Consider the following 72089-nt stretch of genomic DNA (forward strand, 5'->3'; position numbering starts at 1 on the left):
TTCAAAATGCAGCACACATAGGAAGAGGAAAAGACGGGGAGAACTAATGATATTTCTTCCTGTTCGTTCACTCCCATGACACCCCTTGGATGCCATCAGAATCTGAAGCATTCCTAGACTTGTAAATCTGGGAATGCATCAGATTTCTTTGGGTTCCATGGCTGTTGTGTGGAAACACCCCAAGCAACACCAATGGAACGCCCCTTTCACACAGTGTTATACATGAAAGTGGTCCATATTTACAAGGCCATGAAAAGCCATGCAAGGTGGCTTTGCATGGACTTGTAAATATCGACAGGCACACTCCCCCAATGAAGCATCAAGAAAAATGACGCTCCGGTGGCACAGTGTGCGGCTAAGGCCTCATACATGAGACCCTATGCGAGAGAGCCATCAAGCCCCTTTCCCCTGTGAATATCAAAAAGTGGCCCAGAACACAATCCGCGTTTCCCTTGCAGCAGCCACCAGCAAGAGAATGCCAGTGCACACTCTTGCAATTCCAGTAAGGAGCCCAGGACCTCATCCCTGGGCCTGAGAAGATACAGCTGTGTGGGGCTCTCCCCCACATGTGCAGGATGGGGCCAAGGACCCCATCCCTGGGTCCCTGAAGGTCAAGAGGAGAAAGGTGGGTGTTGCTGCACTTCCCCAAGCTGGTGCAACTGGGAAAAGAGCAAGCACTGGCTCCCATGGTGGCACAGAGAAATGCAAGCTATGTTTGAGCCAGCCTGGGGGCAGCTAGGGGTGGGCTTCTTGTGCTACACTCCTACCAATGGTGCATATTGGTGGCCCAGGAGAGGCAGGGCACTCCCAGTGGAAAAGTGAGAAAAAAGGAGAAAGAAAGTTGTGCAGCACAAGGCTGCATAGCAAAGCCACAGCTCTAAAACTACAAAGAAGTTTAAGGAGCACCCCATTATGCCCCGTGTGGCCTAGCCACATTCCTTGACAAAACAACTCGTGTTTTCAGCTTGTGATGGCCCCAGGAGGATGCAGGCACCACTAAAATGTTGCTAAAGTGTTCCAAAGTGTGGGGGTGCTGCAGGAGCAGTACAGCCTCCAACGCAAAAGAGATGCCAGATTCCTCACCCTAAGTTGGTTGGAACTCTAAAATGATAATCCTTCAAGTGTTTGCTAAGTTTTTAATCACTCCCCACCCTGAAGCTTTTGCTAAACAACTGGGCGTGGTGCACACTCGTGGGGCAGGAACTATGGTCACAGTCCTTGAGGCCTGGGAAATGGTTTAGAAGGATATTTACACCCTCATTTTGACATTGGTGGTAAAAACCATATACTGCCGTGCTGACAGCCGTCAACACACCGCTGCGGTTGCGGATATCTGTCCACCATATTATGACACACAAACACCAATCCAACAAAACACTGCCACATACACAAATCCGCCATCCCAAAAGTCAGTGGTAAACACCCATACCGCTACGCCAACAAAACAACACCCACCACATTATGACCCACGAATCACCATGGCCGACATTCAACGATGGTAAACCATTGGCGGTACACACCGGTGCGCTCAGAATGGCCACCCAAATACAAAACAACACAACATTGGCCAATACCAGAAACAAACACCTGACACTGATACACACACCACACCCACCCACAGCAATATATAACACACATCCACATTACCCACAATCCTTTACAAACACCAATTATTGCCACATTACTAAAGCCAAGACCACTGAGACAACTACACACACACCCACCACAAACATCCACACATCCGTCACCCCACATCCCACACCCCACATTACTCAACCCCCTCTCACCAACACACAACACCCATGCCCCCACTAAGGCACCCCCGTTTCACTGATAAGGAGTTGCGGGTCATGGTGGAGGAAATAGTCAGAGTAGAGCCACAGCTGTTTGGAGCACAGGTACAGTAAATATCCATTGCCAGGAAGATAGAGCTATAGCGGAGAATCATTGACATGGTGAATGCCGGGGGACAGTTTCCAAGAACAAGGGACAACATCAGGAAGAGGTGGAATGACCTACAGGGGAAGGTACGTTCTGTGGCTGCAAGGCACCAGCTCGCCATACAGAGGACTAGCGGTGGACCCCCACCTCCTCCCCAATAGCTCACAGCATGGGAGGAGCAAGTCTTGGCAATCCTGCATTCTGAGGGACTCACTGGAGTTGCCAGAGGACTGTACACTGGTGAATCAATATTTACTACTTATCACCCACATACCTGCATGCCTCATCCTCACTCACATCACTCCACTTCACCCCACACACTGCACCTACAAATATGACTAACCCCAATGCCTAGTCCTGCATGCTATACCAATGCATGGACAGCCCTCCCAGCCCTGCATGGACACCCTTCACAAAAGCATGCCCATCATGGAGAACTGACAAGCCCACAATACATCACCATACACAAACAGAGGTGGAAGGGCAACAGCAACACTAGAGGGGAAGCCAGAGATGTTCAATTTGTCACAGACATGAAGCATAATACATCACTTACATCCCCACAGGTGCACCAGCCAGTCTCCGCGGAGAGGAGGTGCCACGTCTAACTAGTCCCCCAACAGAAGATCCCCCCAGTGATGACAGTAACTCTAGACTTCATTAGCTGGATGAACTATCTGGCCCATCAGGGACCACTGGTCAGTCAGCCACCCCAGCCCACTCACAGTCCACCACAGAGCCTACTCCATTAAGTATCCAGCACCACAGCACCTACCCAACGTCCCCACACCTCTGTCCCCAGGAAACATCAATCAGCAGTGTTCCCACCTGTGGCTGGACCCCAATCCACACCTCACACCCAAGACAATTAGGGTCCTGCAGTCAGTGCCAGTGGGCACACCATTCAGGGGACAGAGACACGGGTACAGGGACACTTGGAGGACCGCTGTGCACCAGGGGGAGGACAGGCTCAGGGAAACAACTCTTCAGGAGGTATTCACTAATGTCCGGGGGGCTAACCAACAATCCCAGGACAAGATGGGCCAGATCCTTACCAACATGCAGGAGAACAAGCAGCTGCAGGTGGTACACCATCAGGATATCAGGAAGGACTTACAGGCCCTCAAAACCACCATGGTTTCCATGCTGGCAGTCATGGCCAACATCATGAGGGAATGGACAGCACACCAGGGGGCCCCTACCAGTAGCCAGCCTACTGACCAGCCCTCCACTTCCGCTGCAGCAAGTGGGCAGGAGGCCCTGCCACAGGACCCACAACCCACCAGCACTCCTCGCCCTGCAGAAGGTGAACCACCCCACAAACTTTCCCTGCGACCCAGACATAAGCCAGAGACACTGCCAAGACGACCACCAGGAAATAAGACCCTCCTGAATGTCCCCCTTGTACCCTACCCTGTCACATTGTCCATTTCGAACTGCCTTTGCTTCCCTTCCAATGGCCCCTTGGACACTGGACCTGTGCTACAAACAGAATGGAACCATACCCAAGGCTTTCCTCTACCATCAACCCATTCCATTGCACTTTACCATCAATTATTTGCACTCCAATAAACACCCTTGAACACAACTTGACTGATAGTGTTATGTGATGAAAATGTGCATTTATGGAAACAGTAACATCATGTTCAAATCACCTGAACACTGTGATAGCATACAATGAATGACCTGTAGATGTCTGTAGTCATCACATCAGTACACTGTTGTAATATCACCAACATCTGTAAAATGAGAACCCATAGGGGACAGTTAGTAGAGATGCAAAGGAAGTGAATGTCATCCTGTTACAGCCACACAGATGCAACAATAGTAAGAGGAATGGTCAGATACACTGTCTCACCTATGTGTCATTGGAAGAATTGACGTATAACTGATGTTCTGTTGTCCACATCCTCATCCCCTGCCTTCTCATCCTCACAGTCCTAAAGGTCCACTGCTGCCATAGGGGCATTCCCAGTCTCCTCCTCCTGCAGATCAGGCACATGTCGTCTGAGGGCCAGGTTGTGCCACATGCAGCATGCCATTACTATCTGGCAGACCTTCTTGGGTGAGTAGCACAGGGATCCACCTGTCAGATGGAGGCATCTGAACCTGGCCTTCAGGAGGCTAAAGGTCCTTTCTGTAATTCTCCTGGTATTTCTCCATGTGCATCATTGTAATGATTCTCAGCCCCTGTCCTGGCAATCCTCAATGGGGTCAGGAGCCACAATAGGTTTGGGTAGCCTGACTCACCTGCAAGCATTGAGGGACAAACATTAGCCTTACACAATGGTACGGGGATAACACCAGAAGGCACACACTGACATACATGGTTGGGCACTCAGGCTCACCTATTAGCCACACTCTGTGCCTCTGTAGTTGTGCCATCATATTTGGGTTGCTGCTATTCCTCAGAACAAAGGCCTCCTGCACTGACCACGGATACTTGGCAGTGACGTGTGAGATGTACTGGTCCACCAGGCACACCATTTGGACTTTGAGTGAGTAGAAATCTTCAGATTCCTGAACACTTGTTCATTCTAGCTGAGGGGGGGGGGGGCAAACACAACATGTGTTCCGTTAATCGCCATAATAATATTGGGTATATGTCCCATTCCGTAGAATACTGCCTTCACTTTGGCCAAATCATCCACCTTGGGGAAAGCAATGTAGCTGCACATGTGTTTGATCAAGGCAGACGGAACTCTTGCCAGCACGATTGAGAACATTGGCTGTGTCATCCTTGCTGCCAAGCCCACTGTCACTTGGAAAGAACCATTTGCCAGGAAATGGAGCACTGATAGGACTTGCACAAGATGGGGCATCCCAGTGGGATGACGGATAGCTGACATCAGATCAGGCTCCATTTGGGCACACAGCTCTGTGATTGTGGCCCTGTCCAGTTTATAGGTAAGTATTATGTGCCTGTCCTCAAGTGTGACCAAGTACACTAGGGGTCTGTACATGGGGGCTTGTCTCCTCCTTCTATTCATCAACAGTGGTAGGTAGCTAAGGGACACAAGAGTGAGTAGGTAGTCACAATTTGAACAATGGAACCACTACCTCAGTGTCCATAGGGTATTAATGTGATCGGACAGTGGGAATGGCAATGTACGTGCAATCATCAGCAATGATGCAGTTATGGATTATCTGAATGTTGTCCACCTCTATTGAATGGCGACCACCTGTCCTGTATCTAAGGACAGGTGGAAGTGAGGTAACTCTGCTGACATTGGATGTCGTGTAGGAAGGCGGTTTTGCACCGCTGTGAAATTCCTCTTGGGCTAGTATGGGGTCTGTGGAGTACAGTGGGGATCAGCGGTGACAGTGTACACTGCTGCGGACGTTACTGCCACTTTATATCTACATTCTCACTCAATTCCTGACTTTCCACTGGACAACACCTACACTGCGTTTGCTACTGTGACCTGTGTCTGGAAACTGCCATGGCCCATGTGACCAGGGAAAGGGCCCCTCCCTTCACTTCGGAGGAGTTGGAGCATTTGGTGGAAGGGGTCCTACCCCAGTATAGACTGCTGTATGGGCCGCCAGACCAACAGGTGAGTACACCTTGGACACGATGCATGCGGCAAGCTTGCATGGAGATGTGAGTGCAAGCATCATGTCATTTGTGGGGGTGGTATGTCTGTTGGCAGTGTACATGGTGGGCGCCGGGTGATGTGTGTGCAAATGGAGATGGAAATGGAATTTGTGGGCCATATGTGTGACAGGCTGGATTGTATGTTTAATGGTGTCCTTCCGTCTGTATTACCTCTGTAGGTCAGCAACCATCAGAAGAAAGGATTGTGGTGTGCCATCGGCAAGGAAGCTAGGACCTTGGAGGTCTACAGCAGGTGGAGCACCCACTGTCTGAAAAAGTGGGAGGACTGAGACGCTGGGCATGGAAGACCACAGAGGCCCAGCTGGGGATGGCTTCCCAACGATGAAGGGGTGCCTGTCGAAGCCTGACCCCCCTGATGGCCAGCATTCTGGTGGTGGCCTACCCGGAGCTGGATAGGCAATTGAGGGCATCACACCAGCCACAAGGGGGTGAGTACAGTGGGCATAACTACAATCATTGGTAGGTGGCATGGGATCTGGGTGGTGGTTGTGAGTCAGAGGGTGCCCCTTAATGCCAGGTCAGACATTGCAGCGTGACGCAGCTCAAGGGTCATGGGTGTATAGCAAAATCAGGTAACCTAGCTAGGTTGTATTCCATGTCAGACATTGCTTAGTGGGTCCCAGGAGGTCTGCAGTTGGCAATGTTTGGTCCTCATCTTGCAGTGGCACCTAGCCAATTGATTGCCAGTGTGGTGCATAGTGCTCAATCCTGAACCTTATGTGTGATGGTAATGTGTATGCCAACAGTGGTGTTGGTGCTGTAATTGACCCAGTGTTCCCTTTCTCTCTCTCCCTCCATTTTTTCTTCTATCATCCTGTCCATGTGTGCATTAGCATCATTTGGTGGAGGAGAAGAGGCACCGGTGGCTGAGGGAGCTGCATCCCACAAGACCTAGAAGGCAGAGTCCACCGACACCTAGGGAAGCAGTGGGATGGAGGATGAGGGGAGCACCACACTGGAGACAGGAGATGATAACACTGACTCTAATTTCTCCTTCGATGAGAGCTCTGTGGTGTTGGCGGACACCTCCGGGACCACCCCAGCCACCACCCCCGTACGAGCACCGCACTACCAGTAGTTCCTCACCGTGTTGCCCATGCCCTCTCACCCAGGAGGGTGGGCCTCTCCTTCGCCCAGGCACCTCAGGCCCTGCCCCAGTGAGCCCTGCTGCTCTGAGTGAGGAGGCTATTGCCCTCCTGAGAACCATCTCTGTAGGGCAGTCAACCATAGTGAATGTCATCCAGGGGCTGGCATCCCAGATGCAGCAATGCAATGCATACCTGGAGGGCATTCACAGTGGATTGTCGGCCCAACCAAGATCGTTCCAGGCTCTGGCCTCCTCTCTGATGGCAGCCATTGTCCCTTTTCCTACCTTTCCCCCTCCAACTACCACTTCTGAGTCTTCTCAACCCCAACCCATCCCTTGCACACATACAGACAAGCATGCACACAAAACATCAGATGAATAGAACAGTCAAACACAGGCAGCACACTTCAGGCCACAAGCACTCACACAAACAACTGACAGTTGCACACACAACAACATCCACTGCCTTCACTGTCTCCCCCTCCTCCTCCTCCCTCACAGTGACATCTGAACTCACACATGCATGCACTGCTTCAACAGCCAGCACCACTATCACCACACCATGCAACACACACACCTCACTAGCAGACACCTCCATAACATCCATTCATGTGTCCCCTGTGTGCTCTCTCCCACCCTGTCGGTCCTCCTCTCCTAAGGGACATAAACGCACGCACTCAGACACCCAGCAGCCATCCACCTCACATCAGCACACAGCCCATGCACCTGCACCCAAGTCCAGCAGATGTACTCCACCAACAACCTCTCCCTCAACCTCCACTCTTATCCCTCCTCGCTCATCCCACCCCATCATCCCTAAGAAGCTTTTCCTTGCCCAACTTGACCTCTTCCCTCCCCTCCAACCCCTGTCCTGCCAGTAAGAGCAGGGTTGTAATTACCCATCCCAGCACCTCGCCATACAGTCCACGGGGACAGTGGAAGTATCTCCTAGTCACGGAGGCAAGAAACTGCCACCTGCCAGGAAAGGGAAGGATCCCACTCCACCAGCCAGTAAAGTGAAGGATCCCACTCCACCTGCCAGGAAAGGAAAGGATCCCACTCCACCAGCCAGGAAAGTGAAGGATCCCAATCCACCAGCCAGGAAAGGGAAGGATCCCACTCCACCAGCCAGGAAAGGAAATGTTCCCACTCAACCACCAAACAGCAGCGGCTCCCACTCAACCACCAATGAAAGGCAAGGAGCCCTCACCTCCAGCTGAGACACACCAGCCCTCACCTCCAGCTAAGACACAGCAACCCTTACCTCCAGCTGTGACACAGCAGCCCTCACCTCCAGCAGAGGCTGCTCAGGAGACACCTCCCCCCAGAAGAGACAATGCAGCCCTCACCTCCAGCAGAGGCTGCCCGGGAGAACCCTCCCCAGCAGAGACAATAAAGCCTTCACCTTTAGCAGAGGGCATGTAGGCCACCCTGCAGTGACTGTTGTACAAGGAGCCCCCTCCAGAAGCAGTGGGCAAGTATTCCCACTTCAGAGACTGTGACCTTGCACTCCCCAGCAATTTGAAATGGGCATGGATCCTCCTCCAGAACCACTGGACAAGTTCCCCACCTCAAAGAATGTGTCCTTGCACTCCCAGGGCAAAGGAATGGGCATGTTTTTCCCCCTCTAGAACCAGTGGGCAAGTTCCCCATCTCAGAGACTGTGACCTTGCACTCCCCAGCATTGGGAAATAGGCATGGAGCCCCCTCCAGAATTAGTAGGCAAGTTCCCCACTTCAGCTGATGTGCCCCCACCCAGCTTCCCCCTGAGGTGCCTGTCCACTTCCAACATGTTGCCCCTGCACAGTTTGGTGTGGAGAATGTCAGGATCAAGTTGGGGCTCTGACGCTGCCCTGTGGCCATGTGGGCCTTTTCTACTTTGGATTTGGCATTGGCCCTTTCTGGACAATGGTTGTTGTATAATATTTGTCACTTCTGTACTAACGGTGTTCTGTGAGGCTGGTTTTTCTCTGGAGCTGGTTGTGTTTATGGTGTGTGTGTGGATGGTGTGTATTGTGCGTGTATGTGTGTCACTCTTCTTTTCTTCCTTCCCTCCCTTGTGCTAGGTGACTGTACTCACCGTCATAGTCTTTGTTGGCATTGGTGTTCCAGGTGGAGCATGGCATAGAAAAGCATCGGTAAGACCTGCAGTTCCGGTTCCATGGCAGCGTTGAACTTCTCGGTATCTGTAATGGTGAGTCTTTGGTCTTCTGTGTTGAGTTGAGGCTTTTGATGGCGTTGGTACGGCACAGGAAACCGTGGCAGTGTGCTGTGTCATTTTATGGTGGACGTTACCTTGTCTTCTGCTTGGCTATTGATGGCTACCACCGTGGTCAGTGGTGTTAACGCCCTGGCAGTTGATGTGGTACATTGACTGTCTATGGGAGTTATCACCACCATGATCGTAATTTGGCGGTAAGTACTGCCAGCCTGTTGATGGTATTACCACCACTTTATCACTCGCCATCAATGTCACAATGACCACCTTAATGTTTTCACAAACCCCCTAGGTGTGAAAAGAAGTAACTGTACACTGTGATTACAAATGGGATTCCTTTTAGGGGCTTTGTGGAATTGCCTTATGTCAAAGGTTGTTTCAAATGTATGCTACAAATACCCACTAGGGTGACGTGATATGATTGCACCAGTTGTGATTATAAATGTCATATTTGGATTGTGTTAATCATTTTTTTACTCACCAATCACCCATACATGCTTGCACCATTTCACTTGTGACTGTTTTAATAAGGTAATGACACTGACAATCGTTCATGTCCAAAGTAGGCATGTTTTATTAGCAAGGTTAAATGAGTTTCTCCAAATTGATATTCCATCATGCTTTTTTAATACATGTAAAGGTTTTGACATGTGATTGTTGAACTAGCCGTCCCCTTTTGGGTGGGACAAGAGTGATTACGCAATGTCACCTAGGAGCATTTCCATCCGCTTATGTGTGTTTATAAATTGTTGCATAGTATTGAGTAGTGTGTAATGTACTTTTTTACTTCTTCAAAATAAAATACCCTGACAGGACGATCATTTATTAAGCGTTCTTATTGTGTACCTGTGAATGGGGATTGCTAGCCCACATCACCTCCCTTGAGTAGGCCTTGGGCTGCTCTTCTTTGTTACCCTGTGAAAGTCAAGCACTACAATGGGGTGTTTGGTCCCCAGTGGATGACAAATGTTGCCCCATTAGTTGATCATACCACAAAAGTAATGATGCATGTAATTGAAACAAGTAGACCAAACATACTGTCAAAATGAGTACAATTGTGGTACAGTAAACTACTTTTTTACAGCTGACATTTTAACTTATTTTGAAAAGTCAGCAACTCATCATCTGGACACTAGTAGATGTTTCAAGCAAATGATGAGGCTGCAAAAAATAATTCAAACAATTGCATTCCTGTGAGGGCAAAAACAGTGGAAATGTGATGACAAAGAGGGTCTCAGAGGAATTGAAGCTTACTTATCGAAGACATGGTTGTCCTGATATTGCTAAAAATAGAGATCAACTGTTGCCACTGAGCAGCTGAAAAAAGTAGAACTATATAGAACTCACAATAAATAGAAAATATAGGCTTAGCAAAAAAGATTTCAACTCAGCATGAAAGTCAAATCTTCAATGTAAATAAATGAATTATCACTAGATTCACACATGAGTTGTTTACTGTGGCAGATTAACAGAAGATGAACCACTGTAGAGGCACCAACCATCACTCCTTACAGGGCATCAAAGTAGAAAGCACACCCCAGGTCCTGGCTGTTATAAATGTCTGAATTACAGTACAGTCAAAGGGCAGAGCAGAATTGCTCACAAATGACAAAGTCAATATTGTAGAAGTCACATTTGGGTATTAGTTAAGCGTATATAACAGTTACTACAAATATGTAGATGCATAAATTAAAGCAAATGAGATATAAGTATGTATACATTTTGAGAAATTTAGGCTATTTCTCCATCCCTAGATGGATAACTTGTATTCAGGAATAGGAGCCAATACAATGTGAGAGCCAGATGTCTCATGAAGCGAGACTCACAAATTAAGAGAAGGTTAGCTTTCTGTCGCCATATTAAGTCAAGTGTATTCCAATTTTGTTTTTCATACACAGGTGAAGTAAGATGCTTCTTTGATGCATCACCAGAAGAGAGGAACACATGTGGAGCTTACGTAACAGAAGAGGGAATCAGGATGAGAGGAAACATATACTCTTGTAATATTTAAGAAAGAGAAAAAGGGAACAAAGTATAAACGAAGAAAGCCTGGAGCTTGTGTGACCTAATAGGGAGCTTTATTAATCCCACTGGGGAGATAAAGACATTTAAAAGTGAAGGAGCAACATAATTCATAATTCAATACAAACTCACACATTTCATTTTGTATACACTTCATAATGTTTAAATTTCCCATTGATTTAATTGTGATATTGTAAATTCTCATATACATTCTAATTACTGATTGAATTTTTTTTTTAAAGTTATGTCTCTTTTAATTCTAGTTTTAAGAAAAAACATTGTGAGTATCATGTAAATTTGTGATTAACGTCGTTGCTTTCTCTCTCATATGGTCATGTTGCACAAATATTTAAAAAATGGTCTTCCATGTACAGACTTGGGCTTCTCAATTGATTTTTTTTTTTTTTTTTTTAATGAGGACATTTATCGCTAATAAAGAGAGGTAAAATCTTTCAAAGTGGCCACCCATCATCTTTTTCTAACTTTTGAATTTGCTCATTACTGCAAACAAATGTACCTTCTGATCACTGTATTTTACAGAAAGCAACTTTACAAGCACAAATTGTTCAACAATCTTGTCTCACATTCCTGTGGTATGGCTAGTTACAGGTTTTTATCAAGTTGACAAGTTGAATGACATGCTCCAAAAAATGAGGGCTGAGAAACAACCTTGAAATAACACTATAATATCCAAGGTCTTAAAGGGTTGGATCCGGTTGTACCTTGACTTGTTTGTCATTATCCCAAAATCATGATTGCTACATTGTCAATAGGGATGCTAATATTGCCTATCGCTCCTTCAGATTACTATAATTCCTCATTTTAATGTATCTTCTTTGTACCTTATATTAGATTTAGGTTTCGAGTATTGCTTTCTGTATTCATTGATGTGGGTGAAGATTCACTGGGTGTGGGGATTGACATTAAGGCTTAACATTCTAGAGGTTAAATGTTTGTATTATTATTATTATTAATATTTATATTACCATCCTTTCTTTGATATTGGCTACATGATTATTCTTGAGATTTTTTTTTTTTTTAACTTTTTGGGTGTTTTCTGATCACCTGATTAGGCTGCCTGTGAAGATAGTCTCTCCTTTCCCCAGAACCACACATTTACACATTTCCACTGAAAATGTCCAAGCATGAATTCATTCTTTTTTAGGATGGGTGGTGGACAATAGCAGATGGTAGGGAGCAGAAAGGGAAGGATGGCTGGAGTGGGGCCCAGGAGCAGTAAAAATATTAAATGCATTTTAGATAGTTGGAATTAGTAAAATATCCGCTTTCCACTTTGAGTTGTTGCAGCATTCATGTTTGGTGCATAAAAAAATGTTTCACTGCGGCTAGAATACATATTCATTGTTGGAATGCTAATGTACTGAATATCTATTCTAAATGTATGGACATCAGAGAGGAAATGCATGGATAGAAGCTTGATTTTATCTGCCTAACAGAGACACATATTACCATGTCTATACGGGTGGCCTGGCCAACTCAACTTTTATTTATTAATACCAAATGATCTCTTTGTGAAGTTACAATCCTCTTGAATTATGGGATTTGTCTGGTAAATAAAACTGCTGCAGGCTCGCATGGTCAATTTTTAAGACATCCAAACAGAGGCTACTAATCAACTGTACTGAATTGTGGCTATCTAGGGCCCTAAATTAGGTAAAACTCTAATATATGTAATATGATTGCCATTGAACTATCAATATGGAAATTCTCAATTATAATTAGTGGGACCTCAATTGTAGCATTGCACTGAAGCCACAGATTACCAACCCTCATGAATGTAATCTCTTGATGAATGTTCACAAGGCACATCTTGGTCATATGGAGGGGTTGGGTTACCTGACATTTAGAGGGCATGTAAGGGCAGAGATTCAGGATTAACCTTTAGTTCATGTCTCGAGAAAAACAATAATCATATATTGACATGTTTGTTGCACCCTTTGAGATTAAATACATTTTTAAATATGTTACTAAAAATGTTTCATTTGACTGTAATCCACTATTTTTCCTTGATCATTTAAAATGCAGATGTTTATGCTTTAGTGGACATTTGAGAGGGAATTGGAAAAAGATTTGGAATATCTGGTGCATATGAAGCAAAACAATAAATAATTTTGAGACTTTTGCATTGGATCCACTTCTGTAACAATGGGTTGGGATACATTGAAAACCTCTTTAGTAGAGCAACACTAAGGTATATCACCTATAGAATTAAAAAAAGAAAAGGGAAATTCATGTTTGAAGAAGAACACTCAAATAAAATAAGCATGTATTTGACTACCGACTATGACATATACCTGTAGCTTACTAATTGGAAGACACACTTCTCTGGCATATGCCTAAAATTGCTGATGCTGCCTATCTTACCCAGTGGTAACATTTATATGGCGAGGCCTTAAACAGGATATTGGCTGATAAAATTCAGCTTTGATAAGCATTGTGGTAATGAGAGATACACTGGGTGGCTGGTTTAGAACCCAAAGGTGGATTTGAGTCAAATCCAATAGTTCAATCAGCATTTGTATAACGAGTCAACATGCCCCGCAATGCCAAACCTACAATCAAATTGTCAAATAGTCCACTAAATCCATTATGTCCTGAGCTGTCCACTAAACTGAATAATCTGATAAACTTAAAATATGGGAAGCTTTGAAACTGCTCCTAAATGGCAAGGCCACAGGGAGCAATTAGATTCCTGTAGAGTCCTATAAAACATTTGCACCGACTGTGGTTCCAACAATGGGAGAAGTTATACAAACAAGCTCATCTGGCTTTAACATCTTTAGTGCTCTTAGGAACGTTTCCGTCATAAGCACCAGTGGTCATGTGCTGAGGATAGAACTATTCCATTCTCAAGCCCGCCCAGAGGAGAAGCACTGGCACACACCAACGTCCTCACAATCCACCAGACATACTGGAAGCCATTTGGCTTCACAGGACTCCAAGGAGCAGGTAGAAGTTTCCTGCTGGGGGGGTTATGGCATGCACAGAGGCACTGGGAGAGAGCGTAAGAGTTTTTTCTCTCCCTGATGTTTCTTTGCAGGGCATTCCAGATGCACGATCGCGCATGGGGTATTTGTTTAGGTGGTGGAAGCAACCCCTTAGTCAAGGATCACTTCCAAATAAACGTAGTATTGTTTCAGCCGTTTTCTGCTCCCCTGGGAGCAGATCAGCCATAGGTGGAGGCACATCTGTCCCCAGGGGGCAGAAAACCAACTAGCACCAGAGAGTTTTTCATATTATGTTTGGGGATGGCCCCTTTGGCAGAAGTCGCCCCTATTGAGCATTATAATTGTTTTAATTTACTTTTGGACATTTTTGCCCCCTCCCCAAAGGCAGATCCCCTATTTGGAGGCCCACCTGCCCACGGGCGGGGCAGAAAAAAAACCAGCACCAGGGATGAGTCTATATATGTATCAGTGGGGCTGGCCCCTTGGAAAAGGATGGCCCCAATTGGGATGAAAAAAATGTATTTACATTTTTTATGAACTGTTGGCCATTTTCTGCTGCCCTCGTGCAGATCGGCCATCTTTGGACACCTATTTGCCCCAAAGTGGGGCAGGAAACCCACTAGACCAGGGATATGTATATATTTATGTTTGGGGGTGGCCCCTTGGGTAAGAGTTGACCCAATTGGCGGAATATGTTTTTATTTACTCTTGGCCTTTTTTCTGTCCCTCTTGGGGGCAGAGTGGCCATATTTTTAGGCCCAACTGCACTAAACATGAGGTAAAGTTTTGTGTGTGTCTCAAGTTCTGCTGGCAGTGTGTGTAGATTAGAGCTTGGCTGGCGATGTGTGTGGACTGGCATTTGGGTAATGATATAGCATTTAATAATGTTATCTGTTTTATTTCTTATCATTTGCATATGTGATTATAATGTTTTGTTTCTCCTTTTTATTCTAGTTCATAGCTTTTCATTTCATTTGCTGTGATTCTTGCTTGCGTTTTCATCACTGGTAGATCTGCAGTTTGTGTAGTTGCATGTGTTTGGTAAGAAAATGTTTTTTGTACTATTTATTCTAAGTGAGTACCATTTCCCTACATGAATGTGTTTTTTGTAAATGGTGTAACAATAGCTGCATGTTTAGCTCCTGTTTTATTGTGTGTGAAATGTCTGCCCAATGTGTATTGTGTTGTCTTGTAAGTATTTTGTTTTGTTTTACCTTTCCAGTGGGATATCGTTGGCGCTTGTGGTGTCTGTCCAGAGTAGGTTCTGGTGAGTCTCGCTGTCTCTGGCAAGTGAGTGGTATCGTTGAGTACATAGGTCTTTGTGATAAAGCCACACTTTGTTTATTACTTATTTTACACAGAGTTGGTTGTGGTTGACTTATTTGTCCCAGAATTACTGCTCAGCAGATTGTTGGTATGCTTTTTTAATCTTCCTCTGACTTACTTTGCATCTCAGTCAGAGGAGGAAGTGCAAGATTCTGGCAGGGAACTTTCTGTCCGAGAGTATTCATCGAATGATAAAGCCATTCTCAGTGCAGAGGAAGTGCCTCTTTTAGAGCAGGACACCAATGTGCCAATAGTGCAGCAAGAGGCATCTGGATTACAGCCTGGGGCTGCAATGCTTCCCATTTGAGGAGCTGAACTCGGAGTTGGCCCAAACATATTACACCCAGCATTGCCTGCCTTTGCTGGTATAGCAGGGCGCAGGGTGAATACTGAAAACCTTTTGCCTATAAATTTCTTTCTGTTGTTTTTGGACGATATATTTTTGGATGAGGGGAACCTGTTGGAGGGGGGGCGGCACCAGGAATCACAGTGCTTCTAGCGCTTTGACCGCCCGTAACGCGGGACCCTGTTGGAGAGGGACTCTCTTTCCCAGGAAGCCTTCTGCCTGAGGGGGGAGGCACCAGGAATCACAGCGCTCATTGCGCTTCGACCGCCCGCAAAGCGGGACCGTCTTGGAGGGTGACTTTCTGTCCCAGGAAGGCTTCTGCCTGAGGGGGATAGCGCCAGGAATCATAGCGCTCATAGCACTTCGACCTCCCCACAATGCGTGATGCACACGGGCCCGTCCATGCCCATCAGACACCGAAGGAGGCAGGGTTGGGCTACCCCCCCCAGTCCTAAGGTAAGAACATGACATTGATTTCTTTGATTGTCTCAGTACAACCAGATCATTCTATATTCCTAATAACAAGCCAGGGCAAGGGCAAGCGTAAGGCTAAATGGAGCCCTGTAGTGGGTGCAGCCTCAACCAAAATTCCTAAACTCCACACAACTTCTCGTAATCATCAAAACTATGTCATCAATCAGATTGATTCATTGATTGAAGAAATTGAAACTATGCTAAAAGGGAAAGACCAGAGAATCCCTAAGGGGCAAAAAAGTGGTTCACTCTGTTCTTTTTTTTTTAAACAAAATCATTTAACAAGGGAGAAGCTGGTTCCAAAGCAATAACCACGCCAGTGGTGCCAACCCTGTGCAATTGTGATGATTCCACTGCAGAAGTTAGGACTACAAATTATTTTCATGGAAACCCGGGGGTGTTTCATTATGTAGCACAATTGTTCATGATATCCCTTGCTCTAATCACTTTACACCCTTGATGGATCCTGATCAACTAGCGAACCTCGGTAAGTTGGATTTAGGTATGGAAATACCAAGCAATTAGCCTGTACAAGCGTCCCCTCAGGAGGAAATGGAGAATGTCATCTTAAGTCTAAAAGAAGAAATACAAGAGCTTAGACAAATGATGAAGGAGGTGCTTAATCTCCTACGATAGACTGATAGGAATAAGATCAATTACGGTAATCAAAAAGAAGATACAGACTTCACGTTGCCCATTGCTGAAAAGCAGAGGGCCATAACTAGTGTAGGCTCTTCAAGGTTGGATGCTGGAATGGGAGCACCCTTGGACACCACATTTAGCTGTGACTCACTGATCAGAAGAGACCTATGACAGTGTCCTGTTCTCGTGTGAGTAGGTGACGTGATTCGTTTCCTGTATTATCCCCTTTTAAAAATAATGATAAGGGCCATCCAATTTATATGTGCAAAGTACCGCCAGTACTCTCTACTACACTGGAAAACAGCTCTTCATTAAAGAATAAAGGGCCAGATGTAGCAAAACTTGGTTTTGCGACTCGGAAATTGCGACTCCGAGCAACTCGCAATTTCCGAGTCGCAAAACCATATGCAGAAAGGTGTCTCAGACACCTTCTGCGAGTCGCTATGGGGTCGCAAAGACCCACCTCATTAATATTAATGAGGTGGGTCGCGAATTGCGGCCCCATAGCAACTATGGGCAGTCACTGATATGGAGGCCTGCTTTAGTCAGCAGACCTCCATGTCCGTGACTGCTTGTAAATAAAGCAGTTTTGTTTTTTTCAAGTGTAGCCCGTTTTCCTTAAAGGAAAACGAGCTGCACTTAAAAAAAAATCCGAAACCTTTTGTTTCGGAATTTTTTCAGGGCAGGTAGTGGTCCCTTGGACCACTACCTGCCCTGAAAAAATAATATGGGGTCCAGTCACAAAGGGGAAGGGGTCCCATGGGGACCCCTTCCCGTTTGCGAGTGGGTTACCATCCACTTCAAGTGGATGGTAACTGCGACTCCATTTGCGACCGCGTACGCGGTCGCACATGGAGTTGCATACCACTGCGACTCGCAAATAGGAAGGGAACACCCCTTCCTATTTGCGACTCTGAAATGCATTTTGCGAGTCGGTCGGCATTTCTGAATAGCAAACTCCGGTTTGCGACTCGCAAACGGCGATTTTTACCATTTGCGAGTCGCAATCTGGTTGCTACATCTGGCCCAAAGTCATCTATTGGATAAGGCATGTTAGGCAGTGTGGATCTATTGCATATTCTGATATCATTTCCGTTACGTGCCACATAGAGAAGCCAGTGTGCTGGGACACTATAGAGCTAACACTTGCTTGTCCCAAATTGGTGGAAGGGTTGCTCTCTTTAGAGTTATGTAATCCCCATAGTAATGGTTTGAACATCGTTTTCAGGTCTTCTCGCTTGGAGCGATGCACAGGTGGCTTGGGGGGCTCTAAAACCATGATACCATGGGACACTCGTCTCCAGTGGTATTTGTGAAGAAACAACCTATGATCCTCAGTGAGTGCCCCAACTCGTTTAGTATTTTGAGCATGTCAGGAGAACTGCGAGGGTCTTGGAGTTAGGGGACATCACATACTGAGAGGAGGGGCCCTCATAGTACGGGATTCGTGCCCCCACTTTTACATCTGAAGGTGCACACAAAGGTGTGTGGCTCTGAGGGCATACCTCCACCTGTGACCCAGGCCCCATTGCAATCCGATGACTTTTCTGACATTGATTGACTGTGCCCATTATCTGACCCCTCGACCATCTATCCATTCTCTGATAGAGGTCAGACTGAGATAGGACTCCAATCACATCTGGAACTGGTAACCTCCACAAGTGCAGCTCAGGTAGAGACTGTAAACATGTTAGACACTGATAATCAGTTGAAAACAATCTCCTCTCATGAGTTTCCAAGGAGTGATTTTTTTAGACCTGGCCCTTTTGACTCTGTACTGATTTCATGGAATGTAGCTGGCATTCGTAATAAGATCATTGATGCAGAGCGGGGCAGTTTATTGACAGCATCAACATCTGTCTTTTTTCAGGTGAGACCATCCATTGTTGGGCGGGCTGGCGGGGGCCTTATTACTTGGATAAATATTTCTCAAGTGGGTGAAACAAAGGAAATATATGTCGACTTATGTGATATATTGGCAATTTCAATCAAGCTAATTCAGTGCCCTAGGCTTTTGTGTGTTAATGTATATAACAGACCAGGCCCTCCGAGTCAAATCACTGCTACCATTAGTTTGCTGAGCGCACTGGTCTCGGAATTCCTTTCTTCTCACTTTGTCCCTGTAGTTGGAGATTTGAATGTCCCTCTAGAGCCTAACTCCCTCTTTTCTGAATTAATACAGTAAGAGGATTCTTCACGGGGAATCCCTTTCTTTTTGTCAAAACAAAAAACACCCTGAATTTAGTACTAGGGCTTTACAGGTTATTGATTTTATGATAACGCTTGGTCTTCACCCTGGAAATGGGCGCTTTACCTCTGATACGTCAGTCAATCTGATGTTTTTTAGAGGGAGTTTTGGTAGCTCCATTGACTTCGTACTTATAGACATAAGGATCTGGCATGAATTCAAAGATGTTAGAGTGGGAGAACAATGCAGTAGTGACCACTCACCCATTTTAGTACAGTGTGATAGATGGTTTTCCACCAAAGTTAATATCCAGTGCGAATATGAGGGCATGCTCCCTATTACAGTGACAAATAACAAACACTCTATAAAATGGGAGACCTTTGCAAACTCCAATAGGTCAATGGCCAAAATGCATGATTTAGTTTTTAAGTACCAAACAGTGGTTGCACCTTCTATATGTTCACCTACTCAGCTTATGGCTACACATGCAGTATTTTTTTCCTCTGTGAAGGATTTATTTTTCAGAGTCTTCAAGGGGAATAAACAGTGTAGAGGAGGCAATTGTAGATGGTTTAACAAAGAGTGTAGGCAGGCCAACGCTAGACTCTTGGAAGTAGTAAAGTTAAATAACAGAGAAAAGATAAATACATCAAGACGTGATATGCCAATATAATGAAGACCTGTAAGACTAACTGGGAGGAGGTGATCTGGCAAGATTTGTTACAAGCAGCCAAAGAAAATAATTCCAAATGGCTTTGGTCTTTCATTGCTAAAAGAGGGCAAAATGAGTATCCCAGACCCGAATGCCATATCTCGGCCGAAAACAGGAGGCAATACTTTTTAGAGCTCTACAAACATGAGACAGTTCCTTTTGTAGGCAATGAGAGTATAATAGAGACAGATACTTGTGGCACAGGTGTGCTCATACCATTTACCTTAAGGGAAACAGAGACAGCAATCTTAGCCCCAAAATCAGGAAAGGCACCAGGCCTAGATGGAATCCCTTCTGACATGTTTAAATCTGATCTCAAATTTTGAGGACCTTATATCAATAGAGTGTCCAATGCATTTTTGTCAGGGTGCCAACTTTCCCGATCATGGAGAGGTGCGATAATTGTTCCAAACCATAAGAAAGTGGATAGGTCAATTCCAGGCCACTATAGACAAATTAGCCTCCTAGACAATTTACAGACGATTTGTTTCCTATCAGGTCTTGTGTATATTTATGGACTGGATTGATTATAATGACTCCTTACGCCAATTGCAGGTGGGGTTTAGGCAGAAAACAAGTACAATAGATCAGGTCTTTCGCTTTTTAACTATAAAATGGAAAACTGTCCATTTGGAGGCAGGGAAACTTTTTGTTGCCTTCTTGGACCTTAAGTCCGCTTTTGATTTAGTCCCCCAAGATAAATTATGTGAGATCATGGGCAGGGTTGGAGTTCCGGGACACTTGCTACAACTGATCCAAGACTTATACTCTGGTTGTGTGCTGACCCCCACAATTTTTTTACTTTTTATAAATGCTTGTATCCCTGACCTGTATGTCTGTGATGCCCCGAAACTGGGTAGAGTTAAGGCGCCATGTTTATTGTTTGTGGACAGTACTTTATTGCTTTTGCAAACTGCTTCAGGACTACCTAGGCACTTTGAGAAATTGTGGGGGTTTACAGGGACTATGGACTACAAATTAATGCCTTTAGGACCAAATATATGGTGTTCAGGGGTACAATCTTAGAGTGAGGAAAATGATAATGCTTGATGGCAAAAATCTAGAAAGAGTACTGGAATTTGATTATTTGGGAGTCAGGATGGAGGATTCGCATAAATGGTCAGCTCACCTGCTAAAATGAACTGTATCCTTGAAACAAAAAGCAGGTGGCATTTTGAGATTTGCTGATAGATCCTCTAGATGTTCCATTACGCCAGCAATGGAAATCTCTAAAAAAGCCAAGCCAGAGGAGGTGCTTTATTTGTGCGGTTACATGGGGGCATTGTAATTTGCAAGATTTAGAGAGAGCGGGAAACTCATATTTAAAAGTATTGCTAAAAGTTCCTTTGAGCTCTCCCACATGCACATGTTTCATTTTTTTTGTCAGGCATACAAGAAACATAGGGCTTGTAGGATTAGACCATTATGCAAATCCTTGGGCATCAGGGACCATCATTCGGCCCTCAGGATCTGCAAAACAAGTCCGTGTGCGATTGTGGTATGCGAACTGGCAAGGTTTTTAGAGGAAATCTGGTGTATTAGAGGTAAATCTTTAACTATTAACACATAAATGTTATTTTTACTATAGTTATTTATTCTGCATATATATATATAGTTTTACCGAACGGGGTAATACATTAGCGAGATGTAATTCTTTGTGATTATTCTTACTTTGTTATTATGTGGAAGATGTAATGTATTTTAAATATTGTGTGAACCGAAAGATCCTCATTGCTTTTTGCAGAAAGACCTGTACATATAGCTATATGTTAATATTTTATGATGACGTGTATTTTTTTTATTTTTGAACATTTATCTTATTGATTTGTTGTATATTTGTATTATATTGCTTTGGATGAGATTGGACCTGGGATTCACTGAGATTCATGTGAATTTTAATGAATTTTCTTAAATGTTTTTATATGTAAAACGTTTTGCCAAATACGCTTTTATGGTATTTTTTGCCAAAAAAAAGCTTTGAATTGGATTTGATTGGATGAGATTGATGAGATTGTTGAACAGACTAATTTGTATGCTGAACAGTATTTGAGGGACAACAGTGCCAGACCTAAGCCCCATTCTAGAGTTACCCGGTCGACTCCCACGAATCTGGATGAAGCTATTGCGTTTAACTTTTTAGATGGCCCTGATAAGGATGCTGTTGCTGTCTTCATATTGGTCTACTACTCTCTTGATGGCAACTGCTATATTTCCTGCAACAATTAGCGGTGATCGGTATTTGCTTATGCTTCTGATGCTGCCTTTTGTTGATAATGCTTTAGCATTGCCACAAGATCACCCTGATTGTGACCATCCTTTTAAGACTCAGCCTATCTTTGATCACTTTGTAGATCGGTTTTCAGAGATCTATGCTCCAGGGAAGGAAATAGCTGTGGGCTAGTCTTTGGTCCTGCTGAAGGGCAATTTGGTTTTTAGGCAGTACATTCCTAACAAGAGGGCATGTTATGGATTTAAGATGTATATGCTTCCTGAGAGGTGGACTGTATATGCCTATGAACACTGGTAGGGATTGCAGTATTGACACTCCTGGTTGTCCATCCACTTTTGGAGTTAGGGTAGAGATCTATTTAACAAACGCCACTATTTATTCGTAGGTAACATCTATGCTGGTGTGCAAATGTTCAGGGAATTGGTCATAGTGGATACTGTTGCTTGTGGCACAATCCGATATAATCGTAAAACTTACCCAAGAGAGCTTGGTTATAAAAAACTTGAGAGGGGACAGTGCAGTGCCTTGCGTAGTGATGAACTTCTAGCTGTGAAATTTGCAGACAGGTGAGATGTCTTCGTGTTGACTAGCATCCATGATGAGAGTACTTCAGCTGTGACTGTTTGGGATCAGGTTGCTGAAGTGCACAAACCTGTGTGCATTTTAGACCATAATAGGCACATGGGTGGTGTTGATAGAGTAGATTAGAGGTAGGAAACTTATAGGTAGGCCCGGGTGGAGTGTGCAGAGTTGTGCTACATGGAACTCCGTGAAGTAGAAAAGTACATACTCACGTTCAAAATCACATGCAAACAGCACACTGCAGTGTGCATGGGTGCAGCCATCTTGTTTTTTACTCTGTTTATGGTTCTGATCCTGTTTTTTTCAGCCCCAATTTATATTTGCACTCCTCCACCCTCCTAATTAATTTACCCCTCATTTTTATTTATTTTATTAGTCTCTGTTTTTAAGCCTTTGTATTTTTAAGTTTTCTAAAAAAAAATCATGCTTTTTCATGACTATTTTTAGTTTTGTTTATTTTTCCCTTTTCTTCCTTCTTTCGCCCTATAAATTATTTTCTTCTTCACCCAGCAGTATGGCAGAGTAAGCAGCATTGGCGATTGGGGAAGCAACAGCACCAGCCCCCCCAGAGAGCCAGCAGCCACCTACCTTGTGGGCAGTGGTACTGCTAAGGGGTGTAGCCCCAGCCAATCTTTTATGAGGAGGAGGTGGTAGCACTGGTCTTTTATGTGCAGCACTACCTCCCCTTTTTGCTGGCAGCAGGCAGCAGGCAGCTGGCCTGGCATCTGTTAGTCCCTGCAGGAGCATCAGCTGTGTTGGGCTAGGATGTGCTGGTGTGTCAGGGCCACCACTGAGGTCCAGCACACCACCCAGCAGCTGATGCACCACTGGGTGGATAGAATTGACTGTGAGCAGGACCTGCTAGACCTGCTAGGTGTTGAGGCTCTGTGAGTATTATAGTATTGTGTTTGTGTTCTACAATGCTAACTTATTTTTCTGAATAGTATGCAACTTGCAACGTGAGGTAAGTTATGTTTAGTTTATGCTAGGAATATTATTTATTATGTGATCCAGTTAGAGCTAGACAGGTGCTCAGCCCTAAATCATCGTACTCATAGACACTTGCTTTGGCCGATTATTTAAGAAGCCAGTGCAAAGCAGACTCCCCTGTCCTTCTGTCTCCCTAGTGAATTAGTGTTCTCTGTGACTTTATGTAGCTTGTACAGTCCCAAGCAATTTCACACTGATGCAAGTATGCATCAATGCAGTGCAAAAAATGGAGACTGAGTTGGTCCATCAAGGGGGTTGCGAAATGACAATAGAATCTAAGATCATTCATTGCAATGTATTAGTTCCAGAAGTAGTTTTTGTTAAGGAAATTTGGAAAAGGGATTTTAGAAGTATAGCAAACTCAACGATAGTCATACTAGTACCATAGGCGATCTTATTTCAGTACAATGTTATTGCATTTGCCAGCTATATAATAATCTTGTGGAGATTACTGGTAAATCGAATGTATTTTGTTCATCTTCTTTATTTCTTACATCAGCACCCAAGTGCAAGAAGAGGGACATTACATAGGTGGGTCGGCAGGAGCTGGAGAGGCTCTTCTCATCTCTGCAAGTCCTATTATTTAATATTATTATTAATATTTCCCCAAACTTTGCTGCTCCCCACTTTTATACTACTTTTAATTTTGCCCTATTTACTTTCTTTGTACTCTCTCCCTTTTTCCACCTCCACATCCAACTTGTGTTTAATTCCTGTTATCCCTGCATTATAATTTTCTTCTGTCTTTCATTGACCATTTTGTATTCCACCCCTTCACTAGGCTTCAATGATTCCACGTCATCATCATCATGGGCTATAGCTCTGCTCCACAATTAAGCAAAGCTTTTGGTTGGCTTGACTACCTGGCTTTTCTAACATTCCATGAAAATGCATAGAGTGATATTTTTGATAGAAGATACTGCAGTGCCAACCGAACTGAGACAATGTATTGCTATTGCATTTGTTTGATTAATAAAATTAAGAAGAGGAGGTGTACCTGGCAGTGCAACCATTGGAGCTGGCTCAAGTTCCACCACTGTAGGAGCAGATGAAGAAGGGGAAGATGTGGCGACAATGGCGGGCAATGATAAGTCACATTGCTTTCTTATTGAGAATTACTGTAACTCACTAACTACAAGGCGTTTTCATGATTGGATTTGTGAACCCCCGCATTACAGCTACAGCGGTGGGTGGGTTACTTTTCTTCTTTTCTATCTGCAGCTCCGCAAACGCAAACATAATGTACGCTGAAAATGATTGCTTGATGGAAACGTGACAGAACGGAAGTTTAAAAGAAGGGTTGGGTGAAAAGGGTGAAAGGAAATGATGCATGAGTGGATGAAAAAGGATGCACTGTGTTAATGCATGGATGGGTGAAAGGGTGTTTGAAAGAAAGGGGGGTACTGAATGGATGTATAAAGAATTGTGAACTTGGGTGAAAGGCTGGATGAGAGAAAGTAAAGCTTCAATCATGGTGGCTATGGGTGAATATATTAGGAAGAATGAAAGGATGATTGAATAATTGCTTGGATGAATAAAAAAGGGAACTCTTCTGTAGAGGGGTATGCTGCTCACCTACTTCACTTACTTTGTGGTTTATCATTTATGGTTATTAAAGCTAAAGAAAAAAGGGAGGGGTATTTTAATTTGTGTTCTAATCCCGTGACTCACTGTATTTGTTAAATAAGACAGATATGTATCCCATCATCATTCATCAAACCCCTCCCCGCCCATGGCATTTTGCCACCCATGCCCAAAGAAGTGTAGTATAATATTCCCATAACAGATTCATTTTACACCTGTTCAGATTTTTTCCTTCAGACTTTCGCTATATAGTGAGTGAATAAGCCAAAGCTTAGGTACATGATGACTCGATGATCAGTGATGCCCCTCTATTCTTCTGTTGCAAAAGCTTTACCTACCTGCCTAATCCCTTTGCCTTCCTCTGCAGTAGAATCAACCAAGTGTCCTTTCCTTACTGCCCAGCAAGTGGATTTGTTTAAAATAATTTATGGTGGTGGTGGGCGAGGCCAGTGAGTAAAGTGGGACTAGTAAGTGCCTGATTTGATTTCAAGTTTGGTGTAAAGGATACTCTGTGATGAACATGCCAAATGCAATCTATATAGCCCATTCCTTTCCCTCTAGTGCAGTGCATCATTTTCCTCACCATCTACTTAGAGCAAACAGGATAAATATGTACACATTTTATACATGACATCTGTGACGTGTCTTATTTGTTTATCTGTCTCCTTGGAGCCAGAAAAGAAACTAAGTAAAGGCTTTTGGGGAGGAGAAGGGCCATTGGAATTAAAGATAGCTAATTGTCAGCAAAGTATTTGAAGCGCTGGCTAGCATGCCTACAACAAGTTGGCACATCAACTTGTACTCCATAGAACATAATGCCTTACTCATCATAAATGAGAGGTAATTCACTTTTATTTTTGCACTAAATGGGGTTGTTTAGTTACTACAAAAGTCTCTAAAGGAAAATAAAAAATCATTGTTATTTTAATCTGGTGTTACTCTGCCTTAATTCATTTCTACCAGACAGTCAGTGATTTTTAGACATGTGTGGGTAAACAAATAAAAAATGGCCTTGTGACTCTCCTAATCATAATCACATCAAATCCCAATGTCCCTAGGGGCCAGAAATGTAGTGCTACTGTGCTACCCACTACCTACATTTGAAGACGTTTTTGTTCAGAGCATTGTTTACAATTTGTCCTTTTTATTATTCCTTTTCTAGGTATACCTACCCCTGCTCGATGACCTCCACCAACCAGGAAGGAGATAGCAGCCCGTCTGTGGCAGCAGAGGCTTGGGAACATTCAGGCTAAATCCCGGCTGCTAGAACTGCATCCTACAGGGGATGGACCACATGGAGAGCTGGCTCACCAGCATTGAGACAAGCTTTGACCAGCTCCGGACTCATATCAGCAGTGCCCGCTTCCAAGCCCTTTTTAAAAATTTTTGTTTTGGCTGGGAGGGTAGGGAGGGAGTTGGGATGGACTTTTTTTTTATTGGTCTTTTTGGGGACAGGGTTATTATTTGTTTAGGGAGGGGGTGAGACAGTTGTGAGTGGAGAAGGAAGGTTTTCTATTTATAAATCCTTAAGGGGATTTTTTTTAAACTTCATTTGCACCTCAAATCTCTATTTTGGTGTTTTAGTTTGTATTGCTGTCTTTTAGTGTATCCTTATTTTTTAATCTCCTAAACAAAAGTGTATGTCATTACTTAAACCCTTGCTCTATTGCCCTCTGCAACTATATATTGGCCACTAGGGAATAATTGCCATTGCCTGTTTTGCCTACAAAAACCTAGTATACAACATATTCTTCAGTAAGATTTAATTACTAACCAAACAAGTTCAGTTCAATCCATAGTTTGTCTCTTGCCTGAATAGATGAAGCGAGGGAGTTGTCTTATTGCAGGATTTTTGCTAAGGTGGCATCTTAAGGGGGTGGTAGGTAGCAGTAGTTGCAGGCTAGAATGCTGACAGGGAAGACAGAAGGTGCCACTCCCACCAATGCAAACTCCAAATGCAGGATTAATCAAAGGGTTATCCATCACTGTCAATTAGACTGAACTGAAAGAAAACAGATTGTTAGTGGGTCATATATCATAAATTTAGGAAGACGGAGACCAGACTAACACAATGACAGAATTAGACAAACAACAAAGAAGAACTGATATGATAATACAATCTAGCAATATCATCTTCTTTTTAGCAATGGTAGAGAGCTATAAAACTTAACTTAGAAAAATAAATCATGGTCAGGTGAAGTTGGCTCAAATTCAACACACTAACAAGACATAAATGAGGATGTTGATGGGGCCAGTGTGGAATATTGCTCAGGTAATAGAAGGTTAGAAGGTCATGAAGTTGCTTTCACCACATCCACCTCAGCAAGTATGTGATTCACTTATGGTGTAAAAGTAAGTCACACCTCATTAAATTGCATAGCCCGGGCGAAGAGAGTTAGGGGCTCGATAAATGGATGGAAATAGGATTAGGGGAAAGGTGTGCGAAGACAAACACTAGACAAAAGAAACCGCAACAATATTCATTGGAGCGCTGAGTAGCACACCATCATCAATCTGTTGTGGAAGGACATGAAGGGATAAGTATGACACAGTTCAGTTAAATGCATTGTAAACAGTTCTTCTGTCCCAGAGAGACCCCAGATAGTATATATTAAATGTTATGTCTTCTAGTTTTGAAGTATATAAATTATGGATTAACTAACCTAGTCCTAATAATTATGACTGTTCAAAGGAAAATGATACTGTATTGCCAAAATGGGCGCTGCATCTCTATTCTTCTTGGAATGTCCATCACTCTTGTGTGCCTGTCTGAACCTGTCCCTCAGATAAGCTGGCGTCTCGAGGTTTCCCCAAGTTTTGTTTATGCAGGAGAGGACTAGGAGAATGCCTGCATATTAACAAAAAACAGTAACTGTATTATAGAGTAATAGAGAAGGATAAAAAGAAGCAATGTAAGTTTCATGAAAAGTCAGGAGTGTATCAAGAAGACTCAGAATCAGAGCAAGAACTAAAGAGAGGTGTTTCACGTTTGAGCCAGCAATGCAGAAAACACATTCTCAGCAGCATTTCCAAATCGACGCACCTCTCTCCAGTTCACAGAGCATTGTGAGTACTATGTCTTAGAGGTTTCACCATCATCATTGTTTCTCTTTGAAGTCCATAACTTTCTCCTTCTCGCCGTTGAGGTGGTCTTGACCCGATTCCTTCCATTCTCCTCCTCCAGATTCTGAGTAACTCCATCTCAGTCCCAAACCGAGCAAGGTATACCTATGAACTGCACTGATGTTGAAGAACAAATAGAGAAGCAGAACTGGAGTATTTTGTGAAGATTTGTGTTTGGTAACTAAGTGGCTGGTCTTTTCTGAGGAACCAGAAAAAGGAGTGGACCCTGCATGTGAATTTCACAAAGTTTGAAAGACCAATCACTTTAAGGAAAAAATGTTAACCCATCAGCCCCCAAACATCATCGGAAACAAGTTCAGAAATTTGTTGAACTCCCTCCCTGTCAGTCACCACATACATCAGTCATCACTCACAAATTCATAATCACTTAATATATCACCACTCAGTGGTGCAATAGTTATTTAGTAGTTATCTCTTCCAATCCAAGCATGGTGGTGAACAAAATATCTCCTCTTCTATGGGATCAGCACATTGGAATTTGGCATTGGAACTGAGAGTCTTTTCTTCAATGATCTTCTAGGGCAGCCCTGCTAGATAATGTAAAAATATAGGGTAGGCAATGGCATGCAAGAGAGGTAGGCATCATCTCCAATGTTCTGATGGGTATGTGTGGGCTTCTTCACTGCACATGGGTCCGATTCCAATTCTGGCTTATATGTGACTATAGAATGGTGGGGCAGCATAAATACAACACAAACATAATGTCCCATTAGCATTCTTTTTGCAAAGAAAGAAAAAAAGGAGTTCATGGTTCATCTCTTCACATTTTGAGGTGAGAGACTGGTCCTTCTTACTGTATCATCTGCACCAGCAGCACGGGGTTTTGATCCACATACACCTCTTTTAGGTCATCCTGATACTCCTGGAACACCCTCTTAATGCTCATTGGTACTGCCACTTGCTTGACCACTTTTGCCTTCGCTACTGTAACAGCATAGATTTTTGTTATATTTTTCACATATGTAACAATACTCATATTTTGAGATATTAATCAGTGTGTATTAATTTTTAAGGAAAGTTGAGTTTTGTGATCGACTTGATGGCGACCATCATATGTAAGGCCTACTTTATGTTTTTCCATGCTAACTTGAGCTAATGAAATATTCTATCTTTTCAAAAGAGTGTGTTTCTTTGCTAGAATAAATGTCAGAATTAAATGTGTATTTAGTGGCCCCTGCTGGACTAAAGCAGAAGCAGATGCAAAGTCACTGAATATGTTATATGTACAAAATGTTTCTAGCGTGTTCTGTTTCCTAGCTGCATTTCTGTAGCCTAACTGACTTCATTCACTGTATTTGTACATTTTGCTTGAAGTTATGTTTCTAACCTATGTTCTTTTCCTCGAGGGAGAAAATGGTGTAAAGAGCAATGTTTCCATATTTTGCAATCATTATCTGGGGTTGATGTACTGGGAGTTTTGACCAAAAGGTCTACAGAAGCAATGGAAGAAGAAATAACAAATGTATTTGTTTGAGTTTCGTCAATGGAATAACAGCAAATAGAAAGGCTTAAAGCTAACATTTTATGTAATTCTGATATCTGTTAGTGTTCTCATTGGACATAGTTTCCTCCGCATATTTATTTGAACCAATAAGAGTGTTTAGTAAGTTTAATTTAATGTTAAGTCACTATTGATTCGGGGGATTTTGTCATTTGCCTTTTGTCATTCTTCTTTGGTTATTATTTTGTCATTCAACTGGCAATGCTGGTGTTTATTATTTTCTGAGTGTACTTAGGGGGTCATTCTGACCCTGGCGGTAATTACCGCCAGGGCGGAGGTTGGCGGTAGGACCGCCAACAGGCTGGCGGTGCTCCGCCGGGCATTCTGACCGCGCCGGTACAGCCGCGGCCAGAAGCGGAAAGCCGGCGGTGTACCGCCGACTTTCCGCTGCCCATGGGAATCCGCCATGGCGGCGCAGCTTGCTGCGCCGCCATGGGGATTCTGACACCCCATACCGCCCTCCTGTTCCTGGCGGTTCGCCCGCCAGGAACAGGATGGCGGTATGGGGTGTCGATGGGCCCCCGTAAGAGGGCCCCACAAAGATTTTCACTGTCAGCTTTGCAGACAGTGAAAATCGCGACGGGTGCCACTGCACCCGTCGCACCTCTTCAACTCCGCCGGCTCAATTCTGAGCCGGCTTCCTTGTTGACGGGGCTTTCCCGCTGGGCCGGCCGGCGGTCTTCTGGCGGTCGCCCGCCGGCCCCGCGGGAAAGCCAGAATGACCGCCGCGGTCTTTTGACCGCGGAGCGGTCTTTCGGCGGGAACCGCTTGGCGGGCGGTGACCGCCGACCGCCGCGGTCAGAATCACCCCCTTAGTCTGTTCAATACTGAACAAATTCTTTAATGGTTTAGTAATCATAAATTCCAAATTCTAAACCATACCCCTCACTTGGTTCCTGTTCTGATCCTGTTCCAATCCTGATGTCTGATGTTGATGTCCCCCCGACGAAGTAAATGTTGTTGCTGAATACCTTGGTGACTGGGTAATTGTATGAAATGTATTTTTTTATGTGTCTTTTGTTTTCAGGTACCAACTGCTGATAACATAATACTGCTGCTATTTTTGATAGTTAGATTTTTTTCTAAATTTGTGTTACTAAATTCTTTTCACATGAAGCCCAACATGTTAATGTTAATTAGTGGTTAGTGAGGTGTTATTCTCATACTTGTGGATGGTTATTGATGTCTTTTCTTTATTGAATCAAATGTATTTCAATTACTATTGCTCAAATTATATTGTTATGTTCTTGTGTAATAACCATTGAGATATTGTGTTTGTTTGCACTGATTAAACTTAGATTCATGCACAGATTAAATCAGCCATTGTTGTTTCTATGCATGTATCATTTGAGTTTGAGAATGATTTTGGGGCACAAGCATTGCTAATATAGGGAAATAAGGGCCAGATGTAGAAAGCTTTTTGCATGGTGCAAACTGTGAAAATCGCAGTTTGCACCATGCAAAAAGCCTTTTGCGATGCACATTCACAATTTGCGAGTCGGTATCGACTCGCAAATTGTGAATGCGAATCGCAAATAGGAAGGGTGTTCCCCATGGGACCCCTTCCCCTTTGTGAATGTTGCTAATAATGGTTTTTCAGAGCAGGCAGTGGTCCAATGGACCACTGCCTGCTCTGCAAAACCGAAACCAAAAGGTTTCCTTATTTTTTTTATTTTGCAACTCGTTTTCCTTTAAGGAACACGGGCTGCAAAATAAATAAAAAAAATGCTTTATTTAAAAAGCAGTCACAGACATGGAGGTCTGCTGACTTCAGCAGGCCACCATCCCTGTGAGTGCAGGGACACGCTATGCAGAATGCAGCACAAAGAGAAAGAGGAACATATTTCTTGTTATTGTTTTTGTGAAGGAAAGTATCCCTTCCGGCACAAAAGCAAGCATCCCTGCAACGCAGACACCCTTGCACCATGGTTTAAGGGTATCTGCATTGATGCATGGCAGCCCATTTTGCACCAGCTCAGGGGAAAAGCACAGGAATTTGCTGGATCTCATAGATACAGCACATTCCTGCCCTTTTTTTAACACAGGGCAGTGACGCAAGAAGGCTTGCGGTGCTGCCGTGCGCTAAAACCTTGCAAATATGCCTCTGAATGTCAAATGTACCTTCCTCGGGAAAACACATCTTATCCTCACCTTTCGAGCACTTGCCCAATTTTTAAGATACCAGCACATGCTTTCACCATAGTGGTGGTACTTGGCAGGGGATGGACTCCTTTTTGCTGGGCCTTTCTCTGGGATCAATTTATCTGCAACGTTTTTCCCTGCTGCACACATTCGCAAACAGGAGCACTTTTAACTGTCTGCCAACCTTGTGCCCCAGCTCGTTCTGTGGAAAGGGTAAGGTAGAAGAGTAAAAAGAGAAAGGTTGGATCCAACAGCTGTTTTCATCCTTATCCGCTGGAGGGAAGTAGGAAAGGTGGGTCATGCTTGACCACAGTGGCCCCGATTTGAAGATCCCCAGTCACAGCCTTTTGAGGCTCCAAGCGATTCTGAAGAAGCAAGTACACCACAATTCTTTCATTCATGCATTCTTCTGATAGGATGTCTACTTGGGTCCTAGGCCGCTCTGTACTTCTCTAGAGCATCTTACATTTTTGATTTTCATGAACTGATTTAACTCTTAGGGGGTCATTCTGACCCTGGCGGTCATGGACCACCAGGGCCAATGACCGCAGAAGCACCGCCAACAGGCTGGCGTTGCTTCCGGGGACATTCTGACCACGGCGGTAAAGCCGCGGTCAGAAAAGGGAAGCCGGCGGTTTCCCGCCGGCTTCCCGCTGCCCCAGGGAATCCTCCACAGCGGCGCTGCAAGCAGCGCCGCCATGGGGATTCCGACCCCCTTCCCGCCAGCCTGGTTCTGGCGGTTTTCACCGGCAGAACCTGGCTGGCGGGAAGGGGTGTCGTGGGGCCCCCTAACAGGGCCCCACATAGATTTTCAGTGTCTGCGTGGCAGACACTGAAAATCGCGACGGGTGCAACTGCACCCGTCGCACCCCTTCCACTCCGCCGGCTCCATTCGGAGCCGGCATCCTCGTGGAAGGGGGTTTCCCGCTGGGTGGGCGGACGGCCTTCTGGCGGTCGCCCGCCAGCCCAGCGGGAAACTCAGAATGACCGCCGCGGTCTTTTGACCGCGGTACGGTCTTCTGGCGGTTCCCGCCAGGCCGGCGGCATCCGCCGCCGGCGGGGATCAGAATGACCCCCTTAGTATCCCGAGACACCCCATACCAACCGAAACTGATTTACCATGATGTCACTGACAAAGATGACATTTTTCAGTTTCAAGCACAAAATACCCCAAATGGTCAATGTACCCAATCAGGATTCACTTTTTAATAAATTTGAAAGCACACTGTCTGATCTAATCCATGGACTGAGCACTGGACTGATCTCCACCCAATTTCCCTATAGAGATTTGTCCATCTTACCTTTGGCACCTGAGACTGTTGTCTGGTGATCAATCCAGACTCAGCTGCTGCATCTTGTCAAGATAGGCATTCCCTCCTGGCCAACTGCGCTAGGTCTGTTAGAAAATCAGCTGACATGACAATCAAAGTCCGAAAAGGTTTATTATTACAAATAAAAATGAGCAGCATGTGAATCACACAATATTGATTTGAATATGAAAGGGGATGTGTTGGAAGCACTTCTTCTAAATTGCAAATCGCTATGCGATGTATCAGTGCTTTGCAATCCTAACCCAGTCGCAAAACTTAGAAAAAGTCTTGTCTGTCAAGTTGGGACGATAAGACATTCACCAAAGGGAAGCAGTACCCTCAGAACCTCTTCCCCTTTATGAAAGAGTAGAAGTAAAAAAAGTTTCGCCTTTTGACCACTGCCAGTTCTCAAACAATTTTTTTTAAAGGTTTTTTTTTAGAGCAGCACCATTTACTTTAAAGAAAACAGGTTGCATTAAATAAAAGTTTACTTTATTTAAAGATGGTCCCAGACATAGTGGTCTGCTGATCCTCGCAGGTCACTATCCCTGTGATGGTCACCAGTCGGAAAGAGTTGTAATTTGTGACCTATGTCATTAACACTCAGAATCTGAACTTTACACACTGACCAATTACTAAATAGGTATTTTCATAAAATTCTTTACTGGACACAAAAATACTGGTCGCAAAGTGCGATCTATGGGCCAGATGTAGCAAGCATTTTGCATGGTGCAAACTGCGAAAATCGCAGTTTGCGCCATGTAAAATGCCGTTCGCGATGCTCATTCACAATTTGCGATTCGGTACCGACTCGCAAATAGGAAGGGGTGTTCCCTTTCTATTTGCAACTTGCATCGCTATGCTAAATTGCTTTGTGACCGCGAATGCGGTCGCAAAGCAATTCGCAGTCACCACCAGTGTCACACTGGTGGTAACCCATTCGCAAAAGGGAAGGGGTCCCAATGGGACCCCTTCCCCTTTGTGAATGTTGCCAAAAAGAGACCACTGCCTACTCTGAAAAACCAAAACCAAAAGGTTTAGTTATTTTTTTTATTTTGCAACTCGTTTTCCTTTAAGGAAAACGGGCTGCAAAATAACAAAAAAAACTGCTTTATTTAAAAAGCAGTCACAGGCATGGAGGTCTGCTGACTTCAGCAGGCCACCATCCCTGTGAGAGCAGGGACTCGCTATGGTGTCGCAAAATGCGACCCACCTCATTAATATTAATGAGGTGGGTCTTTGCGACCCCATAGCGACTGGCAGAAGGTGTCTGAGACACCATTCTGCATATGGTTTTGCGTCTCGGAAATTGCGAGTCGCTCCGAGTCGCAATTTCCGAGTCGCAAAACCTAGTTTTGCTACATCTGGCCCTAAATTCTTAACTTCTTAATAGATTGGTGTGCTTATCTAAGTACTAATTGATTATTATATGTTTGTTATTTATATTGCTTGTGACGTTTTTTTATGACGTTATCTTTAAAGCAAACTGCATTTGGACCGTCGACCTAGAGAATAAAATCCGCTATCTAGTCTGTCATGACTAAATAGTTAGGTTTTACTGCATTAGCACCTCTTCACTGCACTTGAGACCTGCTAGTTGAAACCAAACCAATGCAGAGGTTGGGTATGATCCTTCTTTTGATGTTGTCGGTAATTTTCTTGTTGATGGGGCTGGTGGATGTGAGACAAGACTGCCCTCTCTAGAAGTTGAAAGAGGCACCTCAGACTGCAGAATGGGAGTTTAAGTTCCAGCCATTCTTCTTCGAGTTATCCTGTTTGCTGAACAATCGATCTTGTGTATTGTGAAACAAACGCTTCAGGAAAAGGAATGAAAGTGGGAAGAATTTTTTTGTAGTGTAGATCAAGTAGGGTTGCACAGATATACTCTTTGAGGAGATAATGTCATTTTCCAGCCTTGAATTACAAGTCAAGCGATAGCTAAGGCTCTCAACCAAGGCATGCACATCTGGGTTTTTCATTCATACCCTGAATGCAAACCTTTTGAAACACCTTCTTTAGATGTTCCTTTAGCAGATGCAATAACGTAATAGCTTGGCCCATTGTACTGTCCTTCTTGCTAACGTCCTACGTGAAAACCTCAAAAGGGAGCAGCATCTATGTCAGGCATTTGACTAGGCCCCATTTGTCTGCATCCATGGTCATACCTTTCCCAATTGCATCCCTCCTTTCTGAATGACACAGTCATTGATCTGTTTGTACTGAGGAATGATCTGCAACTGTTTCCAGGCTTTAAAAGAATGGCTGAAATGAGTGCAGATGCATATACAGGTGGTCAGTATGTTGCTGAATATGTCTTCTTTTTTAAGAAAGTCTTGCACAACCAGGTTGATGCAGTGCACCAAACAGCACCCTCAAAAAGCCACCATCTGTCATGGCCTTTACTATGTTACTGACATTTTAGATGGCAACAAATCCAATTCGAAGACGTCTGGGTCACAGCCATTAAGAGACCTTGCTATTAAATTTGTATAAGATGTTTGCAGTGGTGTGCGATTTCTCCATTGTAAACATGGTTACTATTGCATGCGGACAAACTATCTCAGAAACATCTTCAGAGCCAAGACCTGTTGATAGCTTTTGCTTTACCCTTACAAAAGAGATCCAGTGTGCAGCGATGCATATGTAACAAGTCACCTGACAACTAATCCACATGTCTGTCGTCAGTTGGATAGTGTGAACAGCACTTTGTTGCAAAGCTTGTCCAACCAGTTGCAGCATATTGTAATGCAACACTGGAACAGCAATTCTGGCACAATAGGTATGACTTTGAACATTCCAGTTCGGGCAGATAACTACCACAAACTCTAAGAATACCAACCCCTCCTCAAAAGAAAAAGGGAGGAGGTCCAGCGCTAGCATTTTTGCCAGCTTCCCATTGTAAAAATGTGTCATTGGGTGGTTGCAGTTGTAGGGCCCCTCCTGCTTCTACATGCCCATAATTATAGCCTGGATTGTCTTCTTTTGTGGTGCCACTGACACAGGTCACTTTTGAAATGTATGAGGTGGTAGACTCAATGTGAATTGTGGTGCATTCACCATATGCCATGATGTCTCCATCTGACTCTGAGTCTTCCTGTGCTATTGTGAGGTGGGTGATTCTGGTGCACTTCTGGGAAAGGGCTGTTTTGCATGCGGATGTCACCCTCTTCTTCCTCACCTTCCACCGTGATTTGAGCAGCTGTAGTTGATGTTTCCTGGCCCTCCTCACCTTCACAACTGCAACCACTTTCAGCAATTTGTTAAGGTGCTCCACCCACATATTTGCATAATGTTTTTTCATATGGATCATCTGGCCTCCAGTACCATAATGTGAACTAAGCTTACCTCGATGAACACTTGTGTGGCAAATGGAACATACGGCTATCTTCGCCTTCTGTTTACTAATCATAAAAAAGTTCCAAACTGGGGAGGAGTACTTTCTTATTTGGCCACTGCCAATGCCTGAAGAAGAACTGGAGGTAGGTGAGTGTGTCGATTGCCTCTCTGCAGTGCATACTTCTACTGAGGTACGGTTTGGTGCAGGTCTCTGCTGGGGCCTTACAAATATGGGAGCTGGCAGTGCTGCCTGTGCCACATTTCTCACAGCAGGTTGGATAGTAATGTTGGACTCCTCTGTGCCTGCTTCGACAATGACTGGCTCATGATTATCATCATCCTCCTCCCCATCAACATTCCCTTCCATGATCCTAAGGCTTTCTGGAACTTTTCTTCTCCCTTGCCTCTCCTGGCATCTCCTGGATCCTGCCGGGTTCCACACCATGTCCCTATTATCGTCATCAGAAGTGGTGCTTGGAGAAGATGGTGGAGTAGTACCCTTCCTTTTTCTTGCTGAAGATCTGGGAGCCATTGATTCAAATAGAGATGGTTTTTGCTCGACAAGAAGCTTGACCTCCTGTTCTGCTCCAACTTCGGGAAGATCTACTATTGCTGGCTGCGGCTGCTGTCCACTTTGCTCTGTTTCATGAAACGGTTAGGTACTACCTTGCGAAATGGACAAATCCAATTCAACGTACCTGCTTGTCGGTATTGCCATAGTTGTAGTGGCTGCCTCACTGACAGACATGGTTTTGGGCTTAGGTTTGGGAGGTGCTGTTGATGCGAGAATGCGGCCCACAGGTTCCTCCATAGAGGCCGGTGTGACAGGCACACATTTCCCAAAAAAGGTTGCCGTTTGCACACCAATGGAGGATAACTGTGTCTTCTTCTCACTGACCACTTTCTTGGCAGCAACTTTCTTTGGGGCCATCTTAAGCTGTAGGTTGGCAGTGGCACTAAAATGCAAAAGCAAACGAGTCTGGGAGATGGAAGTAACGGTAAGCCCTTCTCTTTGGCAGTACTGCAGGTGATGTGGGGTCTCTTCTGTTGTGATCTTAAAACAACCAAGCAAGAAAAACATGTAGTTAGTGACACATGGCATTTTTGCAGGCTGAATTAGTACAGACAAATGCAACTTTAGTGCAGTTGGTAACTTATGCAATAAATAAAAATTTAATCAAACATTGTAAAGTCAAACAACACCCCCACACCATAAAGAAATTACATTTCAAATTAGGCAGCATAACATGCAGATCTAGCTCTTTGCTTTGTCTCCATCTGTTTTAAAGGAGACACCTGGGGTAGTCAGAGAGAGGTGCATGGGGAAATAGAATACTCCTTTAAAAAAAATATGGTGGCAAGGTGGTCCAGGGGAAATGGAATAATCATTAATAAAATGAATTATGCAGTTGAGTTGTCTGCAGTGTTCTGAAGCCGGGGTGTCCTACAGGAAATTGAATTACACCTAGAGAAATCAAATGCTGTAGTGCAAACGTGCATCTTTGGTGGATGGATGGATGGTTGGAGGAATGGATGGATGTGGATGGATGAATCAAGGCAAAATTAAATAGAAATAAAAATAAAACATTAGAACAAATAAAAAGCTAAAATATAAAAATAAAAATGAAAATAAATTTAAAAAATCAAATTGAATATCAAAATTGAAATAAAAAATTGGAAAAAATAACAAAAAATATACTAAAATTAAAAAAATAAAATATAAAAAGTAAACTAAGAAATTAATTTTAAAAAAATAAAGAAACATGAAATGAAATAAAAAAATGAAATACAAAATAAAGTTAAAAAAAAAAATAGAAAATAAAAATAAAACATGAAAATGGAAAAAAAAAAAAAAAAAATAGAAAAAAAAAAAAAAAGATCAACAATGAATGATGTTTGTATGTAAGCCTACAGGAAAGACACACTGGCTGCATGCACAAAATAGCTGCCAGCCAGCCACATGGCCAAACAACAACAATAAAGATCAAGGAGGCATGGCAAACAAAGTACACATGCAAGCCTATGTTAAAGGGACATTGGCTAGATGGACAAAATGGCTGCCAGCCAGCACATGGTCAAACAACAACAACAAGGAGCAAGGAGGCATCGTGAACAAAAGACACATTCAAGTTCATGTCAAGGGACATTGGCTGGATGGACAAAATGGCTGCCAGCCAGCCACATGGTCAAACAACAACAATGAGGAGCAAGGAGGCATGGCAAACAAAGAACACATGCAAGCCTATGGTAAAGGGACACTGGCTGGATGGACTAGATTGATGCCACCCACATGGTCAAAAACAACAATAAGGAGCAAGGAGGCATGGCAAACAAATGACACATGCAAGCCTATGGTAAAGGGACACTGCTAGATAGACAAACTGGCTGCCAGCCAGCACAGGGTCAAACAACAACAAGGAGCAAGGAGGCATGGCGAACAAGGGACACATTCAAGTCTATGGCAATGGACACTGGCTGGATGGACAAAATCTCTGCCAGCCAGCCACATGGTCAAACAACAACAAGCACAGAGGCATGGCACACAAAGGACACATGCAAGCCTATGGCAAGGGACACTGGCCCTCATTATGACCTTGGCGGGCGGCTTCATCCGCCTGCCAAGATCTGACCGCCGGGCATCCACCAATGCGGCCACACTCCCGCCGCGGTCATTATGAGATCCCAGCTGGGCCGGCAGGTGGAAACCTGGTATCCGCCCGCCGGCCCAGCGGGGATCACGGCCGCAACACAGGAGACGGCTCCAAATGGAGACGGCGGTGTTTGGGCTGTGCAACGGGTGCAGTTGCACCCGTTGAGCTTTTCACTGTCTGCATTGCAGACAGTGAAAAGCTGCTTGGGGCCCTGTCAGGGGGCCCCTGCACTGCCCACTGCCCCACGACTCCCCGTACCGCCAGCCTTTTCCTGGTGGTTCAAACCGCCAGGAAAAGGCTGGGGGTCGGGGACTCGTATCACCGCCTGGGCAAATGTGGCGGGAAACCTGGCGGTGCGACCGCGGCACTTCCGCCGCTGTCAAAATACCCAGGATTGCATCGCCAGCCTGTTGGCGGTGCAATCGCCAAAACAGCCCTGGCGGTCTTTGACCGCCAGGGTTGTAATGACCCCCACTGACTGGATGGACAAAATGGCTGCCTGCCAGCCACATGGTCAAACAACAAGATGGAGCAAGGAGGCATGGCAAACTAAGGACACATGCAAGCTTATGGCAAGAGACACTGGCTGTGTGGACAAAATGGCAGCCAGCCAGCAACATGGTCAAACAACAACAACCACAGAGGAATGGCAAACAAAGAACACATGCAAGCCTATGGTAAAGGGACACTGGCTGGATGGACATAATGGGCTGCCAACCACATGATCAAACAACAACAACAAGGAGCAAGGAGGCATGGCAAACAAAGAACACATGCAAGTCTATGGTAAAGGGACACTGGCTGGATGGATAAGATAGATGCCAGCCACACAGTCAAACAACAACAATAAGGACCAAGGAGGCATGGCGAACAAAGGACATATTCAAGTCTATGGCAATGGCCACCGGCTGGATGGACAAAATCTCTGCCAGCCAGCCACATGGTCAAACAACAACAAGCATGGAGGCATGCCACACAAAGGACACACGCAAGCCTATGGCAAGGGACACTGGCTGGATGGACAAAATGGCTGCCAGCCACATGGTCAAACAAAACAAAAAAACACGAAGGAATGGCAAACAAAGAACACATGCAAGCCTATGATAAAGTGACACTGACTGGATGGACAAAATGGCTTTAAACAATAAGAGGGACTGAGGATTACTGGTCCAGTGTACGTTCTCCCTGAGCATAAACTAATAAAAACAAAAGAGTACACTGTTCCAAAAAGAAAAACCCAGATAGGACGCCGGATATCGGTATAATGATAGGAGTGCCCTCATGCGTCAATGAAGACGCTGAGCATCATCATTGGACTAACTCCTCGTCAGACCGGCACTGCAATATCTGACGGGTCACCACACAAATGGTGGTGGCTCTATACCGAAAAATGGTCACGCAGATCCATAGGTATCTGCAGTACGTGCTGACAAAAGAGAAGGAGAGTGCAATGTGAAATTAAAATTGGCTCTGCACATCCAAAGACTAAATTTATTAACTCAAAAATGGCTGTCAGGCCAAGATTAAAATCAGTGGAGGAGTGGTCGGAGGAAATAATGACCACTGTCACTCCTACATAGGGGGAAGGAAGAGAAATGCTCTAACCTTCTACTAAGGGGTCGACATGTTTCGCGCTCATGCGCGTCATCAGGACCAAGATTCGTCACTTCTCCTACAGAAGAGAGTGCAGTGTGTGCTGAAATGTCACTTACTGTACGTCGGTTAGTCGTCAAGGTCAGACACCCAATAGGTCGCCCATCCCAGGTGGAAACCAGGCATCTTAGGGACGCGTAGCCCTCAGACAAACGGAGAATGCATTCATATCTTCCTGTCGTCTAGCCGTTAAACCTACCCGGAGACGCGTGCCTGAAAAGTCACATGGTCAAACAACAACAAGGAGCAAGGGGGCATGGCACACAAAGGACACATGAAAGCCTATGGCAAGGGACACTGGCTGGATGGGCAAAATGCCTGCCAGCCAGCCACATTGTCAAACAACAACAAAAACCACAAAGGAATGGCAAACAGAGAACACCTGCAAGCCTTTGGTAAAGGGCCACTCACTGGATGGACAAAATAGCTGCCAGCCACATGATCAAGCAACAGCAATTGCGAACAAGTATGTATGGGGAACAAAGAAAACATGTAAGCTTATGGAATAGAGACACTGGCTGAATGGGCAAAATGGCCACAAGCCCCATAGTCAAACAGCAACAACAAGGAGCAAGAAGAAAAAAGAAGAACACATTCAAGCCTATGGCAAATGGACACTGGCTGGATGGACATAATGGCTGCCAACCACATGATCAAACAACAGCAACTGCGAACAAGGAGGCATGGGGAACAAAGAACACATGCAAGTCTAAGGCAAAGGGACACTACCTGCATGCACAAAATGGCTGCCAGCCACATGGTCAAACAACAGCAATAAGGAGCAAGAAGGACAAGGAAGAGCACATGCAAGCCAGTGGCAAAGGGACACTGGCTGGATGGACAATACGACCACCAGCCACAGGGTCAAACAACAACAACAAGGAGCAAGGAGGCATGGGGAACAAAGAACACATGCAAGCATATGGCAGAAGGACACTGGGTGGATGGACAAAATGGCCACCATCTCCATAGTCAAACAACAACAACAAGGAGCAAGGAGGCATGGGAAACAAAGAATACATGCAAGTCGAAGGCAAAGGGACACTGCCTGCATGTACAAAAAGGCTGCCAGCCACATGGTCAAAAAACAGCAATGAGGAGCAAGGAGAACAAAGAGGAACACATGGCAAAGGGACACTGGCTGGATGGACAAAATGACAGCCAGCCACACTGGCAACAACTGCAAACAAAGTGGCATTGTGAACAAAGAACATATGCAAGCCTGAGAACAGAAAATGGCCACTGGCCACACTGCATGGAGAACAAAGAGAAATGGTGGACGATGACAAACACACAGACAAACACACACTGGCAATAGGGAGGCATGGTAGTGGTAACACTGAAAAAAGTGACCAAAATGAATTTAGCAATGCGAAACATGAAAATTAACTGAGCTACACAAATCTCACAACATCCTCCTATACCATCAAATATTATCCCAGAACATATACACTTTTTGCACACAAAAAAATGAAATGCAAACAATAGCCAACATTTTTAATTAATCCAATGCCATCCCTGCCCTAAATAAAGTTTTTAAAACATATACCACTGAAACATTTATTTAATACACTGATGACAATTAGTGCTGGCTCCTATTGGCTAGATGGCCCTCTGTAAATCTAGGCCACGTACTAGAAGAATATTGCAAAGGTTACAAACATATAGAAAAGGAACTGTGCTGTGCAACAATTTTCCTTTGCAAAAAAACAACACTCTTACACAATAGTCTTTTAACGTACTTGTGTGATTCAACAAAAACAAAGTCGGTAAATCCAAAGGTAGATCAAGGAAACAACAAGAGTGATCCTTCCACCTTGAAATCCAAGTGAAAAATGATCAGGAGATTGACAAAGCACTGGGAGGAGCCTGCTGGACAGGAACAGGAAGTTGGAGTCTCTGATCCACTTCCTTTCTGTTTAAAAACAAAGGTTCCTCAATTTGAAAAACAAATTGCAGGGTCCATTGGAGAAGAAAATCTAGTCAAAAATCTCTTTTTGACTAGATTTTATAATCAAAACTCTTTTCTCAAACTAGATTTAGTGGTATCTGGAGTAGAAAATCTACTCCAGAAATGAATTTGCACTTGCGAGCAGCAGTTTTGGCTGTAGGCGCGGTCGTAAGCAGTGCAAGCGAATACAAAGTCTCATTTTTATTTTTTTCAGACATCTTTTTATTGTTTCAAAGTGTTATACATAGCTAGCCACCGAAGGCGGTCGTTAAGGTACATAAAGAGGAACATCTTTAAACATTAACAGTGATTTACATATTCAACATTAACTTAAATCATTCCCTGTATCGTGAGATGGCCTGTAGGTGAAGGCGCCGGAGAGGGCAAGGGATGTAGACAATAGTATTCTGGGGGGAAAAAGGGGGGCGGGGCCGTCCACGCGCAGAATAAGCATTTGTTATGTGAGCGTGTTGATGATAGTATAGCCTGGCTGTTTCTTGTGTGCTATGTGGTAAAGAGGGGGCACAATGGGTAGAATCGCAGGGGTGTCCAGGAGCCCTTTTACGCTGGTATGTTAGTCGTGTGCACTTTCATATGGAAGCAGTGGCTAACGCTATAGACGTCGCCAGAGCAAGGTACAAATTCTGTTCAATAGGGGGGGGAGTCAGCCACCCACCCTCGGTGACTTATAAAGAGACTATGGTGGGCGAGTGTCGTCCCTGACCTCCCATATTTCTGAGCCACCCTGTGCCAACCCTCTATGTTGTAAGCTGCGCAGTGTCTGGGACACAGCTTGAGACTGCTGTAGTAATATCCAAAGCCACTCTTCCTATTTAGGGGTGTGCGGAGCCTTCCAATTAATGGCAATTTGTCGTTTAAAAACTATGTAAGCCAGATCGATGAACCTATGTAGTTGTTTGTCTTTGTTGGCGTAATGTCTCAATCCCAGTAGGCAAGATTCGGGAGTCGGCAGCAGTGCATGGGAAGTTATGTCAGACACTATGGGCCGTATTTATACTTTTTGGCTCACAACTGCGCCAAAGCAGTTGTGCGTAAAAAAATTTAACGCCGGCTAACGCCATTCCACAGCGCCATGCGGGCGCCTTATTTATGGAATGACGTTAGCCGGCGGAGCTGCCTGGTGTGCGTCAAAAAAAATGAATTTCACCAGGCAGCGCCGGCGTAGGGGAAAATGGAGCTTGGGCGTCAAAAAATGGGGCAAGTCAGGCTGAGGCAAAAGTTTAGCCTCAACCCGATTTGCGCCATTTATTGTGACTCCCAACCCCCATTTAAATGACTCCTGTCTTAGCAAAGACAGGAGTCATGCCCCCTGGGCATGGTCATTGGGCATAGTGGCATGTAGGGGGGCACAAATCAGGCCCCCCTATGCCACCCAAAAAAAAAATATATATACTTACCTGAACTTACCTTAATTTCCCTGGGATGGGTCCCTCCATCCTTGGGCGTCCTCCTGGGGTGGGCAAGGGTGGCAGGGGGTGTCCCTGAGGGCATGGGAGGGCACCTCTGGGCTCCTTCCGAGCCCACAGGTCCCTTAACGCCTACCCTGACCAGGCGTTAAAAAATGACGCTAAAGCGGCTGGATGTCATTTTTTTTTACCTGCCCACTCCCGGGCGTCATTTTTGCCCAGAAGTGTAAATACGGCGCACATGCCTCGAGTCATTTTTTAGAAGGGAACGCCTACCTTGCATATCATTAACGCAAGGAAGGTGTCCACACTAAAAAATGACGCAAACTCCAAGATCTTTGGCGCTAGACGGGTCTAACGCCAAAGTATAAATATGGAGTTAGTTTTGCGTCGGATTTGCGTAAAAAAAAACGACGCAAATCCGGCACAAACAGAGTATAACTATGCCCCAATATCAGTGACTAGTTGCAAGCCACGGCCAAAAGGGGGCAACTCCATACCATGTGGTAACAATTCGCTAGGGGGAGCGTGCATCAGGGGCAAGCTGGGTCCGAAGCAGAGAACATGCGTTTTATGCGGGAGGGTGAGAGGTAAGAGCAATGTAAATAATTGAATTGAGTGTAGCGGAGTCTAGCATTACAGGAGACAGACTTGACTGAGGAAAGCGCAGTCGACCAAGCCATCGAGGACAGGGGGGCAGGCAGTGACTCTTCCCCGCGGGACTTTGCGCGATCTAGGCACAGAAGGGCGTCCTGCAGAAGCACGACGTAAAACTGTGACACCGCTCTCCAACCATCACCCATTGAGAGGAGCAGGGGGAGGATCTGCGACACGGGAGGTTCAGTGTCACCCAGGCCCCATGATATGTGAAGAAGATGGCGTATAGTGCAGTATGCTCCATGGCCATGGCGAATAGTAGGGGGGATAAGGGGCAGCCCTGTCTGGTGCCCCTAGAGATGGGGACTGGGTCTGAGATGATTTGTCCCGTTTTGATGTGGGCCGATGGATTGGAGTAGAGGATCTTGATCCTTGCTATGAATACAGCCCCAAACCATAGCGCTGCAAGGGATCGGAAGAGGAAATCCCAGCTCAGTGTATCGAACGCTTTTTCTATGTCATGTGACACGGTGACTTCACTGCCGATAGGGGTTGGATCGGTGCGGTGTAGTATACGGATCAGTCTCCTAATGTTATGGGAAGTATTCCTACCCGGTATGAAACCTGTTTGATCCTCGTGAATTAAGTGAGGAATGTGTGGGAGAAGCTGGTTGGCTAAGATTTTCTCTAACATTTTGCAGTCAGTGTTTAGTAATGAGAGGGGACAATATGACCGGACATCAAGGGGGTCACAGCCAGATTTCGGCAGTCCCACTATGAGGGCTTCCCGCATGGATGCAGGCAGTGTGCCGCGGGACTGCATCCCGTTATAGACCTGGAGTAGGGGCTGCAAGAGGTGGGGCGCAAGCGATGCGAAATACTCAGGCGGGAGCCCGTCCCAGCTAGGGGCCTTGTCCCTGGACAACTAAGATATCGCAAGGCCGATCTCCTCGACCTCGATAGGCCCGTTCAGTGTGTCCACCTGTTCTGGAGGCAGGCGGCGGAACTGTAGAGAGTCCAGAAAACCAGTCACGCGGTCCCCTGGGGCTGAGGGAGGGTGGGCGTATAGTGTACGATAGTAGGTGTAAAAGGCTTCGTTGATTGCCCCTTGGGTGTTTACTAGTTCGCCTGAATCCAAGCGGATCGCTCCAATGGGTGAAGACTGGGGATTATCGCGAGCCAGCCATGCCAACAGGCAGCCTGATCTGTCACCCTCAGCGTATTGGTGTGTAGTGTAATGACGGTGATCATGTTTGCACTATCTATCGTAAGCCTCCCTGCGGTCTGCGCGTATGGATATGAGTGTGTCTGACGCTTTCTCGCCTCTGGCAACAGCAATCTCTTCAAAACGTAGTTTGGACTCTAACTGCGACAGTTCCCTCGCTAGTACCTTGCGCACCCCGTAGGAAGCCGTCATGCAGTGTTCCCCTACCACCACCTTATGTGCATTCCACTCCGTTGCCTTATGTGTGGTTGTGTTTAGGTTTTGTGAGAAATGAGTGGTCAGGCATTGCGCTCGGTCCGCCCGAAAGGGGGGATCCGTCAGGGCCTCCGGTTTCAGGCACCATGTTGGTATCCAGGTCCTCGGACTAACCCAGTCCAGAGCCACCTGTAGGGGGCAGTGATCCGACACAGTACTTGCCAGGTAAGTGGCAGCATTGATCTTGGCTATCATTACAGAAGGGACAAAGAATAGGTTGATCCTTGTATGCAAGTCATGCACCGGGGAGTAAAATGAGTACTCGAGGTCTGTCGGGTGTCGCAGACACCAGACGTCGTTTAGGCCATTTTTTACGCTCCATGTGTTAAGCTCCCATGATACCTGCCTGCTCGGGCGTAGGCCAGGGGAGGATAAGAGCGGTCAAGGTGAATATCCACAACACTATTAAAGTCTCCGCCCATGATGCTCTCCGCAGTGGGGTCTCTGAGCAAGCCAGCGGACACTGCCTGTATAAAGCTCTTTTGGGAGGTGTTGGGTGCATAATGGGCTACAAGAGTCAGCAGTTTACCATCTAGGCAGCCCTCTGCCAGCGGCCATCAGGATCGATTTGGGTATGAGACATTGTGTACGGGACATTTGGTGCTATCCAGATTGCCACTCCTTGAGCAAAGGACGAGGTGACAGTGCCCATGAGTTGTCCCTTCCAGTTGGTGCGTGCCCTCTCTATCGTGGTTGCAGTCAAGTGAGTTTCCTGTAGCATTGCTATGTGGACAAGGTGTCGCCTTAAGAAGCTGTATATGCGCTGTCGCCTGCGAGGATTGGACATACCCCGAACGTTCCATGTGATTACGCTATAACGTGGGGTGTGTGACTAAGGTTGTGTAATCATAGCTAGGTTATTATGTTTGAACGCGAGGTGGTTCCCCAGTGTTGCGCCCTCATTGCTTGTGGGATACCCTCTGGTGTCCTCCTCCGAGCACAATTTACGAAGCAGGTGCTGCCAGGGAACCCACTGTACCCCCTCATCCTCCAGATGCGGCAACGACAGGGAAAACCAATAAGAACATAGAACAGGAAATATCCTAAAAAGTGTGGAAGGAAACGTAATTCAATATATAATAACTATGTGTAAACACAAAATGAGGCCTGTAGGCACGCAAGAAAGGAAACTGGTCCATATGGTGCGGGGCGCGGTGCGAGAGTCACAGACCGCAGAGGACCGGCCCCCGGCCACCTAGGCACCCAATCAGGCCACCACCACCTCGGATCCCGCACTAGTCATTGCAGGTATGTGATCCGCATTCCTAGGCACCTGTGCGTTGGTCCGATGTGTCTCGGAGCGAATGAAGTAGGGAAGAGTGGTGAGGGAGTGTCTTGGGGTTTTATCTCCCGTGAAGGAAATGGCAGCGCGGGACCTGCGGGTCAGATGTAATCTGCAGATCGTGGAGTGAGCAACGGGCCATGGCAGGAGTCCACAGCACCCGAGGAGTCTGCCCGGGTGGATTCGACATCAGTGTCTGGCAATGCATTCAGGGGCGAGTAAGGGTTGGAGGCAAACTGCGTGGCTTTGCGCAATAGGCGCATGTGCTCCTCCACCGATTGCGCCTTGGTAGGCTTGGTGCCCGATCGGGCTCGGCGAACACGCTTTCTTTTTGGGGGTGCCCAGGACCTTTCTGGGCTCCCCTGTCGAGTGGGCTGGGCCAGTCCCATTGCATGTAGCCAGGTCCAGACATCCTCTGAGGAAGCGAAAACATGCACTGTGGATCCAGCCTGTATCCGTAGTTTTGCAGGGAAGAGGAGGGTGTATTTAATGTTGTGCTCGCGGAGGCGTTGTTTTGCGGAGTAGAAGGAGTTGGGACGTTTACGGACTTTGGCAGTGAAATCCAGGTAGGCGGTGATTGTTGCATTCTCGTATTTTTGTGGACCCTTTTTGCGGAAAAGCTGAAGCACTAGGTCCCTGTGTCGATAGTTAAGGAAACGGGCGACCAATGGGCGGGGATGGGGTCCCGGTGGCGGAGGTCTGTCCGGGACTCTATGTGCCCGTTCGATCGAGAAGAATTTCGGCACATTGTTCCGTAGGATGGTGTCCAATAGCCAACCTTCCAGAAATATTTCCGCACTGGGGCCCTTGGCTCACTCAGGGTAGCCCACCAGGCATATATTGTTGCGCCTTGATCTGCTCTCCGTGTCCTCGGCTCTGCACCTGATTTCATCCACCTCTGTGGATAAGTGGGTCATTTGCTCCCGGAGGGATTTCAAATCTGGGGTCAGCTGTGCTATGTTACCCTCTGTCTCCGCGACTCTCTCTGCAAGTGCCCGGTGATCCGTTCGTAGTAAGTTGACATCTAGGGCAACGGCTTTGATCTTCCTTTCGAGAGTATTTTTGTGTCCATAATGGCTTGTAGCACCCTCTCGAACTGCGTTGTATGGTGGGCCCTGTAGGGGTGGCTCCATCTGGCTCAACACTCGGGCTGTCGAATCCGGAGCCCCGGGTGGCATTCCAGGCATCTCCACGGGCTGCGCTGGTGTCTTAGCGGGTCACTTCTTGCCCATCCGGGTGCCCAGGTGTCAATGTATAACAAGTCCGGGGCGCTCAAACTGGCCAGCGCACGTTCTGTGCGTTTCCAAGGAGTGTGGACAGTGAGCCGGCAGGGGGCGAGGCGTATGCAGTGCCGGGTAATTGAAGGGCTATTGGTGCTGTAGACCAGTACCGCAAGTTAGTAGGGTGAACAAGTCAGGAGCAGGTGCTGACCCCTCCGGTGTGATGAGGAGAAGGAGCAGGGTGATGACAGGAGGATTGAGTGTCCTACTGGTCAAGTTGACCATATGGGTCCGCAGGTTCGTTGGGCCCCGAAGGTGGCAGGAGGTGATCCAGTCGAATTAAATATGGCAGGCTTTGTGCAACAATGTTGCTAGCGCAGGAAGAGGGCCAATATCTCCAGTGTGTGGTTGGCTTCATAAGAGGCATAGGCATTAGGAGCAAGGGCCTGCGGCAGCCCCCACTGCAGAAAAGGTTCTTGCGTGGGCGCAATGGCGACGAGGGACTCCAGTGTGCGTGGAGGGTAAGCCGTGGCTCGATAAGTGCCACCGATTCCCCACCTTGTCGCTGCACAAGCCCTAGGCTTCGATCTTGGTGTCCAGGCGATAATCACGGTGTTCCACGCCACAGGGGGCTGGGTTGATGTGCTCAGTGGCCTGCGGGGAGAGCCATGTACTCACTGCCAAGGAGGAAGTCACCGCTGATGTTGCGTCGTCGAAAGCTTCTGATCGGGCTGCTTGTGGAAAGGCAGAGTCGGACTGGGCCCCTCAGGCCGCACACGTCATCAGCAGTTCGTGCAGGAGGCACCTCTCTTCAGCGTGAGTGTTTCACCAGTCTTCCAGGCTGGCAGCAGGCCGCGGCCCCACAGAGCTCGTGGGGTCCGGCGGGTGAGGCTCCGAGAGTCGCCCAAGGGGAGCCTTCAGAATTCGGGCCGAGCGCGCCTCTGTCACAGGACGGGTGCCGGGCCCCAGCAGGGAGCATGAGTCGCAGAGCACACACCGCCCGTGGCGAACATATAATGCGCTTGGAACAGAGCGCACCTCACTCGGATCCAGGTGACACTCTTGGGGGGTCTCCCCGGGTGGTAGGGCAAGCGGCGGCCCGCCGGGAGGGCGGGGGGAGCCTGGAGTCAGGATGAACAGGTGACCAGGAGTGGTGCCGCGAATTACACAACTGCTCCGGTCGCCATCTTGGACACGCCCCGAAGACAAAGTCTCATGCATGCTCGATAGCAGCCTGGGTATTGTGGTGCTTGCAAGAGAGTACCAAAACCCAATCTCCTGGGAGCAAGCAAACTCCGCTCCACACTGGAGTGAGGAATTCGGGAAATCCGGGCTACTCCGCATAGTGCGAAGTGCCTGAATTCTGCAAACTCCGCCAGTGGACCGGAGTTCTACACACAGGCCTCAAACCTTATACTGCTGTTTGTAAGGCTTACATTCAGTATAAGAAGTTGGCAATCCATCTTTTCCACTTAACAGCCTTTAATGCTCTTATTGTTTATGGATTAGTCTCCAGAGTCAAAGATGGCATTTGTCGAAGATGGCATTTGTTTAGACTCAGGAGTCTGTTATAGGCAGCCTTGTTGTAGTAGAACAGGCAAGTGATCCTAGAGTTGGAGTGGTGGAGGATGTGACTAGGTTAAAAGATCATCACTTTCCTGATCACATTCCCCCAACACCCAAAAAAGAGTTTTCCATTAGGAGATGTAGAGCCAGTATGCAAAGAGATGCGCAGCACTAGAGTCATATGTACTCCCCAGACTGACTTTCTAAACCTGGTCTGTGTGTGCCTGCTTGTTGTAGAATGTACCACGCACAAAATAATTTTTGGGAGCTACTGTGAGCATAAAAGTGAACTGCCTGTCCCATATTGTTTAATATTTTCCGTTCAATTTCATGGTTTTCAATTGGTCTGTTTACTCTTTTTTGTAAAAAAAAAATGTGTTGGTGGTGTTTGTGGACTGGCGCTTGGCTGGTGGTGTGCATGGACTGGTGCTTTGCTGGCGGTGTGCTTGGACTGGCTCTTGTCTGGGGATGTGCGTGGACTGGTGCTTGGCTGGAGGTGTGTGTGGACTGGCACTTAGTTGGTGGTGTGCGTGGACTGCTTCTTGGCTGGTGGTGTGCGTGGATTGGTGCTTGGATGGTGGTGTGTATGGATTGGCGCTTGGCTGGCAGTGTGTGTGGACTGGTGCTTGGCTGGTGGTGTGTGTGGACTGGCACTTGGTTGGCAGTGTGTGTGAGCTGGGGCTTGGCTGTCAGTGTGCAAGTAGTAACTTGCTGCTGGTTACTACACACACTGCTAGCCAAATTCTAGTCCACACACTCCATCTGCTGGTGTGATTTCTGTGTCAGGCATGTGGGCATATGAAGGTGATGGGCCCTTGAATGGCACTGTATGTTGATGTGAGTGTTGTAATGTGCTGGACCCATGGCTTGCAGTGTGAATGGTCTTGTGTGTGTCACGTAAGAAAGTTGTGTGAAGGGACTGTAAAGAGGTTGGTGTCTTGACATGGCTTTACAGCTGACGAGCTGTAAGTCATTGGTTCCGTTTTATAACTTTTCAGTTATTGACAGTGTATTTAATTTTTGTGAAATCTCTTCTTAATAAAATTTTACATTCAGAAACTTCTTTCCCACTCTTGCCAAATCCAACCAATATGTATGTGTACTTGAGGAATGGATGTTTGTGCAGTAATGTTTGTCTTTTTCTTTCTCTTCAGGGATGTGCATTGCCTCTACATTATCTGTTGCTGTGAGTGTTGTAAAATGCTGGGCCTGTGGGTAGCAGTGTGAATGGTCTTGTATGTCTCACATATGAAACGTGTGTGAATGGCCTGTAACACGGTTGGTACTTTGTTATATCTTTATCACTCACGAGCTGTGAGTCATTATTTCAATTTTTTGACCTTTCAATTAATAACAGTCATCTTGTTTTTCTGAAATCTCCTGTTAATAACATTTTATATATTGAACCACCACTCACCCGGGTGTCAAATCCAATCAGTATGTGTGTGCACTTGATGAATATATGGATGTGCAGTACTTTCTCTGCCAGGGTGTACATTGTCTCTTGTTGTGTATGATGAAATGTACTGGGCCCATGGCTGGCTGTGTAAATGGTCTTGTGTGTGTCACATATGAAAGGAGTGTGAATGGCCTGTCAAGGGGTTGGTGCCTTGTCGCAGCTTTACAGCTCACGAACTGTGAATCATTCATTCAGTTTGTGGACCTTTCAATTATTAACAGTGCATTTCATTTTTGTTAACTCTCCTGTTAATAACATTTTATAGTTGTACCATCACTCACCCTATCACCAAATCCAACCAGTATGTATGTGTACTAAGAACAGTGCGTAGCAACAATAACTTTTTATTGAACTTCTCTGCTCAGTTGGGAATTTATCTCATGAAAGAATCCCACTCCGCTGTATTCGGACATCAAAGCACACCCGGGTGAGACCTCGATCATGAAGCATGACACCAACTAGGTTGGTGGGTGAGGGGGTCTTTTTTTTTACCAAAAATTAGGATTTTATTTCACAATTTGAGTGTTTGGGACATCACAAAAGTAAGGGACTTGGTAGTGTGCTCGCTTATTGTCTAGGGAAAATCTACCAACTCTAGATATATTTGAAAACTATATACCCAGGGGAGCACAGGGTGGTGTGCCTCTCATGCATCCCAACAGGTTTTCCTACCCTCAATACCCTGCAAGCCTCAACATGTGACTAAAATCACACATTTTCCTTGACATTCTGTGCCCTCGTCTTCCACAAACAGAAATAAACCACAAATTTCCTATCACACAGTGTTCACTTCCGTCTCCTGATAAAAATGATGCTTCATTTGTGTGGGTGCCCACAGCAGAGTCAGCCTGAAAAAATGCTTTTAAAATCCTGCCCTTTCGGACCCACTTTGGATCCCCATCTTTACCTGATTTTGGCCCTTCCCTTTCGTATGCACATGGCCAACCACACAAGTGAGGTATCATTTTTATTGGGAAATGAGGGGTACACTGAGTGGTAGGAAATATGTGGCTTCCCTCAGATTCCAACACTTTCCATCACAGAAATGTGGGAAAAATGTGTTTTTTGGCTCATTTTGAGGTCTGCAATGGATTCTGGGTAAAACATGTGGGGTGAGTCACACAAGTCACCCATCCTGGATTTCCATAGGTGTCTAGTTTTCAAAAATTACAAGTTTTCTAGGTTTCGCTAATTGCCGGCTGACCTAGAGCACAAAATCTACAGCTAGACACACGGCAAAAAAATGGTCAGTTTTCAATGGAAAAATGTGATGTATCCAGGTTGCGTTTTGGGACGTTTCCTGTTGTTGGCACTAGACGTACACACACAAGTGAGGTACCATTTTTATCAGAAGACTTGGGGAAACGCTGAGTGGAAGGAAGTTTGTGACTGCCCTCAGATTCGAGAACTTTCCATCAGAGAAGTGTGAAGAAAATGTGTTTTTAGACACATTTTGAGGTTTGCGAGGAAAATGTTGTGAGATCCACACAAGTCTCCCCATCCTGGATTCCCCTATGTGTTTAGTTTTCAAAAATGTACATGCTTGACAGGTTTCCCTAGGTTCCAGCAGAGCTAGAGCCCAAAATCCACAGCTAGGAACACTGCAAAAACCAGGTCAGCTTTCAGTGGAAAAATGTGATGTGTCCAGGTTGCGTTTTAGACCATTTCCTGTCACAGGCACTAAGCCTACCTACACAAGTGAGGTACCATTTTTATTGGGAGACTTGGAGGAATGCTGAGTGAAACAAAGTTTGTGACCCCCTTAGATTCCAGAACTTTTCATCACAGAAACATGAGGAAATGTGTTTTTTAATCAAAGTTTGAGGTTTGCAAGGGATTCTGAGGAGCACAAGTCAACCCCATCCTGGATTCTCCTTGATGTCTAGTTTTCAAAATTTACAGGGTTGCTAGGTTTCCCTAGGTGTCCGCTGAGCTAGAGCCCAAAATGCACAACTAGGCACTTTGCAAAAACGGGTCAGGTTTCAGTGGAAAAATGTGATGTGTCCATGTTGCATTTTGGGCCATTTTCTGAAGCTGGCACTAGACATAACAACACAAGTGAGGTACCAATTTTGTTGGAAGATTTGGGGGAATGCTGGGTAGAAGGAAGTTTGTGGCTCTCCTCAGATTCCAGAAATCTGAGGAAAATGTGTTTTTAGAGAAATGTTGAGGTTTGCAAGGCATTCTGGGTGACAAAATGTGGTGAGAGCCACATAAGTCACCCCATCCTGGATTCCCATATGTGTTTAGTTTTAAAAAATGTACAGGTCTGCTAGATTTCCCAAAGTGCTGGCTGAGTTGGAGCCCTTAATTCACAGCTAGGCACATTGCAGTTACCTGTCGCTGGCACTAGGCTTGCCCACATAAGTGAAGCACTATTTTTATCAGGAGAGTTGGGGGAACACAGAATAGTACAACAAGTGTTATTACCAATTGTCTTTCTCTGCATGGAGTCACTCATTGCTAGGGATGACTTTGACCTATCTCTCACTTATGAAAGTGGATTACCAACAATGGGGCTCGGGGTTCTTCTGGGGCAAAGCTTTTGGCAATGTGAAAATGTTGTATAAAATGTACGTTAGGTAAATAATCCAGATTTAGTAAAAATTGGGGATTGTGGTCAAATTCAACTGTCTGTACATGCTCCTTGAAGACAAATCTTCAGTTATGTCGAGTATGAGAAAGATAAAGACCTCGTAGTAGGATTTGCATAAAGCACCAAGGTGATTTAATGAAGGAATGGACGAAGCTTCAGAATTTGCCTGTGAAGTCTGGAAATGGAGCTTGTCAAGGCAAATGAAGTGTACCGTCTTGGCCCAATGGAACATGTAGGTTGCCAGGCCCACCAGTGGTGACAATTGCTAGTAAGTGGATGACTCAACCTGAAAGGAGAGAGCAGGTGAATGTAAGGAATCAGTTGGCTCTATGGATATAGCACCTAGAGGAAGACATTTGCTAACAAGTGGGGAATTTCACCAGCCACCTCCTAGGATGTCATTTATATATATAAATGGCAGCAGTAAACAACCACCACTCAGTGGCCACATACCAAAGACTCCCATTGATAATTCTCCTGTCGCATGTGGCAGCAGGATTTCTGGCACCTGAGAACCTCCAAAAAACACTCACTGTAGTTCACAGTACAATGATAACATGTTGCCACTACTGTACAGGAACACAAAGTGCTACCTTATTTCAACTAAAAAGTGTATTTGTTTTGCATGCTTTTTTTCACATTTATAAAAAAAAAAAAACTGAAGTCTTTGGAGATAAAAATTTTTTCACAGAATCACACAACTTTTGGTTAAGTGATGCAGTGGCAGCTCGTAATTCAAGCAAGGGGTGGGTGTTCTTCACAGGCACACATTCACTCACCATTTACAAGCACACACATATACACACCCACTCACAGCATGCATGCACAAATGCCCTTACATTCATACATACACACTTGCAAGCATGCACCAAACACTAAAAAAATAAAACTTACTTGGCCACAACGATAATGTTGGTTGGAGTGAAGGAAGTCTTGATGGTTCCTAACGATTGGGGCTGACACTTTGGGGGTCATTCCGACCCTGGCGGCCGGCGGTTTGCTGGCAGGAACACCGCCAACAGGCTGGCGGTGTCCCGCCAGCAAGTATGACCGTGGAGCAAAAGCCACGGCCATGCCGCCGGCCCCTCCATTTTCCCGCCAGGTTTCCGCCTGGCGGTCATAATCCCCAGGGCAGCGGTGTAAGCACCGCTGCCCTGGGGATTATGAGTACCCGACCGCCAGCCTGTCCGTGGCGGTAGACACCGCCATGGAAAGGCTGGCGGTAAGGGGACGCACGGGGGCCCCTGGGGGCCCCTGCACTGCCCATGCACGTGGCATGGGCAGTGCAAGGGCCCCCAGGCGTAGCCCTATCGCGCATTTCACTGCCCGAATTTCGGGCAGTGAAATGCGCGACAGGTGCTACTGCACCCGCTGCACATCAACATTGCCGCCGGCTCTATTACGAGCCGGCGGCAATGTTGATGTGCCATTTCCGCTGGGCCAGCGGACGGTAACGCTGTTACTATCCGCTGGCCCAGCGGAAATGTCGGAATAGGGAGGCATGAATACCGCCGGCAATGGCGGTATTCTGTCTCCCCCGGCCTCGGCGGTCTGGAAAAAAGACCGCCGAGGTCGGAATCACCACCTTTGTCTCATTGGCTAACCTTGTAATGGATTGGCCAATGAGAGGAGGCGGCAGTTCCTCACTCATCACAGAGTGGGATGGGATCAGTGACCCCACTCTGTCACGAATGTCATTGATGAACACTTAGCATTGTGCACGTCAGGATTAAAAATGAAGCCCCCAGGTCTAGGTTAGCAATGGCTCTTCATCTTGTCAGCAGGAGAAGGACCCCCAGGTCCTAGGTTAGCAATGGCTCTTCATCTTGTCAGCAGGAGAAGGATGGCCAAGTGCTTTGCCAGGCTGAGGAGAGCACACTGACAGGACTATGACATCTTCAGCCAGTAAAGGTTCAGCTCTGGCACCCAGGGGCCTGCACAATTTACGCAGGTACAGCACTTGAGTTCCTGACCTGCATATGGAGAGTGTCTTTCTACCTGACAGATGCAAAAGGTAGGGGACGGTGGGGACCCTCCGCCATTAAGGACTGGCTACCGCTGAAGTAACATGGTTGGGATAAGAACCCAGGACTCCTTTTTCCAATTTATGCAACTTAGCTATGAACAGTGAAAAGTTGTTCAGCACTCCAGTCAAATTAATTTTGCAGCTCAGTGTACGATATGTTCACGGGTGAGAGTGTACCTTTAAAATACATATAGCATAACATAAAATAAGATAGCATAAAATAACATTACATAGCGTTACAAAACATAAGGTAATGCAGTAGTGCATAATATAATATAACAGTAGTTACAATTACCAAACTAATGGAGTCAACATATCAGCCTTCAAAGGATAAAGGGCTAAGGCCCTCCTCATGACAATGGCGGTAAATCCTGCTTACCACTGCGGTGGATGGCCGCCAACATGCCACCGCAGAGGTGAACATCCGTTCGCCAAATTATGACACACACACCAATTTCGACAGTATACTGCCATATACACAAATCCACCAGCCCAAAGGTCGGTCCTAACGTGGTGGTACGAACACCCATACTGTTACACCAACAAAACAATGTCCACCACATCATGACCCATCAATCACCACGGCGGACATTCAATGGTGGTAAGCCATTGGCGGTACACACCGGAGCGCTCAGAATGGACACCCAAGTACTAAACTACACAACATTGGCTAATACCAAAAACACACACCTGCCACTAATACACACACCACACCCACACACCCACAGCACTATAAAACACACACCCACATTACCCACAACCCTTTGCAAATACAAATTATTGCCACGAAACTAACACCAAGACCAATGCGACAACTAGACACACACACCACATATACCCATACATCCTCACGAACTCCACTTCACACAAACAACCACAGTTCCCAACACCCACACACCTACACACACCACACAACACCCATGTCCCCACAAAGGCACTCCAGTTTCACAGATGTGGAGTTGCGAGTCATGGTGGAGGAAATAGTCAGGGTAGAGCCACAGCTGTTTGGAGCACAAGTACAGAAAATATCCATTGCCAGGAAGCTGGAGCTATGGCGGAGAATCGTGGACAGGGTGAATGCCATGGGACAGCACCCAAGAACGAGGGACAACATCAGGAAGAGGTGGAAAGACCTATGGGGAAGGTACATTCTGTCGCAGCAAGGCACCAGCTCGTCATCCAGAGGACTGGCGGTGGACCCCCAACTCTTCCCCCAAAGCTCACAGCATGGGTGGAGCAAGTCTTGGCAATCCTGCAACCTGACGGACTCACTGGAGTTGCCAGAGGACTGGACACCGGTGAGTCAACATTTACTACTTATCACCCCCATACCTGCACGCCATCTCACCCCCTCACCCTCACCCTCAGTCCCATCACTCCACTCCATCTCACACACTGCACCTACACATATGACTAACCCCAATGCCAAGCCCAGCATGCTATACGAATGCATGGACAGCCCTCCTAGCCCTGCATGGACACCCATCACAAAAGCATGCACAGCATAGGGGAACTAACAATCCCAAAATATATCACCATACACAAACAAAGGTGGCAGGGCAACAGCAACGATAGAGGGAAAGCTAGGGATGTACAATATGTCACAGACATGAAGCATAATCCATAACTTACATCCCCATGGGTGCCTCAGTTGATGTCAGTGGAGAGGAGGTGCCACGACAAACCAGTCCCCCAAAAGAAGATGCCCCCAGTGATGACAGTAACTCTGGACCTCTGGATGTGGATGAACTACATGGCCCATCAGGGACCACTGGTCAGTCAGTCACCGCAGCCCACTCCCAGTCAACCACATAGCCTCCCCCATCAGTATCCAACACCACAGCACCCACCCAACGTCCCAACACCTCTGTCCCCAGAACACGTCAATCAGCAGTGTGCCCACCTGTACAAAGACCCCAGTCCACACCTCACCCCCAAGACAATCAGGGACCTGGGAACAGTGGCAGTGGGCACACCGTTCAGGGGCACAGGCACAGGGCAACAGGGACACTGGGAGGACCACTGTGTGCCAGGGGGAGGACAGGCCCAGGGAACCCACTCTCCAGGAGGCACTCACCAAATTCCTGGGGGCTTACCAACAATCCTAGGAACATATGGGCCAGATCCTTACCAGCATGCAGGAGAACAAGCAGCTGCAGGAGGAACACCATCAGGAGATCAGGGAGGACTTGCAGGCCCTCAACACCACCATGATCTCCATAGCAGGGGTGCTGGCAGACATAGCCAACATCATGAGGGAATCAACAGCACACCAGCGGGCCCCTACCACTAGCCAGTCTATTGACCAGCCCTTCACATACGTTGCATATAGTGGGCAGGAGGCCCCGCCACAGGACCCACAAGCCACCAGCACCTCACCTCTCCCCCTGCAGGTGAACCACCCCGCAAACGTTCCCTGTGACCCAGACAGAAGCCAGAGACACTTGCCAAGACCAAGACAAATGCCAGGAAATGAGACTCTCCGGTTTGCCCCCCTTGTGTCCAACCCTGTCACCTTGTCCACTTTGAACTGCCTTTACTCCCCTTCCTATGGCCCCTTGGACACTGGACCTGTGCAACAAACAGACTGGAACAATACCCTGGACTTTCTTCTACCATCACCCCATTTCATTGCACCTTTCCTTCAGTTATTTGCACTACAATAAACACCCTTGAACACAACTTGAGTGGCACTGTTTTATGGGTTGAAAATCTGCTTTTTTGGGAACATTCACATCTAGTGCAAATGATCTGAACACTGTGATATTACAAATAATGACATGTAGCTTTCTGTAGTAAACACATCAGGACACTGTTGTTATATCACCAACATCTGTACAATGAGGAGCCAAAGGTGACAGTAAGTTGAGATGCAAAGGAAGTGAATGCCTTCATGCTACAGCCACATAGATAAATCAATAGTCAAAGTAATGGTCAGTTCCACTGTCTCACCTGTGTGTCACTGGAAGTATTGACGTGTAACTGATGTTCTGTTGTCCATATCCTCATGCTCTGCATCCTCATCCTCACTCTCCTGAGGGACCACTGCTACCAGAGGTCATCTCCAGTCTCCTCCTCGTGCAGAAAAGGCACATGTCGTCTGAGGGCCAGGTTGTGCAACATGCAGCATGCCACTACTACCTGGCAGACCTTCTTGGGTAAGTAGCACACATCTGAACCTGGCCTTCAGGAGGCCAAAGGTCCTTTCCAAGATTCTCCTGGTGCACTCATGTGCATCATAACGCTTCTCAGCCCCTGTCCTGGAATTCCTCACAGGGGTCAGGAGCCACAATAGGTTTGGGTAGCCAAAGTCACCTGCAAGTATTGAGGGACAAACATGAGCCTTACACAATACTATGGGGATAACACCTGAAGGCATACACTGACATACAGTGGGTGGGGACTCTGGCTCACCTATTAGCCACACCCTGTGCCTCTGTAGTTGGGCCATCACATTTGAGATGCTTCTATTTCTCATACCGAAGGCATCATGCACCAACCCAGGATACTTGGCAGTGACGTGGGAGATGTACTGGTCCACCAGGCACACCATTTTCACATTCAGTGAGTGGAAACTCTTTCGATTCCTGAACATCTGTTCATTCTGGCGGGGGGGGGCAAACACAATATGTGTACCGTCATTCACCCCAATAATATTAGGTATGTGTCCCATTGCATAGAATCCTGTCTTCACAATGGCCAAGTCTTCCACCTGGGGGAAAGCAATGTCGTTGCACATGCGTTTCACCAAGGCAGACAATACCCTTGCCAGCACGATTGAGAACATTGTATGTGACTTTCCTGCTGCCAAGCCCACTGTCACTGGGTAAGAACCAGTTGCCAGGAAATGGAGCACTGATAGAACCTGCACAAGAGGGGGATGCCAGTGGGATGATGGATAGTTGATATCAGGTCAGGCTCCAATTGGACACACAGCTCTATGATTGTGCACCTGTCCAGTCTATAGGTGAGTATTATGTGCCTGTCCTCCAGTGTAGCCAAGTCCACAATGGGTCTGTACGCAGGGGTTTGTCTCCTCCTCCTGTTCATCCACAGTGGTAGGTATCTAGGGGACATAAGAGTGAAGAGGCTGCCACAATTTGAACAATGCAACCACCAACTCAGTGTACATACAACATTAATGTGATGGGACAGTGGGGATGGCAATATATGTGCAAGTTGCAGCAATGATGCATTTATGGAAGATCTGAATGTGTCCACCACCATGAAATGGCGACTGCCTGTCCTGTATCTGGAGACAAGTGGAAGTGAGGTAACTCTGCCGACGTTGGACATCGTGGCGGAATGCGGTCTTGCAACTCCGTGCAATTCTTCATTGGTTAATATGGGGCTCTATGGAGTAGAGCGGTCAATGGGGATCAGCCATGGCGGTGACGGTGTACATCGCCATGGACGTGACCGCCATTTTCTGTCTATAACAACACTTGATTCCTGACTTTCCACAGGTTAGACCCTACACTGCGTGTGGTGCTGTGACCTGTGTTTGGAACTTACCATGGCCCTGCCTCCACTTAGATGGAGTTGGAGCAATTGGTGGATGGGGTCTTACCCCAGTATGGACAGCTGTATGGGGCTCCAGGCCAACAGGTGAGTACACCTTGGGCATGATGCATGTGGGAAGGTTGCATGGAGATGTGTGTGTAGGCATCATGTCATTTGTGGGGGGAATGTCTGGTGGTAGTGTACGTGGTGTGTGCTGGCGATGTGTGTGCCAATGGAGTTGGAAACAGGATTTGTGGGCCACATGTGTGAAAGGCTGGATTGTATGTCTAATGCTGTCCTCCTGTCTGTATTACCTCTGCAGGTCAGCACCCATCAAAAGAAGGGAGTGTGGCGTGCCATCACCAAGGACATGCAGACCCTGGGGGTCTACAGCAGGTAGAACACCCACTGCAGGAAACGGTGGGAGGACCTGAGACGCTGGGCATGGAAGACTGCGGAGGCCCACCTGGGGATGGCCTCCTGATGAGGAAGGGGTGCCCGTTGGAACCTGACCCCCCTGATAACCCGCATACTGGCAGTGGCCTACCCAGAGCTGGATGTGCTCTTAAGGGCATTACAGCAGCCACAAGGGGGTGAGTACAGTGGGCATTACTACAAACTTTGGTAGGTGGCATGGGATCCAGGTGGTGGGTGTGAGTTAGTGGGTGCCCCTTAATGCCAGGACAGACATTGCAGCGTGATCCAGCTCAAGGGTGATGGGTGTATGGCAAATGTAGGTAACCTAGCTTGGTTGTATTCCACGTCAGTCAGGGCATTGTGGGTCCCAAGAGAGGTGCTGTGTTTGGCCCTCATTTTGCTGTGGCATATAGCCAGTTGAATGCCAGTGCGATGCATAGTGCTCAATCCTGATCTCTGTGTATGACAGTACTGTGCATGCCAACTGTGGGTGGTCTTGGTGCTGAAATTAACCCAGTGCACCCTTTCTCTACCTCCCCCCCTTTCTCCTTCTCTCATCCTGTTTATGTGTGCATTAGCATCATCTGGCGGAGGAGCCGGGGCACCGGCGACAGAGGGAGCTGCATCCCACCGGACCCAGGAGGCAGAGTCCACTGATGCTGAGGGAACTAGTGGGACTGAGGGCAATGGGAGCACGACGGCAGAGACAGGAGGTGATAACAGAGACTCTGATTCCTCCTCCAATGGAAGCTCCCTGGTGATGGTGGACACCTCTGGTACCACCCCAGCTGTAGGTAAAGACACCACCTCCCGTACCAGCACCGCCCTCCCAGTAGCCCCTCAGCAAGTTGCGATGCCTGCTCACCCAGGAGGGTGGGCATCACCTTCGCCACAAGCACCTCAGGCCCTGCCCCAGTGAGCCCTGCTGCCCTGAGTGAGGAGGCTATTGACCTCCTGAGATCCTGAATAGGGCAGTGAACCATTGTGAATGCCATCCAGGGGCTGGAATCCCAGATGCAGCAATGCAATGTATTCCTGGAGGGCATCCACAGTGGATTGGCATTCAACAAAGATCAATTCAGGCTCTGGCCTCCTCTCTAATGGTAGCCATTGCCCCTGTTACTTCCATCTCCCCTCCAACTACCACTTTTCAATCTCACTGTCCTCAACCTCAACCCATCCAATGCACACATACAGAAGAGCATGCACACAAGACATCACACAAGAGTGGCACAGTCAAACACAGGCACCACATTTCAGTCCACAAGCACTCTTGCAAACAACAGACAGTTGTACACACATCCACATCCACTGCCTCTACTGTCTCCCCCCTCCTCACCCTCCTCCACCTCCCTCACAGTCACGTCCACACTCACACCTCCATGCACTGCTTCAACAGCCACCACCAGCATCACCACACCAAGCAGCACACACCTCACTAGCAGATACTTCCATAACATCCATCCATGCATCCACAGTGTCCTCTCCCACCATGTCTGTCTCCCCTCATAAAGGATACAAACGCAGGCACTCAGACACCCAACAGCCATCCACCTCACATCAGCACACTGCCCTTGCACCCGCACCCAAGTCCAGCAGACATACTCCTCCAACAATCAAGCCCTCAACCTCCACTCCAATCCCTCCTCCCTCATCCCACCCCACCGTCCCTAAGAAGCTTTTCCTTGCCCGGCTCGACCTCTTCCCTCCCCCTGCCACCCTGTCCTGCCCCTAAGAGCAGGGTCCCAATGACCCAGCCAAGCACCTCAATGAAGCAGTCCAAGGGGACAGTGGAGGCACCTCCTAGTCATGGAGGCAAGACAGAGAAGGATCCCACTGCACCAGCCAGGAAAGGGAAGGATCCCACTCCACCAGCTAGGAAAGGGAAGGATCCCACTCCACAGTCCAGGAAAGGGAAGGTTCCCCCTCCACCTGCCAAGTAAGGGAAGGATCCCACTATACCAGCCCGGAAAGGGAAGGATCCTACTCCACCAGCCAGGAAAGGGAAGGATACCACTCCACCAGCCAGGAAAGGGAAGAAGCCCTCATCCCCTGCTGAGACACAGCAGTTCTCACCCCCTGCAGAGGCTGACAAGGTATCAATACCTCCAGCACCAGTGGGTACGGGCCCTCTTCCCCTGCTGAGACACAGCAGCCCTCACCTCCAGCAGAGGCTGCCCAGGAGACACCTTCCCCAGCTGAAACACAGCAGCCCTCACCTCCTGCAGAGGCTGGCAGGATGCCAACACCACCACCACCAGTGGGCATGGGGCCTTCATCCCCTGCTGAGAGGTGGCAGCCCTCACCTGCAGCATAGGGCATGTAGGCCACCCTCCAGGGACTGATGTACAAGGAGCCCCCTCCAAAACCAGTGGGCAAGTTCCCCACCTCAGAGACTGTGACCTTGCACTCCCCAGCAATTTGAAATGGGCATGGAGCCCCCTCTATAACCAGTGGGCAAGTTCCCCACCTCAGAGACTGTGACCTTGCACTCCCCAGCAAAGGGTAATGGGCAAGGAGCCCCTTCCAGAACCAATGGGCAAGTTCCCCACCTCAGAGACTGTGACCTTGCGCTTCCCAGCAATTTGAAATGGGATTGGAGCCCCCTCTAGAACCAGTGGGCAAGTTTCCCACCTCAGATATTGTGACCTTGCACTCCTCAGCTATTTCAAATGGGCATGGAACCCCCTCCAGAACCAGTGGGCAAGTTCCCGACTCAGCTGAGGTGCCCCCCACCACTCTTCTCCCTGTGGTGCCTGTCCACTTCCGAGATGTTGCCCCTGCACAGTTTTGTGCAGAGTTAGTCAGTATTTTGTTGGGACTTGGACTGTGCCCTGTGGCCATGTGGGCCTTTTGTACTTTGGACTGGGCATTAGCCCTTTATGGACAATTGTTCTTATATCTTTGTTCTGCAATAAGTTCATATGGTGGTTGTTGCCATGCAATTACAATCTCAGTACTACTGACATGCCACTGGTTTACATCTGCAGCTGGTTGTGTGTGTGAATGGTGTGTGTGTGAATGATGTGTGTCATGCGTGTGTGTGTCACTCTCATTTTCCTCACTCCCTCCTTTGTGTGCTAGGCAGTTGTACTCACTATCGTCGTCTTCATCGGCGTTGGTGTTCCAGGTGGAGCGTGGCATAGAAGAGAATCGGGAAGACTTGAGGTTCCGGTTCCATGGTGGCGTTGATGTTTTCTGTGTCTTTGTTAGGGAGTCTTTGGTCTTCTGTGAGGTGTTTTCTCCAAGCTTTTGATGGCGTTGGTACCACCCCGCAAATCGTGCTGGTTTGCTGTGTCATGATATGGTGGGCGGTACCCTGTCTTCCACCGGGCTGTTGATGGCTACCGCTGCGGTGCGTGGTGTTAACGCCCTGTCGGTTGGTGTGGTACATTGGTTGTCTATGATAGTTTTCACCGTCTTGCTCTTAATTTGGTGGTAATTACCACCAGCCTGTTGGCGGTATTACCGCCACTTTAACAGTCACTGCCAATGTCATAATGACCACCTCAGTTGTTCAGGTTAGCATTTAATCGCATGATCTGCACACCACACCAGAGCAAGGGCTTCACTCGCGTTAGCCATCTTGACAACTATAGTGTCACTAACCACTCATGTCAATAACTTAACTTGTTATCTTCGTATATCAAGCCAAAACACACAGAAATCCAAAACTGTACAGTCTCATATAGTGTTACATACCCCTCACAGACACTTTTTTATATGTTACTAATTACTCAAACAATTGACACTGGATTCTTGCCACTAATTAGTTAGTGCTTGAATTTTTCTGTGGGTCGGTCGACAGCGTGAAATTGAACAAAAATAGAGATCTGAGAGAGTTTATATTTTATAATGAGAGGTGTTCGGATTTTGAAATTGCAACAGTGCGGATCTCACATACGTAATATTGTAGATGTAGTTTTGAAAGTGCTTCTCTTGAAACAGGCTGTTTTCTGAAGAGGAGAGGAATGTCTTACAAAAATGCAATTACCATCAGATCACAGAGTCCTGGCACCTACGGTACATAACTGACTGAGAAGGGCAACCCGTACGGAATTAGGGTAAAGTGAACTCTAATTATCGGGACATCCTTGGCACATATAAAATGTTCTCATAAGCAAAATGTTCTTAAAAGGGAATTACATACATGGGAAGGAAAAGACTAGGACATTGAAAGATGCTCTTAAATGTGCAATTTCGGACAAGATTTCTATCATAATGAACAAACTCCATACTTTTAAAGGCTGTTTCCTATTAAGGATGACAGTTGATTTGTGTTGCAGACCACAGTTCAAAATGCCTCTCAATTATTAAAATCACATTTTCTCTAGCCTCTGCCGCATCAGATGAGAAAAATAACATAAAATGAAGGATACGCTTTTCTTTACCTTATTTTCTGTTGAACTCTTGACCACTTTGAAGATTATTTCATTTTTCACAGTTAAAAGCTTCAAAAGAAAGAGCCATGATCTTTCTGAGTTTGCAACTGTGACATCCAGAAAATAATATGGTGCTCATCACACTGCGGAGCAATATTTGAGTTTTCAAGCAAGTTTGAAAGTTTAATAAATCACCATTGTATGCCTTGCAAATTGGTAAAAGAAAATTACTGTAATTGTAAATATAAAGAAGGCTAAGCACAATCCTCCTCTATTCATGCGCGTATAAAATGTCAACCAGATGCATCATGTTTGCCAATCCATGACCTAGAGCAAGAATGCACACACGGCTCTGGAAATGAAATCACATGCCCTCAACCAAATTATCTTTAGTGGTATTCCCACACGCTACCGAAAACTGATGTGCTTTATTTAATCCGCCATTGTCCAGCTGAGATGAATTTGCAAGTAATCATGTCCCTTTTTTCTGAAATAAAAATGTGCCATGTACTTGTCAGTAAGCTATCACAATCCGCCTACTCTAGAGGCCTGGGTGAACTAAATGCAACACATTCGGACACCTTTGGACCCACTTAGCATTTTGACTTATTATTGTGATGATGTGTGTATTATATTTTAGAAACAGTAGTACCTCCTGTAGCACCAAACATCCTTCCCCTATGAAGCGTGCACATGAACTGTGCCTTCTCAGTCCTCAGTAAGGCTATTTACAGCTGATAATTTTCTCATAGGCCCTGATTTCAAAAGTTGTTGGACTCCCGATGCTTTAATATTGTGCTCGACAGGGGATAACACAGGACCTTGCAACCCCTGCAGTGGAGTGGGGGTGGGGGGGCTTAACCCTTCTTGGGGCCAGAGCTAGCCCTAATTTGTTTTTGGACCCTGGGCAAACGGGAAATACGAGCTCCCTATAATTTGCAAGTGATGTGAAATCTTCTGAAGTGACATCATAGGAAATGCCATCACAGGGTCATTAATATTGCTTTGCATCGTTTAATTGACATGCAAGATGCAACTTCTGGGGTGCAGATCTCAGTACAATGGATAAGAACATAAATACTCCAAGTAAAATAAGTATATATTTTAAAGCGGTGTTAGTGGAATAAATTAGTCAAACTAGAGGAAACGCTGGGTGCAGGTTTCATGAAAATGTGTATCTTTATTCTAGTGTTCACTTTCCAATGTTAACTGATTTCATACCCCTTCATTCAGTGTGAAATGTACAAAAATGACATACTCAAGAGACAAGTACTCCATGTAGTGGTTGAAGGTCCTCAAGAACACACACCAGACCTCAGCCAGGGCTTCAGTGTGCGTGACACATAATAAATAGCTTGCAACAGTTGTTTACTGCAGAACAGTAAAGTAGTTAGGTATTTAAAAAAAGACCCAGCAGGCACAGGTCGATATGGAAAAATACGAATTTTGTCTGGAAAGGATGAAGCAGTCAGGGAGTATGTGTGGTGTAGGGATAAGGCAAACATTGAGAAGGGGTTGTGGAGGGATGGAGCAGGGAGAGATTGGGCTGTGCAGGGATAGAGCTATGGTTGCTTTAGTGATGGGGCAGGTAGAACTGCATAAGACTGCAGGAGGCAGAAAGTCCTGGGTTTTCCCGGCACTAGAGCAGCAAGGCTGCAAGTGAAAAATAACACATGCCAGTGAATAGCTGCCCCTTCTCCAGCAGGCCTTGTAGCCATGGTACCGCACTGTGAAGCCCAGGGGAGGGAGCCCACTACGGAGTCCCTTTCAGTCATTATCTTGCACTACAAGGCCCAGGGAAGGGTGACTTTCCTGCCAAATATCTCTTATCACAGGTTAGACAAATGCTTGTATTAGTCTTCACGTATTTCTGCACTGAAACAATCTACCACACAATACACAGAGCTCATATAGCTTTGTAGCGGTTCATGATTTAGCACCATGAATTAGCAGTTATGGGCCAGTTTTAGCTCGGAGAAGACAGCATTTAACAGCTCTTAGTGCGTAGAGCTCAGGTAGATAGTCTCAAGTTGAAGAAAGGCGGGCACTGTGTCAAGCAGCTTATCAACAAGGAAGCGTGTAGCCACGTGAGACTGTCCAAATCTATGAGTATGTTGGTTCAGAGTTGACAGGTTATCCCGCAATTTATGAATGTGCCAGAGAGGACGACGCAGACTAAAAAGAAAGGCTAGCTCAATCAGTCTTCTTAGATTTTTTGCATTTTGGTACTTTTAGTTCTGCATTTTAACATTAGGGAGGACTACAAGTCTCAGATACACAATAGGAATGGTTGTCCTACTTATGCTTAATGGGAGGCATCTCAAAGGCTCTCTTCTCATCAACACACATGATTGTTTGGAAGCCTTTACCCTTTCGCTGATAGAACCCCCCACACCCCCAAGTGCTTAGCCCTTGCTAGGCTATTTGGGGTTGTTTGCGTTTAGGGCTACATAACTTTTTGTCCACATAAGCTATCCATGCCATATTTGCATTATTTTTTCTAAGCATCTGAGCATTATAAACATCCCCATCGTTTGTGGATTTTCCTAGAGAGGACCGAGTTCAACAATAGTTTGAGGTTTTTTAAAATAGAGAAAAAATGCTTCAGTGTCTGCTTTTTCATAAAAATGACGACCACCAAAATGCTAAAGTCACCATCTTCCTAGCTTTCAGGAACTGAGTTCAATCAAAAAACATAATTTTGTACCACAGTTTTGGCATTTTTCTAAGAGGTAGCCTATTTCCCTATTTTTTGTGTTCTCAACCTACTTCTGAATTAAGCAAAGGGGTCATATGTGTAGATCCTTCAAGGCTGCCATTAGGTTTTATTTACCCACAATGCCCTGCAAACCTCCAACTTTGTCTGAAATCATGCAACTTCCGGAATAGCAGGAATCTACAAATTCCTATCACCCAGCATTGCCCCGCCTGAGTCAATAAAAATGCTGCCTCACTTGTGTGGCTGGGCCTAGTGCAGCAACAGGAATGGACCAAACCAATGACAATGGGGGCTCTTGCATGGAGACTCCTACTGACCACGGTTGGATCAGTTCCTGTTGATGGCACTAGGCCCAGCCACACAAGTGGGGCAGAGTTTTTATTGGTATAGATAGAGCAAAGCTAGGTAGTAGGAATTTTGTGGATTTCCACAGATTCTGGAAATTTCTATCACAGAAATGTAGAGAAAATGCATCACGTCAGTTGGAGGTTTGCCGGACATTGTGGTTAAGAAAATAGTGGGGGATGCATGTGAAGCACAACACTCTGGACTGACCCAGATGTATAGTCTTCAGAAGTGTCTGGGATCTGGTAAGTCTTTCCGGGTGGCAGATTTCCCAAGCCCAAAAAGTGCAGCAGTTCACCATTGCAAGTAGAACTATATTAGGAGCTAGCCAAGCTCTCCCTGTCAATATGTAAGATTAACATCCAAAACAGTCAAATGTCCTCTTGATTTGCATTGGGATGCAATGCTTTAGGCTGCAGGGGGAGTTGAAAGACTGTTGCCCCCTTCAGTTAGGGTGGGGGCATAACCAATACCATGGTGGTGGGCAGCACCCACCCCTCTTTAAAAAAAAAAATCCCTAATGTCTAGTGGGCTTCATCCCCCCAAGGGCAGATCAAGGGAAATTACCCCATCTGCTCCCAGGGAGGCAGAAAGACTGTGCCCCTTTTGGGGGTTTCAGGGGCATTGAATTGCCCATTCTGGGCAGCCTCCACCAATAGACGTTTCTAAAAAGTAAATCCCTGATGCCTTGTGGGCTTTCTGCCCCCCAGAGGGAGCAGAAAGATTTTAGCCCCATTTGTTTTGGATGGGGACATGGCCATGTCCATTGTGGACAACACTCACCCCTCTTTTAGTAAAAAACACAATCCCTGGTATCTAGTGGTCTTTCTGCCCTCCCTGAGGGATAGATCGGGGGTAATAATATGCCCAGAGGCAGAAAGACTGCGCCTATTGAATACAATGGAGTGGGGGCATTGGCATGCCCCTCATGGGCAGCCCCCACCCCTACACTATTTACATAAAATAATCCCTGGTGCTCAGTAAATTTCCCCCACCCAGGGGGGGCATATCAGAGGCTCCGATTCATTGAAATGACATCAGAGCGTCATGCGTGCATTTAAATTAAAACAAATAAGCAGCTTCAGGAGCTGAGGAATGTCCCCCAGCTCCTAAGGCTGTTTCTTTGAGCAGGTAGTCCCTCTGTGGCCGCACTAGAGGGATTTCCTGTGTTGAATGTGAGGACAGCTGGGAGCTGTCCTCCAAACATGAGCACTGCGGCGGAGAACAACTCACAATCATCATATGCATGGAAGTGGTTAGGTATTTTAATCAATAAAAGTTTTATTCCACAGAAATTAAAATGTTATTCTTCAGACTCCTGCAGTTATTTCCTTTTTCACTGAGTACCCAGATAAGGAAACAGGATTTGGAACGGTGCCACGAGAGAGGGCTCACTAGCAGAGAGAACAAGCATTGGCATAGCCAATAGGTCTTGCCGTTTGGCTTTTATAAGTATTTAGAAATGCTGCATATTATCCAGACCACAGTAGCTATTTTTTTCTTAAGGTATGTTGGCGGTGTCTCTTGCATTCGGCACTGAATGGCCAACTTGTAACTTACACTGCCACTGAAACTGCAGATTAAGCTAAAAACACAAGACATGGGATTTGAAATATGGATTTGTGTCAGTTGGGTTACACATCCATGTAAGTAGCAAGGAAAGGCACAGATAAGGTGGAGGGGGACCATATAGCTGCCTGTATTCCCTAAACCAATGTATTGCTAACATAACATTCTGAGGAGTGAGGTGCCAACGACATCTTTGTGTACCGCTTAAAAGTGGTATTCGAACTATGCCTAAGATCTCTCATTTTTTAGAAAAAAAGACTGTGACAAAGAGGCAACGTGATTTGCCCGAGATCACACCATTTACCCACTTAGTGAAGTTGTGATTTATGCTGGTTAAGAGACTTAGGTACATAAATAACTTACTTTTTCTATCTTGCCTCATACTTCACATCTGCCTTTTTAAAGCTCTGTACATGTGTAGCTATTACCCACTACGTGGCACTAGATTTCTGATTTGGGAAGGATGCACAGCTTAGGGTACCCTACAGGGATTTAAGGGTGTGGCCTAAAGGTCACAGCACTTTTCAGAAGTGAACATTCTGCCTGAAAGCTCCACCAATTTTTACCAACACCATGCTCTTTATTCAATGGAAGAATGCACAAATGTTGACAATTTCAGCAAAAGAGCGTGATCTAGCCACTGGACCACATTTCCTTCTCACTGAAACCAATAATGTATAATTTATAAAGGATTTCTTGACATACATCTGCCATTATGAGGAGCTACATGCAGCAGGTGTAACCCTCACCTAATTGAAGCACGACCTGTCCTGTCAGGATTTGAGTTTGTGGGATGCAGATCACACCAAATGTCAGTGGTGACTGATGATTCATGGAGCCCTCTGGATGCTGGCAGGGCTACCATTGGGTTGCCTAAATATCGATCTTTCCATATTCCACTTGCACACCCATACTCACACCCAATGAATAAGTGTTCCCAGGGTGTGAGCCTTCATTAAAATCAACAAATTAATTTGAACGGCCAAGAGTGAGTGATATTTTTGCACAAAGATGTGAGGCTCAATTCACTTTAATTCAAGCCATGGCTCAGTTGTCACGTGAACCCCCTCTAGCCTTTCCTTGTTTGTTACAAAACTAAGCATGCTGGGACTTGTAAGCCCTTTACTTGAAATATCAAAATAAGGCATAGAATGCAAATTACAATCAGAGACTGCTAGTACATTCCTCTAGGTTCACATGAACTAAATGGCAATGTACGTGGTCTAGCACCAGCATCTCACATTTTTTTGTAGGTTGAGGGGAGATGTACATTTCAGATTTACACTCTCTGTGCAGGATCAGGTTGCACCTTGTATAATCATACTCTAACTTTTTACTTGGTTTGAAGAGATTAAACGCTCCGCCTGGAGCAGAGCAAGGTGGTTACTGATGTCTGTGCAAGGCAGACAGCATCCGAACAATTATGTGCTTAATGGTAAATGCCAAAATGAAAAAGCCAGTGCCAGCAAAGAAATTTACAGGGCTCAGAAACAGGAGTGCTTACTACAAAAACAAGCAGCAATTATATGCCCCTTTTCCCGGTGTGACACTCGATGCAGCACTCTGCGAATCGGACCATTTGTGACAAGAAAAAAGCTACGTACCTGTGTCCCTAAATCACAGTTTGAAAAATAAACTGATAACGAATGTCCTGTCCCATAAAATAAGCTCAACAAAGGACTACATGAAATTCCATAAGTCACAGGAATATGATGGTAAGTAATGCCTTCTGAAACAAAAATAGGCAATTGAGTGCATACATACGAATGCCTTGCCTCCATAGTTTCTGCATACTCATATAATAAGCGGAAATATATATTTGCAGAATAACCTCCCCTAGATGCATCTAAATGTAGTGCTTTCTCATCTAACATACTACTTTT

The sequence above is a fragment of the Pleurodeles waltl genome, chromosome 12 (genome assembly GCF_031143425.1).
Source record: "Pleurodeles waltl isolate 20211129_DDA chromosome 12, aPleWal1.hap1.20221129, whole genome shotgun sequence".
Classification (NCBI taxonomy): Eukaryota; Metazoa; Chordata; class Amphibia; order Caudata; family Salamandridae; genus Pleurodeles; species Pleurodeles waltl.